Source organism: Tamandua tetradactyla, chromosome X (assembly GCF_023851605.1).
Source record: "Tamandua tetradactyla isolate mTamTet1 chromosome X, mTamTet1.pri, whole genome shotgun sequence".
Lineage (NCBI taxonomy): Eukaryota > Metazoa > Chordata > Mammalia > Pilosa > Myrmecophagidae > Tamandua > Tamandua tetradactyla.
The window spans coordinates 103,659,889-103,731,310 of record NC_135353.1 but is presented as its reverse complement, the minus strand read 5'-3'; the positions used below and the strand labels follow the sequence as shown (position 1 = coordinate 103,731,310).

The 71,422-nt window shown below is 47.2% G+C and overlaps 1 protein-coding gene across 2 annotated transcripts; it reads left to right on the top strand.

The window, feature by feature from the left end:
* Positions 1-24,425: 24,425 nt before the first annotated feature.
* EFNB1 (ephrin B1) lies at positions 24,426-37,737 on the top strand. 2 transcript variants are annotated; one of them, XM_077146386.1, is made up of 5 exons: positions 24,426-25,352; positions 33,904-34,181; positions 34,972-35,064; positions 35,267-35,395; positions 35,545-37,735. In XM_077146386.1, exons 1-5 carry the CDS (start codon positions 25,225-25,227, stop codon positions 35,955-35,957), a joined length of 1,041 nt encoding a protein of 346 aa, XP_077002501.1. In that variant the 5' UTR covers positions 24,426-25,224; the 3' UTR covers positions 35,958-37,735. The 2 variants fall into 2 exon arrangements, with proteins under 2 accessions (XP_077002501.1, XP_077002502.1); XM_077146387.1 differs by lacking the exon at positions 24,426-25,352 and adding an exon at positions 28,174-29,356 and having other exon boundaries at positions 35,545-37,737.
* Positions 37,738-71,422: the final 33,685 nt, after the last annotated feature.

Sequence of the window (71,422 nt, the reverse complement as noted above, 5' to 3'; positions counted from 1 at the left end):
AAAGGTCTGGACCCTAAAAATAAAGAGGGGGTCACATAGGACTTGGAGATACATAGAGCAATGTACCAACTTAAGCTCTTGATTAACAAACCCTAGGAAAGGGGTTCCTGCTCTGAAAATGATTTCTTTTTCACCAACTGCAAGGCTTTTCAGACTCCAACTGCCCCAGGCAAGGGCAGAATTAAGTTTGCCTGAGAGACAAAGAGGCTGGTCAAGTGAAAGGAGGTAATTTCCTGGAGGCTGTGCCTTCCCCGGGAGAGGGGTGGGGCACAGCTCAGGTGGAATCCCTCTCTCAGGGAATTCAGACCCCAGAGACTGGAAAAGTGAAGCAATTAAAGCCAGCATACAACCTCTCCTCTGTTTCATCCATGCCCCCAGAAGGGAGAGTCTGCTAAAGTTAAAGGCATCACATCACTTTATGCTGGTGGGACCTGCAGGCAGACAAGCATCACATACTGGGAAGGCTAGGAAAAACAGAGAGTCTAGAGGCTTCATAGGAAAGACTGCCAAATTCCTGGGTCTCACTCCTGGGGAAAATTGATGCAGGTGACTCTTTACTCCTGAGAGGAGGCCAGTCTGGTCTGGGAAAATCTGACTGGGGTCTATAATACCTAAGTAGACCTTCCTAAGGAAAAAAAAGGCACCATGCAGGTACAGCAAGAAACAAAAAAACAAGAACTGAAAAATAATGATCTGTTAAAAAAAAGCCTATGCTACAGGTCTAGAACAAGCTGAACTGAATGTCAAAGAATGCATAGAGAACAAAACCATCCAGCAAAAAAAATCCTATGCAAAAAAGTGAAAACAATCTCCAGAATAAACTAATTAAGGAAATTAAATGCCTAGACACCAGCAAAAAAATAATGAATCATACTAGGAAAATTGAAGATACGGCCCAGTCAAAGGAATAAACCAACAATTCAAATGTTATACAGGAGTTGAAGCAATTAATTCAAGATGTTTGAACAGACAAGGAAAATCTCATCAAAAATCAAATCAACGAGTTGAGGGAGGATATAAAGAAGGCAAGGGACGAGCAAAAAGAAGAAATCAAAAGTCTGAAAAAACAAATCACAGAACTTGTGGGAATGAAAGGGACAGTAGAAGAGAAGAAAAAAACAATAGAAACCTACAGTGTTAGATTTCAAGAGGCATAACATAGGACTAGTGAACTGGAGGATGGGGGCATCTGAAATCCGACAAGCAAAAGAAAATATAGGGAAACAATAGAAAAATATGAGCAGGGCCTCAAGGCATTGAATGACAACATGAAGAACATGAATATATATGTTGTGGGTTTCCCAGAAGAAGAAGAGAAGGGAAAAGGAAAAGAAAAACTAATGGAGGAAACTATCACTGAAAATTTCCCAACTCTTATGAAAAACTTAAAATTAAAGATCCAAGAAGTGCAGCATACCCCAAACAGAATAGATCCACATAGACATATTCCAAGACACTTACTAATCAAAATGTCATATTTCAAAGAGAAAGAACTAATTTTGAAAGCAGCAGGAGAAAATCAATCCATCACATACAAGGGAAGTCCAATAAAACTATATGTAGATTTCTCAATGGAAACCATAGAGATGAGAAGACAGTGGTATGATATATTTAAGATTCTAAAAGAAAAAAAAACCTGTCAACCAATAATTCTATATGCAGCAAAATTGTCCTTCAAAAATGAGGGGGAAATTAAAACATTTTCAGACAAAAAAATCACTGACAGAATTTGTTACCAAGAGACCAACTCAGCAAGAAATACTGAAGGATGCACTAGAGACAGATAGGAAAAGAAAGGAGAGAAAGGTGTGGAGAACAGTGTAGAAATGGAGACTATCAGTAAAGGTAAAAAGAAGAAAAATTAGATATCACATATAAAATCCAAGGGCAAAATGATAGACGAAAGTACTGCCCTTATAGTAATAACACTAAATGTTCATGGATTAAACTCCACAATCAAAAGACACAGACTGGCAGAATGGATTAAAGAGAAGGACCAATCTATATACTGTCTACACGAGAGGTATTTTAGACACAAGGACAAACATAGGTTGAAAGTGAAAGGTTGGGAAAAGATATTTCATGCAAACAACAATCAGAAAAGAGCAGGGGTAGCTATACAAATATCCAACAAATTAGACTTCAAATGCAAAACAATTAAAAGAGACAAAGAAGGATACTATGTATTAATAAAAGGAACAATTCAGCAAGAAGACATCACAATCATAAATATTTATGCAACACACAAGAATGCTCCAAAATACATAAAGCAAACACTGAAAAGAGAAATAGACTGATCTACCATAATAGCTGGAGACTTCAATTCCCTGCTCTCATCACTGGACAGCACATCTAGACAGAGGATCATTAAGAAACAAAATTTGAATAATACAACAAACTAGACTTAACAGCCATTTATAGAACATTACACCCCACCAGAGCAGAATATACCTTTTTCTCAAGTGCTCATGGATCATTCTCAAGGATAAACCATATGCTGGGTCACAAAGCAAGTCTCAATAAATTTAAAAAGATTGCTATTATACAAAACACTTTCTCTGATCATAAAGGAATGAAGTTGGAAATCAGTTACAAGCAGAGGGCCAGAAATTTCATAAATATATGGAGGCTTAACAATGCACTCTTAAAAAACCATTGTATCAAGGAAGAAATTACAGGAGAAATCAGTAAATATCTCGAGGCAAATGAAAATGAAAACACAACATATGAAAATTTACAGGATGCATCAAAGGCAGTTCTAAGAGGGAAACTTATTGCCCTAAATGCCTATATCAAAAAAGAAGAAAGAGCAAAAATTGAGGAATTAAATGTTCACTTGGAATAACTGGAGGAAGAACAGCAAACTAACCCCCAAGCAAGAAAAAGGAAAGAAATGAAGATCAGAGCTGAAATAAATGAAATCGAGAACATGAAAACAATTGAGAAAATCAACAAAACCAGAAGTTGGTTCTGTGAGAAAATCAATAAAGCTGATAGACCCTTAGCAATGCTGACAAGAAGAAGATGGAGGATGCAAATAAACAAAATCAGAAATGGAAGAGGAGACATAACCACTGAACCCACAGAAATAAAGGAGATAATGAGAGGATACTATGAACAACTTTATGCTAATAAACTAGACGACCTGGATGAAATGAACAACTTCCTAGAAAGGCATGAACAACCAACATTGGCTCGATATGAAGTAGATGACCTCAACAAGCCAACCACAAGTAAAGAAATTGAATCAGTCATTAAGAAGTTTCCATAAAAGGGGCGGGCCACGGTGGCTCAGCAGGCAAGAATGCTTGTCTGCCATGCCAGAGGACCTGGGTTTTCCCAGTGCCCGCACAGGTAAAAAGTAAAAAGTAAAAAAAAAAGAAGAAGCTCCCATAAAAGAAAAGTCCATAATCAGATGTCTTCACATGTAAATTCTACCAAACATTCAAGAAAGAATTACTACCAATCCTGCTCAAAGTCTTCAAAAAAGTTGAAGAGGAGGGAAAACTACTTAGCTCATTCTATGAAGCCAATATCACCCTCAAACCAGAGTCAGACAAAGATACTACAAGAAAAGAAAACTACAGACCAATCTCTCTAATGAATATAGATGCAAAAATCTTCAAAAAAACTTGTTGCAAATCGAATCAAGCAGCACATTAAAAGAATAACACACCATGACCAAGTAGAATTCATCCCTGGTATGCAAGCATGGTTCAACATAAGAAAATCAATTAATGTAATACACCATATCAATAAATCAAATCAGAAAAGCCACATGACTACCTCGATTGATGCAGAAAAGCATTTGACAAAATTCAACATACTTTCTTCTTGAAAACACTTTAATGAATAGGAATAGAAGGGAACTTCCTCAATATGATAAAGGGACTATCTGAAAAACCCACAGCTAACATCATCCTCAGTAGGAGAAAACTGAAAACTTTCCCCCAAAGATCAGGAACAAGACAAGGATGCTCACTTCCACTATTGTTATTCAACATTGTGTTGGAAGTTTTAGCCAGCACAATTAGACAAGAAAAAGAAATACAAGGCGTCAAAATTGGAAAGGAAGAAGTAAAACTCTCACTGTTTGCAGATGATAGGATACTATATGTTGAAAACACTGAAAAATCCACAGCAAAACTACTAGAGCTAATAAATGAGTATAGCAAAGTGGCAGGTTACAAGGTTAACACTCAAAAATCTGTAGTGTTTCTATACACTACTGATGAGCAATCTGAGGGGGAAATTAAGAAATGAATTCCATTTACAATTGCAACCAAAATAATATTTAGGAATAAATTTAACTAAGGATGCAAAAGACCTATACAAAGAAAACTTTTAGAAATTGCTAAAAGAAATCACAGAAGACCTAAATGATTGGAAGGGGATACCGTGTTCATGGATTGGAAGACTAAATATAGTTAAGATGTCAATTCTACCAAAATTGATTTATAGATTCAATGCAATAGTAATTAAAACCCAAAAAACTTACTTTTCAGAAATAGAAAAACCAATAATCAAACTCACCTGGAAGGGCAGGGTGCTTCAAATAGTTAAAAATATTCTGAGAAAGAAAAATGAAGTCGGAGGTCTCACACTACCTGTCTTAAAGGCATATTACAAAGCCACAGTAGTCAAAACAGCATGGTACTGGCATAAAGACAGAAATTCTAGTCAAAGGAATCGAATAGAGTGTTCAGATACAGACTCTCCCATCTATGGACAACTGATCTTTGATAAGGCAGTCAAACCAACTCACCTGGGGCAGAACAGCCTCTTCAATAAATGGTACTTGGAGAACTGGATATCCACATGCAAAAGAATGAAAGAGGATCTACATCTCACACACCACACAAAAATTAACTCAAAATGGATCAAAGATCTAAACATTAGAACTAAGACCATAAAACTTTTAGAAGAATATGTAGGGAAACGTCTTATAAAACTTGTAATAGGAAGCGGTTTCCTACACCTTTTTTATCACATAGTTGTATATTCATCATCATGATCATTTCTTAGAACATTTGCATCAATTAAGAAAAAGAAAAAGAAAACAGAAAAAAATTCATACATACCATACCCCTTACCTCTTTCATTGGTCACCAGCATTTCAATCTACTAAATTTATTTTAACATTTGTTCCCCCTATTATTTATTTATTCTTAATCCATATGTTTTACTCATCTGTCCACAAGGTAGATAAAAGAAGCATAAGACACAAAGTTTTCAACATCACACAGTCACATTGTGAAATCTATATCATTATGCAATCATCTTCAAGAAACATGGCTACTGGAACACAGCTCTACATTTTCAGGCAGTTCCCTCCAGCCTCTCTATTATGCCTTAACTAAAAAGGTGATATCTATATAATGCATAAGAATAGCCTCCAGGATAACCTCTCGACTCTGTTTGGAATCTCTCAGCCATTGACACTTTATTTTGTCTCATTTCGCTCTTTCCCCTTTTGGTCGAGAAGGTTTTCTCAATTCCCTGATGCTGAGTCTCAGCTCATCCTAGGATTTTTGTCCCATGTTTCCAGGAAGGTCCACACCCCTGGGAGTCATGTCCCACATAGAGAGGGGAAGGGTGGTGAGTTTGCTTGTTGTGTTGGCTGGAGAGAAAGGCCACATGTGAGGAACAAAACAGGTTCTCTTGGGGGTGACTCTTTTTTTTTAATCTTTTAATTTTTTTTAAATACCAAAAAACACCAAACAAACGCAAACATTCGTAACTTTTGATCATTCCATTCTACAAATATAATCCGTAATTCATAATATCATCACATAATTGCATATTCATCATCATGATCATTTATTGTAATATTTGCATCTATTCAGAAAAAGAAATAAAAAGAAAACAAAAAAATTCACAAACTGAAACACAGGGAGCCCAGAATAAAATGAGGTCCTTTAATCCTGTATAGCTTAATGTAATGCCTGGATACATCCTAGAATATATTAAACAGATAATCAAAAAGTATTGGGAAAGTCCCTTGAGGGAAGGAATCCCCTGATTAAAAAAAATAATAAAATATTGAAGAGATGGGAAAGCTACGTAACTCATTCTTTGAAGCCAATATCACCCTAATACCAAAGCTAGACAAAGATAGCACAAGAAAAAAAAATTACAGACCAATCTCTAATGAATATAGATGCAAAAATCCTCAATGAAATACTTGCAAATCAAATCCGGCAGAACATTAAAAGAAGTATATACCATGACCACGTGGGATTTATTCCTGGTATGCAAGGCTTGTTCAACACAAGAAAATCAATTAATAGTAATACATCATATCAATAAGTTAAAGTGGAAAAACCACATGATGATTGATGCAGAAAAGACATTTGACAAAATTCAACATCCTTTCTTGATGAAAACCCTTCAAAGGATAGGAATAGAAGGGAACTTCCTCAACATGGTAAAGGGGATATATGAAAAACCCTCAGTCAACATCATTCTCAATTGGGAAAGACTGAAAGCTTTCCCTCTAAGATCAGTAACAAGACAAGTATGCCTACTGTCATCATTGTTATTCCACATTGTGCTGGAAGTTCTAGCCAGAGCAAAAAATAAAAGTCATCTAAATTGGAAAGGAAGAAGTAAAACTCTCATTGTTTGCAGATGACATGATACTATTTGTTGAAAATCCCAACAAATCTACTGCAAAGCTACTAGAGCTAATAAATAAGTACAGCAAAGTGGCATGGTACAAGATCAACACCCCAAAATCAGTAGTTATTCTACACACTAGTAATGAGCGATCTGAGGAAGAAATCAAGAAAAAATCCACTCACAATAGCAACCAAATGAATCAAATATTTAGGAATAAATTTAATCAAGGACACAAAAGACCTATATACAGAAAACTATAAGAAATTGCTAAAGGAAATCACTGAAGAACTAAATAAATAGAAGAGCATACCGTGTTCATGGATTGGAAGACTAACTACAGTTAAGATGTCAATTCTACCCAAATTGATTTATAGATTCAATGCAATACCAATTAAAATCACAACCACTTACTTTGCAGAAATAGAAACAATAACCAAATTTATTTGGAATGGTAAGTTGCCCTGAATAGCTAAAAATATCTCAAGAATGAAAAATAAAGTGGGAGGTCTCACACTACCTGACTTTAAAGCATATTACAAAGCTACAGTGGTCAATACAGCACAGTATTGTCATAAAGATAGATATACTGACCAACGGAATTGAATTTAGTGTTCAGAAATAGATCATCTCATCTATGGACAGTTGATCTTTCATAAGGTGGTCAAGCCAATCCAATGGAACAGAGCAGCCTCTTCAATAAATGGTATTTGGAGATCTGCTTATCCATGTGCAAATGACTGAAAGAGAATTCATATCTCTCACCATATACAAAAATTAACTCAAAATGGAACATAGGCCTAAACATTAGGTCCAAAACCATATAACTTTTAGAAAAAAATGTAGGGAAATTGTTCTAGTTTGCTAGCTGCTGGAATGCAACATACCAGAAATGGAATGGCTTTTATAAAGAAGAATTTAATAGGTTGCAGGTTAACAGTTTTTAGGCTGTGGAAATGTCTCAATTAAAGCAAGTCTATAGAAATGTCCAATCTAAGGCATCCAGGGAAAGATACCTTGATTCAAGAAGGCTGATGAAGTTCAGGGTTTCTCTCTCAAGTGGAAAGGCACATGGCGAACATCGGCAAGGTTTCTCTCCTGGCTGGAGGGGCACATGATGAACACAGGATCATATGCTAACTTCCTCTCCAGCTCCCCAGGAGGTGTTTTCCTTCTTCATCTCCAAAAGTCACTGGCTGGTGGACTCTCTCCTTCTTGGTTCTGCAGTGTTCTCTGTTGTGGCTTTCTCGTGGCTCTGTCATTCTTCTCTACTCTCTCTGAATCTCTTCCTTTCTCCAAAGTGTTTCCTCTTTTATAGGATTCTAGTAAACCTCAAGACCCACCTGAAATGGGTAGAGACATATCTCCACCTAATCCAGTTTAACAACCACTCTTGACTGAGTCACATCTCCAGGGAGATGATCTAATTAAAGCTTCAAACATTCAGTACTGAATAGGGATTAGAAGAAATGACTGCCTTTACAAAATGGGATAAGGATTAAAACATGGTTTTTCTAGCGTCCACACATCCTTTCAAACCACCACATTCCACCCTCTGGACCCTAAAAAAGACACGCTTTTCCAATATACAAAATGCATTAATTCCATCACAATATCAGAAATCCTTAAGCCATTTCAGTAGCAATACAAATGAAATACAAAGTTAGAAACTGTGCAAACTCTTATCAAAGTTAGTTTACAGGCATGGCCTGTTCTAAGACAAAATTATACTCTGGCTCTGGACTTATGAAATTCAGAACAAGTTATTTCCTGCCAACATACAAAGGAGGAACAGTCATAGGGTACATATACCTATTTCCATAGAGAAGAAGGAACACAGGGTCACAGGACCCATACAGTTTCAAAAACCGGTAGGGCAAAGTCCATGAGATTTCAAAGTGTGAGAGTCATTTATCTTTGGGGCTTTAGAAAGTGGCACTCCCACCTTTTCCAAAGGCCTATGCAGAGGTCTGCCTCTCTCTGAACTCAACCTTGAGGGACATTGTGGAGACCATCTTTTTCTCAGCTCCACCCTCTCCAAGGATTGGGGCTGTACCCAGGCTGTCTGCCATCTCTGGGGCACACACTCAACCCCTCCATGTGGTGGCAGCCAGGCTTTCCCCAAACCCTAAGGAATGTGCTTCACCCTCTCCAAGGCCTGAGGTGACATAATTCTTGCACTGCAATGAGGTGGAAGGCCCATCCTCTGCCTTCGGGGCAAACTCACCTTCTCCACATGCTTGGATGGGTCCACTCTCCTGGCCCAAGGCTTCTTGACTTCAGACCTCAGCCTCCATGGTTTTTCCTCTGAAGTTATTTTTCCTCCAATGCGTCCCTTCTCTTTCCCTCTCAGTCCTGACTGGCAGTGGTTCTCTTTATACAGATCTCACAACACTCTCATTGGCTTTCTATGCAGTAGCCTTAGATCGTGTCCATCAGACATAAGGAGTTTCCACAAATCCTTCCTGGATAACTCTATCTCCAATCCTGGCTTTCTCTGAAATGGCTGACTGGTTCTTCATTCGGCCAAATCCTCACATGGGCACTATTCTCTGGGGTCTCCCTTCTTTGAAGCCCAGAATTTTCCAGAACATCAATTTCTGGTTTCTTTGTACCCAAGAGTTCAGTTCTCAGCTTATCTCTCTCCTGTCACATTTCACTATAAGCTGGAGGCTACACTTTCCACATTTAATTTGGAGATCTCTTCTGCTAAATATACAAGTTCATGGCTTTTAAAATCTGCCTTCCAGCCAAAGCTGTTCATCAATTTTGCCAGATTATCTGCCATTTTAAAACAAGGATCGCCTTCTTTCCAGTTGGCAATAACATGTGCCTCATTTCCGTCTAAGGCCTCATCAGAGGTATTTTTAGAGTCCACATTTCTACCAACAGTCTCTTCAAAGCATTGTATACCTTCTCTATCAAGCTCCTCACAACTCTTCCAGAATCTTCCCCTTATCCATTTAAAAAGCTATTCCAATATGTTTGGTATTTGCAAACTGCAGCATTCTCAGTACCAAAATCTGTTTTAGTTTGCTAGCTGCCTTTACAAAATGGGATTAGGATTAAAACATGACCTATTTAGGGTACATACATCCTTTCAAACCAGCATAGAAATGTCTTATTTATCTTGTGATAGGCAGTGGTTTCCTAAATCTTACCCCCAAATCATGTACAATGAAAAAAGAAGTAGATAAGTGGGGCCTCCTCAAAATTAAACAGTTCTGTGCATAAAATAACTTTGTCAGGAAAGTAAAAATGCAGTCTAAATGATGGGAGACAGTATTTGAAAACCACATAACAGATAAGGGTGTAATAACCAGAATATATAAAGAGATTCTACAACTCAACAACAAAAAGACAAACAATCCAATTTAAAAAACGGGCAGAAGACATGGACAGACACTTTTCAGGAGAAGAAATTCAAATGTCTAACAGGCATATGAAAAGATGCTCAACATCCCTGGCTATTAGGGAAATACAAATCAAAACCATAATAAGATATCATCTCACACCCACTAGAATACCATTATCAAAAAAAAAAAAACAGAAAATGACAAGTACTGGTGAGGATGTGGAGAAAGAGGCACACTTATCCACTGTTGGTGGGACGGTAAAATGGTGCAACCACTCTGGAATGCAGTTTGGCAGTTTCTCAGGAAGCTAAGTACAGAATTGCCATATGATCCAGCAATTCCATTATTAGATACATAGAGAAACGGAAGCAAGGACACAGGTGGACATTTGCACACCAATGCTTACAGCAGCATTGATTATGATTGCCTAGAGATGGAAACAGCCTAAATGTCCATCAACAGCTGAGTAGCTAAACAAGCTGTGGTATATACATATGATGGAATATTACACAGCCGGAAGACAGAATAAAGTTCTGAAGTACGTAACAACAACATGGATGGACCTTAAGGACATTATGCTGAGTGAGATTAGCCAGAAACAAAAGGACAAATGCTGTATGGTCTCACTGATATGAACTGACATTAGTGAATAAACTTGGAATATTTCCTTGGTAACAGAGACCATCAGGACATAGAAATAGGGTAAGATATTGGGTAATTGGAGCTGAAGGGATACAGATTGTGCAACAAGACTGAATATAAAAACTCAGAAATGGACAGCACAATACTACCTAACTGTAATACAATTATGTTAAAACACTGAATGAAGCTGAATGTGAGAATGATAGAAGGAGGAGGGCTGGAGGCATAAATGAAATCACAAAGAAAAATAAACAATAAAGATTAAGATGGTATAATCTAGGAATGCCTAGAGTGTATAATGATAGTGGCTAAATGTACAAATTTAAAAGATGTTTTTGCATGAGGAAGAACAAAGGAATATCATTACTGCAGGGTGCTGAAAATTGATGGTAATTAATATTTTAAAATTTCAACTTATTGGGCGGGCCATGGTGGCTCAGCAGGTAAGAATGCTTGCCTGCCAAGCCCAAGGACCCGGGTTCGATTCCCAGTGCCTGCCCATGTTAAAAAAAAAAAATTCAACTTACGTGTGAGACTAAAGCAAAAAATGTTAATTTGGTACAAAATTTATATTTTGACTAGTGCATGTCCTAATATAACTTATGTAGATAGTTGGTTGAACAACATAAGTACGTGGAACCTTGAGTAGGACATGAGATTTTGTTGGTTTGTCCAGAGTGATGCCCCGATGAATTCCAGAGTGATTTGATCAGTGAGTGGAAAAGTATTTGCAAATTCCCCTTCAGGGAATGGTGAGAACGGGGGAAAATTCAACCCTCCCCCCAGTTCAATTCTTGATATTCCCACAAGCAGTGTGGACAACCAAAGCTATAGGCTGAGCCCCCAGTCTTGGGGCTTGTTCATATGAAACTTAACCCCATAAAGTATAGGTCAAACCTACTTAAAATTAGGCCTAAGAGTCACCCCCAAGAGAACCTCTTTTGTTGCTGAGATGTGGACTCTCTCTCCAGTCAACACAACAAGCAAACTCACCACCCTCCCCCTGTCTATGTGGGACATGACTCCCAGGAGTGTGGACCTTCCTGGCAACGTGGGACAGAAATCCTAGAATAAGCAGAGACTCAGCATCAAGGGATTGAGAAAAACCCTAGAACGAGCTGAGACTTAGCATCAAGGGATTGAGAAAACCTTCTCTACCAAAAGGGGGAAGAGTGAAAGGAGACAAAGTGTCAAATGGCTGAGAGATTCCAAACAGTCGAGAGGCTATCCTGGAGGTTATTCTTATGCATTAAGTAGATATCACCTTGTTATTCAAGATATAATGGAGCGGCTGGAGGGAACTGTCTGAAAATGAAGAGCTGTGTTCCAGTAGCCATGTTTCTTGATGATGATTGTATTATGATATAGCTTTCACGACGTGAGTGTGTGAAAACCTTATCTACTTTTGTCAACAGATGAGTAGATCATATGGAATAAAATTAAATAATCAGGGGAACAAATGTTAAAATAAATTTAGTTTGAAACGCTAGTGATCAATGAAAGGGAGGGGTAAGGGGTATGGTATGTATAATTTTTTTCTGTTTTCATTTTATTTCTTTTTATGTTATCTTTTATTTCTTTTTCTGAATTGATGCAAATGTTCTAAGAAATGATCATGATGATGAATAAGCAACTATGTGATGATATGGTGAATTACCAATTATATATGTAGAATGGAATGATTATATATCAAGAATGTTTGTGTTTCTTTGTTGTCGTATTTTTTTATTTAAAATTAATTTAAAAATTTTTTAAAGTTGAAAAATTTTTAAAATAATTTTTTGAGTTGAAAAGGTGATCAGATTTCTGCTAGAGATGTGAGTGAAGCTGATCTGGATAGGACTAAGGCAAATCAGAATTTACGGTACAGGACGATATGGTCTGTATTTTAAAACTTCAACTTCTGTATGAGATCAAACAAAGAATGTTTATTTGGTACAAAATATATATTTTGGGTACTGCATTTTCTAATTCAACTTGTACGGTCAGGGTTTTTTTGAAATTCATAATCACATGGAATCTTGAATAAGGCATGAGATCTTACTGGTTTTTACAATTTAGTGTGATGCCTGATACATCCCAGAGTAATTTGGGCAGAGAATAAAAAAGTATTTGCAAAGTCCCCTTGGGGGACAGGGGAGAAAAGAAGAAATATTCAACTTGCCCACCTGGGGAATTCCTGATATTCTCACAAGCAGTGGGGACAACCAATTCAATAGGCTGAGCCCTTGATCTTGGGGCCCACCCCTTTGAAACTTATTCCTGCAAAGGAGAAACTAAGCCAATCTCTTTTGTTGCTCAGATGTGGCCTCTCCCACTAAACCAACTCGACAGGTGAACTAACTGCCTCCTCCTCCTACGTGGGATGTAACTCCAAGGGTGTAAATCTCCTTGGCAACATGAGACAGAAATCCCGGAGATTAACCTGGACCCAGCATCATAGGCTTGAGAAAGCCTTCTTGACCAAAAGTAAGAAGAGACAAATGAGACAAAATAAAGTTTCAGCAGCTGAGAGATTTCAAACAGAGTTGACAGGTTATCCTGGAGGTCATTCTTATGCAATATGTAGATATCCTTTTTAATTTGTGGTGTATTGGAGTGGCTAGATAGATGTACCAGAATCTGTTGAAAAATATTCCAGTAACCTTGACTCTTGAAGATGATTGTATAACTGCATAGATTTTACAATCTGATTGTGTCATTGTGAAAAACTTGTGTATGATGCTCCCTTTACCCACAGTATGGATAGAGGAGTGAAAAAAAAATAGGGATAATAAATAAATAAATAATGGATTAAAGGGTAAAAAAGAAATTGAATAGATTGCAATGCTAGTGGTCTATGAGAGGGAGCGGTAAGGGGTATGGGATGTATGAGCTTTTCTTTTTATTTCCTTTTCTATAGTGATGCAAATGTTCTAAAAAGGATCATGGTGATGAACACACAACTATGTGATGATATTCTGAGCCATTGATTGTATTCTTTGAATGGACTGTGTGTATGTGAAGATACCTCAATAAAAATATATATTTAAAAATGTATATGTAATTAAGGGACCCTAAATAGACAAAGCCATCTTGAAAAAGAAAAATGAACTCAGAGGACTCATACTTCTTAACTTTAAATCGTATTGCAAAGCTACAGTGGTCAAACAGCATTGTACTGGCAGAAAGACAAATAGACCAAAGAATTGAATTGACAGTTGAGAAATAGACCCTCATACCTTTGGCCAATTGACTTTTTACAGGTTTCCAAGTCCACTCAAGTGGGAAGAATAGAGTTCAAAAAATAGTGCTGATAGAACTGGATTTTCTATCCAAAAGAATGAGAGCAGACCCTTATCTCACCTCATATACAAAAATTGACTCAAAATGGATCAAATACCTATAAGCATAAGAACCAAGACTAGAAAACAATGAGGGAAGCATCTTCAGGATCCTATGTTAAGCAATGGCTTCTTAGACTTTATACTCAATACACAGCCACAAAACAAAAAAATAGATAAATGGAACCACCTCAAAGTTAAAAACCTTGGGGCATCGAAGGACTTTGACATGAAAATGAAAATACAACCTTCTCAATGGGAGAAAATATTTGGAAACCACATATCCGATAAGGGTTTAGTATCTACACTATATAAATAAATCTTACAATTAAAGAATAAAAAGACAAATAACCCAATTAAAAAATAAGCAAAAAGCTTGAATATACATTTACCCAAAGAGGATATGCAAATGGCTATAAAGCACATTCAAATTTGTTCACAATGACTAACTATTAGGTAAATGCAGATCAAAACCATAATGAGACGTCATTTCATACCCACTAGAATGGCTATGATGAAAAAAAAATAAGAAAATTACAAGTGTTGGAGAAGATGTAGAGAAATAGGAACACCCATTCACTGTTGGTGGGAATGTAAGATGGTGCTGCCCCTGTGGAAGACAGTTTGGCAGTTCCTTGGGGAGCTAAGCACAGAATTACCATATGACCCAGCAATCCTGCTACTAGGTATACAGCCAGAAGAATTGAAAGCTGGGCCTCAAATAGATATTTGCACACTGATGTTCATAATAGCATTATTCACAATTGCCAAAAGATGGAAGCAACCCAAGTGTCCATCAACTGATGAATGGATATAAACAAAATGTGATATACACATCCAATGGAATATTATTCAGCTGTAAAAAGGAATGAAGTCCTGATGCATGAACCTTGAGGACATTATGCTGTGAGTGAAATAAGTCAGGCACTAAAGCACCAATATTGTATGATCTCACTGACTTGAAGTAATTACAATAAGCAAACTCAAACAGTTAGGATCTAGATTATAGATTATCAGGGGATAGGGTGGGATAGAGAATGGGGAGCTGATGCTTAATTTGTACAGAATTTCTATTTAGGTTGGTTGTAAAGCTTTTGAAATGGAGGGTGGTGATGGTAGCACATTATTGTGAGTGTAATTAACAGCGGTGAATTATGGTTGAAAGGGGACATTTTGGGTTGTATATGTTACTATAATGAAAGAAGATATAACACAGTTTTAGTTATAACACATTAAGCTCTGTTGTGGACAATGGACTGGAGTTAATAGTACAAGTATAAGAATTTTCTTTCATGAATGATAACAAATGTATGACACTAATTATAACAAATATATGACATTAACACAAGGTGTTAATAATAGGATGGTATATGGGAAAAATAAACCTGATGTAAACTATACACCATAGCTAACAGTACTGCTTCAATATTCTTTCATGAATTGTAACAAAGGTAGCACTCCAATGCCAAGTGTCAAAAATAAGGGGATATATGAGAATATTGTATTTTTTACATGAGTTTTCTGTAAACCTACAATTTCTCTAATTGAAAAATAATAACAATTTTCAAAAACTCATAAAGGTATAAGGATAAATATATAGTTCAATGGAATACAATTCAGATTCCATAAATAAAACATCACATTTTTGGTTAATTGATTTTCTACAAAGATGCTAAGACAATTCAATGATGAAAGAAAAGTATTTTCAACAAATTTTGCTGAGACAACTGGATACGGATGCAAAGGAGAAAGGAACATGGACCCTGGCTCACACTACGTAAAAAAAATTAAGTAATTAAGATTAAGAATTAAAAAATTTTAAATTAAGAAAATTAAGAGGTAAAACTATAAATTCCTCAAGTATGACACCAAATGCACAGCAATAAAGAAAAAATAGATAAATTGAACTTCATCACAAGTAAAAACTTTTCTGCTTCAAAGGACACTATCAATAAAGTGAAAAAATAAACTAAAAAATGGGAGAGAATATTTTCAAATCATATTTATGATAAGGGACTTGTATCCAGGCTATATAGAGAACACCTAAAACAACAATAAAAAGACAAATAACCAAATTAAGAAATGGATGAAAGATTTGAATTAGCATTTCTCTAAAGAATACATTCAAGTGGCCATCAGGCACAGGAAAACATTTTCAATATCATTAGTTATTTATGAAATTTTAACCAAAACTATAATGAGGTAGCTTATCACACCCACTAGGGCAGTTATAATTAAAAAGAAAAAAGACAGAGAGAATAACAAGAATTTATGAGGATGTGGAAGAATCAAAACCTCATTCTCTAATTGTAGGAATGTATAATGGTGCAACTGCATTGGATTCATTTGGAAACTTCTCAAAAAGTTAAATTTAGAGGGCGGGCCACGGTGGCTCAGCAGGCAGAGTTCTTGCCTGCCATGCTGGAGACCTGGGTTCGATCCCCAGTGCCTGCCCATGCAAAAAAAAAAATTTTTTTAATTAAAAAATAAATAAATAAAAGTTAAATTTAGAGTTACCTTATGACCCAGCAAATGCGCTTCTAGGTTTATACCCAAGAGAACTAAAAAATCATATTCTAAAAAAATTTGTAAAAGAACGTTATGAATAGCAACATTATTTGTAATTCTCCAAGGTGGAAACAACCCAAATGTCCATCAAGTGGTTCATGGATAAACAAGATGTGGTCTATCCATGCAATGGAATAATACTTAGCCAAAAAAAAAGGAATGAAGTACTGATACATACTATCACATGAGTGAACCTTGACAATGCAAAAATTCTATGTGGCCTGGTACATGCACACCCATCAGCTTTAGCAATCAGCAAGGCTGGGGTGAAGTTGTCAGCCGCTGGTAGAAGTTGTGTTGCTTGGTCAGGGCACATACACTTCTGAAAGGAAAACCACTGCGCTTCTGCTTAGCAGTGGTACCTGGGAGGCCCTGCTGGCAGGGCCCTCATTTTCTTTGGAAAGCAATTCTGTTCTGTACCAATGCAAGGCAAAATAGGTAATCACAGTCACAGTCCTGTGCCTTATTGTTCAGGCAACATCAGCCTGGAAAATTCTAAAAGCAGGTATTACCAATCATCCACTTTGGCCATAAAACCCCTTAATAAATTACCCATGGAAAGTTAACCCTAAAACCTGCAACTCTGCTCATTGCAGGATGTGCCTGGAAAACTGAAGAGGCACTGGTTTCTAGGGTTGTCAACTCCAAGCCAGGGCTTCGTTAACACCTGAGAAGTGAAAGGAAGGGAAGGAGGGGCACTTGGACTACTTCAGACCACACAATGGGTGGTCTTTCTTTACAATCTGAGTAGACACCGTACAACAAGGACTACTAAGAACTGAGTGTCCAAAAGATAGAGTCTCAGGTGAGGGACTTACTTGGGCAAGGGGAGAGGGCAAAAGTGAGGCACCTCAGTTTCCTCCAAGGTCCCCAGGTTGGAGAAAAGAAAAATGGCTCAGGAAAGCCATGGACAAGAGTAAAGCTCTGGTTGGTGGGCTTGCTCTTCAGAACTGCTTGTTGGCTTGGGACTGTTGCCTGGCTGGGCACGGGTTCGTGAGAGGAAGTAACTCAGGAGTCTGTCCCATCTCTTTAGCTTTGGAGCACCTGCCAGGCTCCTAGGGGCAGCCCAGCAGTTTGTGAACTAAACTGCTCCATCTTAGTTCCTGAGGGAGTCTGGATATTTCACTGATCACAATCTCTGGTTTCAAATGTCAGTCAATTTTCTGCAGAAGTCTCCTAGTTGGCCACAGTCTTGTTGTGTGATAGGAGCTGGAAGACTGCCCTTTTGGGCTGGGAAATCTGGCTTTCTGTCAAATTATCAAACTAGAGAAGGCCTGCCCTGAGATGAAGAGAGAGAAGGAATAAGGGGGGACAGAGTTAATCCATCCATGCCCCGTGGAACACATGGGTCTTTGCTGTGTCAGCATGTACCAAGTTGTCATCACCAGGTCCCTTCCAGGGAGAGAGGCAGTTTCTGGCACATAGTAGACAGAAAGACCTATGGTTTGGAGCCAGAGAGTCCTGTATCAAACTCTGCGTTACTTAAGCCATTTGACCTCTGAGAGTGCCAGTTTCCTGAACTGTATGAAAAATGAGTTTTGAATGAGGTAAAGGATGCAAAGTACCTGGAACATAGTAGACACTCAATAGATGGTAGCTGTCACTATCACCACCACCACCATCATCATCACCAAATAGCTTTGAATGAGCATTTTCCTATGCTTGGTCTTGATGCAGAGGCTGAAGGGGAAGCAGTCAGTTGTCTCTGTTCCAGGTTAGTACCTAGCAGTTGAGCTAAGATACACACAAATAATAAAAATCCAAGGGAAGACTACAGGCTGTATGGTCAGGATGCTGGAGCTCAAAGGAGGGAACAGATCCTGTGGGCTAGGGCTTTCCAGGAATGTTGCCCAGAAGAGGTGAATGCTAAGGTAGACCTGGATATATCGGGCTTCCAGTATTAGAGAAGAGGTAGGATGGGGAGGTGAAGGGAGAGTGTTCCTGGTTCAGCTCAGTTCAGGCCAGTACCCAAAGCTGGCAGTAACCTATTCTCTTGTCTGGCCTCTGCAGCTCAGTGCTGTCTGCTTTGGGGATGTAAGTACCAGTCTGGCCACTAGAGGACGACAGAGTTTAAGGAATAGGGAGGTTACTATGAAAGGGGAAAAAAAAAGAGTTCCTTGGGGATTCCACCCCTCTGATTCAACAATCTGCTTTAATGCCTTGTTTCCCCAGCTCTGGAATCCCACTCCCTCCCTACCAGGTCTTTTACAAAGCCCTAATCCCCTAAGGCATGCTTAGTTCAGAAACTCCAGAGCTTCCTGTCTTCCCCACCTGTACTCAGGACAGGAATCCAAGGCGGAACATTCCCTCCCTCTCCACAACCCTGACCCCTTACTTTGGCGGGGGGTGGGGGGTGGAAGTGTGGCCTGCGGGGAGCAGGGCAGTTGGCAGGACAGGGGGAATTTAGTGGAGAGACTAAAGGTTTAGAAAGTAACTGGGGGCCTTGCTGGAACACACACGGATCCCAGGCATTGGGATCTTCCTGATTGAAAATGGAAAGAAAGATCTCTAAACTAGGCTAGACTAAGTTGTGAATGGGGAGGGCAGGTTTCAATGTCAGGGATTCTGCTTGGGTTGGCTCAGGGCCAGCTGGGATAGGGTGGGCTTGGGTGCCATATATTCTCCAGTAGTTGTCTGGTCAGCTGAGTTCAGCCCCTTATCTATCTTCAAGATGTCTCCAGGGCCCATGGCCTCTCTACTACTAGATCTGGGGTTATCAGTGGATAAATCCCGGAACATGATCCTTTAGGCTTCATAGTGGGGTGGGAAGTAGAGAGCTGGCTCATAGGCTAGTGAGGGGTCAGAGCTGGGAGGGCTGAAGAGATGAGGGAGCAGCTTCCCTTTCCTTTGCTTGCTCGGCTTGGAATATTCTTCCCTGAAAACTTTGTTCCCTGTGTCTCTGGGGCCTGGCATGTCCACCATGTTCACTAAGGACCCATTTATCCAGCTAGCACTGCCCTCCCCCAGGTCTACCAGTCCTCTGAGATGAGAAGCTAGGCTGAGGTTAGTGACAGGTGGGGACAGCTGCTGCTCCCTTCCGAGTGTCTGAGTCTCTGACAGTGATGCATGGCTCAGTTCCTCCTTGCACATTCCCTAGGTAACAAAAGTGAGAGGAGTAACTGGCGGGCTGGGCCATAGTGCTACAGGTTTCCCCCCACTAGGCTGCTCCTCACTGGGCTGGGGAGCCAAGAACAGGAAGGACTCCTGGAAGGAGCCGAGCCCAGGTCAGTGAAACAGAGGAGGACAGTGATGTCCAAAGAAGAGGCTTTGGAGGAACCCAGGGTCCCAGCTACAGTTCAGAGCCTTGTACCCCCTGCTATATGCCATGTCAGGCCATGCTGTGGCTCTCAGATGCCCTGTTCCAGGACCTTCTCAGGGCCAGAGGGGCAGGCTGTTTGCCTGCCTGAGGCCTGAGGACATAGGACAGATGTCTAGGCAGAGGGGGATAAAGAGAAGGGAGGGAAGGAGGGGGATCAGGCCCACCTTAAGGGGAGAGTAGCTCCTTCTATCTTTGATGCTGTTCTGCCAATGGCCAGACCTGGTTTCAGGATGGCACCTGACAGATCAAGGTGGTCTCAATGCAAACACCCATAAACCAGGCAGGCAGCTGGGACAGGAACCAGGAAGAGTACAGTCTGGTTGAACCTTTGGCCATCAGGACCACCACTACCACCACCCCCCTGCTTTCCCCAGCGACTGGAAACTCACAGCTGCAGTGAAATCAGACTTCCAGGGCTTACTGACCTGGAGCTTGATCCACCCTAGCCCTGGGGCATGGTGCAGCCCAAATGAGGAGAGGAGGAAGAGTGATAGGGTTCAGGCCCCACCCTGAGTGTGCCCTGAGACTGACCCAGAGATAGAGTGACCTGACAAAAGTATTCATGGGGTAGAGAGGGCAGCCTGGGCCCGAAACAGACCCCAGCTAGTCTCAGCTAGGAGGCAATGGAGGCAGAGAGACGAACAGAAGAAGAGACGGTGTGAATAAGCCAGCTGAGCAAGAGAGGGAATTGCAGGTTAAAGGTTGTGGGGCAGGGAATGCAGCCAGACTGAGCTCTGATGCCTGTCTCCTGATCTCTAAAATATCCACCTTAGAAGGGAGATGAGGACTTTTAAAAGATCATTTAGCACCAGAGGTGAAAGCACCCAACTATAGTGACTGGCAGAAACAGCAGCTCTTCTTCTCCCTGTAGGGAATGGGTATCTGTGAGGAGGATGCAGGAGGAGGCAGTGGGCATTCCAGGGAACAGACAAGAGAGATAGAGCAGGCCAGAGATTACTGAGTTAGGAGAGGGTTGCTAGCCTCACTGTGTCATCCCATTTGGTTTCACTCCCAGACTCTTCAACTGTTTTTCCAAGGGTTTGTTCTGGCTGGCCCCAGTGGCTCACAGAGGCCCAGATCCTGGCATGCACTCATTTCCACAGCCCTGGGATATCAGCGTAGAGTCATCATTAGGTCAAGTTGTGAAACCAGATGGCCTGGGTTGTAATCCTGACATTTCTACTTACTGTGTGGCCTTGAGTGAGTTACTTCACCTCTCTGTCTCAGAGTGGCAAGGCAGGCAGGGACAGGTCAAGGATTCAGGCCATAGAAATAGAGGGGGTGTGTATGTCTGTTAGTGCATGTGTGTGTATGACAGTGAACATGGGACAATGTGGGGGCTAGACTCTAAGTTCCGCGAGGGCAGGAACCAGGCCCTGCCACCTTGTGCTGAATGAATGAATAGCTGAGAAAAGAATAGTCTGTGTTTGTATAGATACACATGCAAGTGAGCATATGACAGCAAGAGAGTATCTGAGCGGGAGATAAAGATGGGCATGTGGCACACAAGGCATGTGTGAACGGGTGACTAGAAAAGAGGGTGTCTCTGTGGGAGGCTCTGTGGAATAATAGTTTCCATTTAGTAAGCACTCATTGTGGGCCAGGCATGATACATTCATGTGCATTATCTCATTCACCCCTCACCAGAGCATTGTGAATGAGGGAATATCTTCAATTTACAGACAAGTACACCGAAGCATACAGAGGCTCAGTGACTTTCCCAAGGTGACACAGCTGATAAGTAGTGAAATCTGTGGCTCCGAAGTTTGTGCTTGCCTGCTTCCATGGGTATGGGAATCTGAACATGGAAGGAGCTGGTCTCTAGCTCTCCAGGGGCCACTTGACACCTGAGGCCTCCTGCTAGCTGCCTGAGGTTCTTCTGCCTCCCTGGATCCAAGAAACCCCCACATACTGATTTTAGTCTGCCTGAGCTTTGTACATGTCTGCCTGTCCCCAACAGACCAGGAGCCCCTGCATAGCAGGGGTGGGTGGAGCTTTTCTCTGGATCAGCGGGGTTGGCTCCCAGCAAGGCCAGCACAGAGTCAATGCTACAGAAATACTGGTAGACTTGAATCACAAGGTGTATGTGTGAATGTGTGTGCGAGTGTGTGTGTGACAGAGAGAGAGAGTCAGAATGGTGACAAGGTGGTCTGGGAGGCCCTTGTCATGACCACCAGTGGAATCAAAAGGTAGGGCTTGGATAAAGGAGAGCCCACATTCCCCACAGATCCCTGCCGACTTCCTCTCAGGCTCCCCTGGGGAGTCAGTTTTTCCTACCTCAGATGCCTGAATCACATCTGAGGCCCCGCCAGGGTGGAGCAGGAGGTGGGGGCCTGGCTGTGGCAGGGAGTAGGTCCAAACTTGTTACTGAGGCCCCTGAAGCTGGGGTGGGCAGGTTGGGGCAGAAAGGCTGTGACATATCCAGGGGCGACCCAGGTGTGGGGCAGGCCTGGACAAAAGGAGTCCTCTCATCCTTTCCTCTGCTGCCCTCTCCACCCAGAATTAGGTGTTGGTACACTCAGGTGTTGCATCTGTTTGCCCAGGTCTCCCAAGTCTGGCAGCCTAACCTCACCTCCTCTATCCACCAGCCAGCCTTGGGTTCCCCTCCAAAGGGGAAGAAGAATCAAGGCTGGTTCTAGAATTGTTTGTGAGGAACAAAGAAGGACTTTTCTAGGCCTAGTAACCTCATGGAGGTCTTTGAGTGAAGCATTGAGTGCTGGCCAACCTGAAGGCTACTGCTTTCCAGCCACCAGCCAGCTTTTAACCAGAAATAAACCAAGTAAGCAAGGACAGGTTGGATATGTGGCAATCTAATATGGTACAGAGACAAGACAAACCTGGGGCCAAATTCTGATCACTGATCAGCTTGGTGACCTCCGAAGAGTCATTCCTCCCTGAGCCTTAGTTTCCCCCTGACATACAATGGGGATGGTGAAACTTTCTCAAAGGGTTATGACAGAAAAAGCACCTAACATGGTTCCTGGCACTTAGTGGCACTCAGTAAATGGCAGGCTTTCTTTCTATACTCAGATTTTGACATCCAAGCATGCACTTCAGGGATCCCAGTCTTCCAGCTAGATTAGTTGTTTGTCTGTTCTTCTCATTCCACCTTGCTTACTCACCAATGTGGGGTCCAGCTCAGAGATCCCAGACAGTTCCACCTTGTCCCCCGCAACCCTGATTCATCTCAGCCCCAAAGTCACTGAAGGTGGGAGGAAGACCCAGCTTCTCCCCTTTTATTTCCCTCCAAATAGAGGTCCACTTTACAGCCACAGAGGTCATCCAGAGGATCCAGTGAAGAACTCAGTATCTCAGCCTTCTACTTATATGAAATAATGGACATGAAACCGTGTAAATGATAGAGCTCTTCGGAAATGTTGCTGGCCTAATTATCTCATAAAGAAGCAGCAAGGAGACTTCATATTGTTGGTGGTTCCAAAGCCAACCCCAAACCCAGACCTTCCCCTTAGCTGTTTCCCTTCCTCCCCACGCCGGGCCGCGGTTCTCGCCAAGGACACGCCTGTCTCAGGTCTTCTGTTCAAGCATGAGTGCCAGGCCTATGTGTGCCACGCGCCGGTTACAGTGGGATAGCCCCCAATCGGTCCAGACGCCGCCAGCGCTACGGAAGACCGGTAGGGGGAGACATCAGCACGTGGGTATATCTGCTGGGGTCTGACCAGTGAGAGAAGGTCGGACCGCGAGGGTCTGAGCTGTGAGAGGAAGCCAAGTTATAAGCAAGTAAGCGAGGAAGGGAGGGGAGAATGGGCCAGGGCTGAGACAAAGACCCAGATGGCGGGGCCGGGAAGGGTTGGAGTCCGGCGTCTCCGGGCCAGGGTGCCCTCTTTTGTTTTTTTCAAAAGGCGTCTGCCTTGAGCCTTGAGCCTTTGCCTTCGAGGTGTCTTTCGATATCGAGGTGCCCTCATCCCCGTTTGCCCATCCCGGGGCCATGTCTGCGCCTTCGGAAAAGATCAGACTCCAAATGTGGGTTGTGAGTTCTAGGGCTCCTACAGAGCTCTCTCCAAAGCTGAGATCCCGAAGGCCTGGTCTCTGGGAATGAAGAACTCGTCTCTCCCTCCGGATCCCATACTGGACTCAACCCGAACTTCCACCACCCACCATAGGCGCTTTAGTGTTCAGGACTCAGGACCCAAGTGCAACCGGAAACTGCATTGCCAGGGCAGAAGGAGGAGAGGCCGCCAGAGCTCTAGGTGCGATGGTCAGGGAACAGGCAGGCTGTTCCTGCCACAGAGGTGGGCGTAGAGCAGGACTTCAGGGCTCTTGTGCACAAAAAGTGAATGGAAACACTTTCTCAGGGCACTTGGGACAGGACCGGATTACTGAAAAGAGGCGCAGGGAGGAGAGCAGGTCGGCCGCTCTCGAGGAGTGCCAACTTCCCACGGGCCGAGCGCTCTGGGGACAGGACTAGGCGGCACCAGACACCAACCGCAAGGGCCGCACACTAAGATTACTGCAATCGACAGCGCGAGGTTCTTAAGAGCTCCATGAAACCCCGCCCCCTTCCTGTTCTGGGGGCGGGGGGGGCAAGGACCCCATCATGGAGCTTCCCATTGGCTAAGAGGAGCAGGGTTGTTTGCTTTCGCCTGAGCAGAGGAGTAGACAGCTCAACGGCAGCAGAAGGAGTGTATGCGCGCTGGACAGCGGTGGGAGGTGTGTGAGGCTCGCACTGGCCGCAGACCCTCGGGCGCAATCGCCTGGTAACTAGGACTCGGGGACCGGGCTGCCGGTCTACCCGGCCGAGGCTTCAGAGGCGCAAACTGATGGAACTTGTTCGCTCGGCAGCAGCGTCCCCCGCGCTCTTCTAAATACACCGAGCGGGGCCCGCGCTGAAGTAGAATCTGTCCAGGGCGCTCAGCCCGGAGTCCCAGTGTGGCCCGGAGGAACGGAGCTCGTGCCAGGGCGACCCAGTCGGGAGCCCAGGGACCGAGTTTGTATTGCGAGGAGACCTCCACTTCTTCCCGGGGGTGCCGATCCCGGGACGGTCGAGGCGTCGGGGCGGCCACCAAATCCTCCGCGGGGAGATCCGGTCGAGGAGAGGGCGCGCAGTCCGGAACGGTCTTAGGAAGTCAAGCGAAATCGGGTGGGATCACCCGGGGGCGCAGAGCCCCCGTCGCGCCTCGTGCAGAGGAGAGGCCAGGGGAGCGAGCCCTCGGAGGCCGCAGCCTATGCCCGGTTTGGGGGCGGCTGCCGAGTGAATCCTCCTGGCCCGCCAGGCGGAGAAGAGCGACACCGAAGCCGGCGGGAGGTGAACACTTCAAGGCTGGTGGCGGCGGAGGATGGGCGCCTGAGCGGCTCAGAGCGCAGCGCGGCACGGGAAGGCGAGTCGAGCTTTGCTGAGGAGGCGCCAGGGGATCCCGAACTGCAACCTGCCCCCGGGAAGATGGCCCGGCCTGGGCAGCGTTGGCTCGGCAAGTGGCTTGTGGCGATGGTCGTGTTGGCGCTGTGCCGGCTCGCCACGCCGCTGGCCAAGAACCTGGAACCTGTGTCCTGGAGCTCCCTCAACCCCAAGTGAGTAACTTATCCGCTCCCATTCTCAGGGGTGGGAAGCACTCCTTCGGGATGAGGCCGCGCGTCCCCTAGTGCGTATGGAGAGGTGTTCCGAGGAGGAGCGGCGCCTCATTTTGTCTCTTGCTTTTTATGAGTGTTTTCCTGCAGACAGGCGGGGCAGGGTGCGGCGGGTGGAGTGAGGGTACTTGGTCGGGTTGTGCCCGCTCAGCTTCCCGGCCTTCGCCTCCGCACGTCCAGAATCAAGTCGAGATGGTCGCGTCAGGCGGAGCTGGGCAGTCCCGGTGCACAAGAGTGCACCCGAGAGCTGGATTGGGGCTAGAACACAGCCCCCTCTGGGGCCCCTGGGAACGTGGCGGTCTTCGGCGAGAACCGAAGTTTGACCTAGGTTGGGGTGGGGGTGGGGGTGAAGGCGGGTTGGGGGGCCGCGAGGCCAAAACACAGGTTCCTCTTTTGCTTAGCTCCGCAAGGAATGCAGCGCCTGACCAGGCACTTGGGGTGGGTGGGCAGAGCCTGTGTCTTCACTCGGGCTTCTCCCATTTTCATTTCTCTTTCTTCCCTGTTTGCTCCCTGGCTTTTTGCTTTTGCCTTCTCTTCTTGCAAACACCATTCCCCCACCCCCACCCCCCGCCCTACTCCTTTCTCTCTGCTGGGGCTGTGGAAGGGCGGGCGCCGCTCCCAGGCTCACAAAGACGGCGGGCAGAGAGGGGCGGAGTGGGAGAGGGATTGTTTGGGGGGGGGGGGGGAGGCGGGTTTGCCATCCAGCGCCGGTCGGGGGTCCAATGGAGCGGGTGGTAGAGCTTTGGGGGCCTGCCCCAACAGCGGGTGGCGGTCCAACCGGCGAGGGAGGTGGCCTAGGAGCTAGCAGTCCCTGTCCATGCGGGTCCCATTGGCTCCCAACCTTGTGTACCCCAGCTTGGAGAGCTGTCCTTAGTTTTCCCCGAGGGGTTCGGGGGCAGCTCTATAGAGGAGATCCTTCTTTTTCTTCCTCCTTCCCCTCCACGCCTCCCATCCCCAACAACACACCTTTCAGGGCGGTGGCTCAGTGGTTTCTGGGATGTTAATGGGAGTTGCTGGGGCTGTTGAGGTGACCTCTGGACCTTTCTCTCCTTTGGTATCCAGGACTCGGTTAGGAGTCCAAGGTCAAAATAGGTCTTCCTCCCGGTCCTCCAGAGGTCCCAGCAGTGTCAGCGCACCCCCACTAAGCCGGAATCTGGGGTCCTTGGCCTGGCCTGTCTCTGTTCTCTAATTCCTGTATCCAGAATGTCTTCCTGTCCACTCTTACAGGACTCCCTGCTAACTTCCCAGGCTCCTGCTTGCCATGGTCTCTTGGGTCCTGGGGACTTCGCATCTCTCAGTCCTGGAGTGGGAGAAGGCAGCTTCTTTAAATTTCTGCTTGGGTTAAGGTCCTATTACTGGTTGGTGGGAAGGCTAACCAGGGTCAGAGTGGAGGGCTCTGTCTCCGCACAAGAATTTCTCCTCTCCCTAGAAGCCAAACTGGGACAGCACTCTCCTAACATTGGGGGGCTCAAAATGGTCTGGGGGCCCTGGGCCTTCTCAGCCCAGGGGAAAGATTGTGAAGCACCCAGTTCCCCCTATAAGGGTAGAGGCTGGAAATGCTCTCTCTTGAGCCAAGAAAGCTGAAATCCGCCTGGGGTAGCCCATCACAGGGACTCATGGGAGTGACCTAATTGCTCTGGTCTCTAACCAGAGATAGCATACTGGTCCACAGCTGGAAAGGAGCCCTCCTGCAGAGTTGGGAGCAGAGGGGGGCGGGGGTCTTGAAGAAACAAGATCTGTCCCCTTTTTGTGTTCTGAACCTTAGGGCTCTGGACTGGCTTACAGGTTTTTGGAGGTTGCATCCCCTCTGCTCCCCCCATCACCCTCACACTGAGAGCAGGCATCCTGGGGGAGGGAGCGGCTGGGGCTCAGTAAGATCTACATGAATTCCATCCTGTAATGGAACAGATCCTGGGAATGGTCGGGGGCTGATCTTGGTGCCCTCGTCCCCCTTCCTCTCAAAAGTTCCATCTATGCTTAGGGGTCTGTGTGTGTTGGAGAGGTGGGGGTGGGGTGGGAGCAAGAGGACAGGAGAGAGGCACTGCCCTCGACTTCAGTTGTGGGGGCTGTCTCTGCCACCGCGCCCAACCCTCAAGCTGCTACAGCCTTTCAAATAAACAGTCTCCTCCTTTGCCTCCTGTCCGAGTTCTCCCTCTTAGCTCCATGTCCTGTTGGTTCACCCTCTCACACCCTCTGTGAGCCTTGCTCACCTCCCTTCTCCAGCTAGGCTCGCCTGTTCTCCCTCTTTCTCACACTCCCTTTCACTCTTAGTCACTCTCTGCCTCTTTTTCTCAAGTCCTTTTGTTTCTCGCACATGCCCATGCTTTCCCTCACAGGCTCATTTTCTCTCTTCCCTCCCCTCTTCCTCCCGGCTTTTGGTCTCTCTTCTCAGCCTTGTCAGGAGCTGGCAACCCCCCCCTCCCCCAAAATCTCCCAGTGCCTATAAACCCTGCTTAATTGCTTCCTCCTTGGGAAAAAAAATCAAAATAAAGAAGTAGTGGGGCTGAGGGTATGCTACCAGGTTCTCGGGTGCGCACAGCCCCAGCCCTCATCGGGAGAGGGAAGTAAAAGGGCTGGCTCAAGACTCCCAGCCTCTTTTGCAAACAGGTACTCGGGCCTTCCTGGGTGGTAGTCCCTGGATGACAAGAGCTCCTGCCTCCTTGGGCCCCTCCTATCAGATTTGCCATATGCACACAGGCTGGGGAGGTTGGCTTGGTCCCACTAGAGGTTGGTAGGATTTAGGGTGTGTGGGCGTGCCTGGGTGGGGGGCGGGGGGACTGTGAATGAAGTAGTCCCTGGCGGCCCCCTCCCCCAGCCTCTTCCCCTAGGGAGCTCAGGCAGCCGGCTGGGCTCACACTTGAGTCCTCAGCCAAGTCCAGCTGCTGCAGTTCAGTCTCTCAGTCCCGTTATGACCCCTTCCTGTCCCCCACTCAGGTCCCCCCCCCAACCTCCAGAGAGTGGGAATGTGCTTAAGATCACATTACACCTTCCTTACAAGGGGTGGGGGTGGGAGGTTCAGCTTGAAGTCTGGGACCCTTGACTCCAGCATGGGTGGGGGCAGCTGCAGACCCTAACCCAGGCTTTGCCTGCTACAAGCCAAAGTGTTGGCCCCAGCCCCCTCACAGCTGTTCCAGCTCACCGTCCTGGGGAAGCCAGCTCAGGGGCCCCTTTCCGGGGCCAGCTGGGGACCTGACCTCTTCTACTCTGTGGCTGATTGGCCACAGGTGGGGGCCTGAGAATGATGGGAACCCAGCAGCTCCAGAAGTTCCCTGTTCCCTTCCCTGCCTACCCTGGGCAGCCAGGCAAAGGCAAGAAGGGCCTGTAAGGCTGGGGTGGGGACTGCATAGAGAGGTCCCTTTCTCCCCCTTAATGCTCTTTATTGCCTCACCAGCTTAGGTGGTTGGGGATGGGTGGGACCTGGATACTGTGTCTAGCTACTTTCTGGTGATGTGATTATGGGAAGGGTAGATCAGCCAAGAGGCCACAGGTTGCCATGGGAACAGTAGGTTTAGGGGAAGGTCCACCCTGTGATTGTTAGGGGAGCTGAGGTGTGTGTGTGTAGGGGTGTGTGCTCACCAGCCACATTCTGGATTCCTTGCCCTGTAGACCACAGCAACCTCTCCTGGATGTATATTCACGGCAGTGATTTTGAATGGGGGTGCTAGCAGCCAGGACATAACCTCCCTCAGCTTCTTCCTCTAAATGGCACTGTGTTTGGCAGGATAACTAACAGGTAGCACCTTGCTACTTACAAAGCATTCTCATAGATGATCATGAGATCAGTGATGGATGTTCCCAACAGCCCTGTGAAGTAGGTACCATCCCATTTCCCAGATGAGAAGGCATCAGTCCTGAAAAGGGAAGTGAGTCGTCTGTGGTCAGTCAGCTAGTAGGAGGCTGAGCTGTGATATGTGCCAGTCTTCCTGCTGCTTTGGAACCCAGGAGAGGTGGGTATTAAAGATGGGATTTGGGAAGAGGTGCTATCTTCCTGCCCCTGGGTTCCCCTCTCCTCTCACAGGTGTACGTGCATTTGTCCTTGTGACTCAGGCCTTGTCTGTGCCAGGTAAGCAGTGCCCTGGCTCCCTTATTTGGCTTTGGTAGGCTTACTTCCTAGGACAGCCTGCTCCATTGGCATAAGCTGGAGGCAATCAACTTGCTGCTTGGGTCTCCTGCTCCTGAGCTCTGAATAGGACCTCTGGTTCCTCTCTGAGCCAGAAAGCTCACTTCCTCTCAGGGAACCCACAGTCTCCCCAGTTCCAAAGACCCCACAGAAGGTAGAGGATGGAGGAGGAGGAGTGTGCAAAGCCCCGATGGATGCAAGCTTTAGACAGGTGGGACAGAAGGGAGGGCACAGTTCAATATAGGTGTGGAGAATGACTTCCTCTGGGACTATCTTGGCTTCCCTGCCTCCGACAGAGCTGTGCATATGCCAGGACCCAGCTGCTGTTCCTGCCCACCCACGCCTGGGCGGGCACTGCTGGGACACGCCAGGCCTGCTCTTGCCGCCTCAGGGACTAGGTGGGGCTGGAAGAGTGAAGAGGAGCCTTTAATTTGGGGGCTCCCCACCCTAGCTAGGATGAGAGCAGGCTTGAGCTCTGGCTTGCGGTCTATTCTCCTTTGGTCTTGCCACCCTGGGGGTGCAGGTACTGTGGTGGTGGGGACACCAAATGAGGGCTGTGTCCAGAGTCTTCTACAAAACTTGGACTTTTGTGGCCTGGGATCAGGTTCTCCCTTTGGCCACTCTCTGACCACAAGTTCCTAGAGCCTGTGGGGATGGTGGGAGGGAAGTATAAACCTGGCTGAATATGGGCAGCTTTCTGGGCATGCCCATCACGGCCTGTATGCTCTTCCCACTGTAGGTTGAATGCAAGAGGAGCTGAGCTGGACAAAAGAAGTCTGGGGTGCTGTCCCCAGATCCTTCAGGCTTCTCATATCCCAGGCTTCCTTTCAGCAATCATGGCCATACTTCTAAACATAGTAGGAAGACTGGGGAAAAGTCTTGAGCTAGGGTGGAGGGGCAGAGGCTGGTCACAAGACAGAAACTGCCCCCCTGAAGTGTTCCCTAAGGTAGCTTCTTGGGTCCCAGGGCTATCAGAGGTTAGAAAAGGAAAACCTCGGGGTTACCATGGTGACCTGCTTCAGGCTTCCTGCTGGGCCGTGCCAATCCCCTTATTTTCCAGAAGAGAACTTTGTCTGGGGGTGGCCCCAGGCAGGAGAGCTTGGCTTAATAATGGGGTGGGGGTGGGGGTGGGAATTAGTTATAGAAAAGTGGGGGGTAAAGAGTTTAACTAGGGGCCAATCTCTTCCTCCTCCTCTCCTGACTTGGTGGGTAAGAGGAGAGTTGTGTCCGTTTCCCCCGTTACTGTATTACTAGTGTTGTGTCTGGCTTCAGGCTCCATTCTTACCACTTTCATACACACCTCTCGTGGCCTCTTGCTTTTCCTGGGCTTTTACTGGGCCAAGATACAGTGTCTCCAGTGGTGGGGGAAAATGATGAGAAAGCACCATTATGGGGGATCAGGCTCAGGGTAGGTGGGTCTCATAGGCTCTTCTCCCTTCTGCTTGGCTGATGTACTTCTAGGGGAAGGTGAGTTTCCCCTCTGCCAGCTGCTATGCAAATGAACTGTTGAATATTTATGAAGTCACTGTTCACTGAGGTTGAAGAGAGTCTGAGGGGTGGTAGGGGGAATAGTCCTCTCATTTCTCCCCTCCCTCCCCCCACTATATAGACATCTGTTTCCTCAATGCCTCTGGTTTAAAGGTAAGACTCGAGTAGCTGAGTCTATAGATCCTGTTCCAACACCAGGGGTCTGGGGCATGGTTGGTGATGAGAAACTGAGCTCAAGTTAGGCAGGATTCCCTGGTGATAAGCCAGGCAAGGCAAAGTGGTTAAAAAGGTGAGCTGTGCTGTTTTGCACCCCTTTCTGTGTCCTCTCTGCACCTGCTGTGACCTCCAGGTGGGGCCTTGTTGAGGTGCAACACTATAAGGATTCAGTCAGTGTTTTAGGTCCTCTTCAACCCCTTGGTTTGGCTTTGAGCACCCCTTTGAGAGCATTCATACCTTCATATGAGGGCCCTGGGCTCTGGTGAGTCTCTTAAGTTCCTTCTGGCTTCAAGAGGCCAGAAGTGGTCTAATCCTGCTGTCTGGATAGAACCGGTGTGAGGGTTGGAAAGTGAAAAATGCTGTGGGAGTTGTAGAGGCTTTGGTGGAACGTCTTGGCTTTCATTGGGATTGAGGTTGTCCCCTCTCAAATGTTTATATGAGCCCGCATTCCTTTCTGCCCCTGAGACTAGGGTAAAGTTAAATACCAAGGGGCAGGTTCCCATTTTGGCTTTTACCCTCCTGCACATTAAGATGATCCTGGGCAGGTGTCAGCTTGATGGAGCCTCACTTGACATGGAGAGAGGGCTGTTTTTCTCCATGTCCTTCATACTTGCTCTAGTTGCCCTACTCCCCTACCTGAGTATCATTTCCCTCCTTTGGATGAAGACACTGAGGCTTGGTGATGTGAAGGCACTTGCCTAGAGCTCACAGTAGGCCCTCATTACTTGCGGTACCCACTGCCTAGTGGATCCTTGGGAAATGGAATCCCTGTGTAATCCTGTGTGATTGCACTAGCCTCCTAACCTGGGTTTTTCACTAGCACAGCCTGCCTAACACTGTCAGCTTCATTCTCCCCAAGCCCTGCCTTCAGACCTTCATTTTCCTCCATGCAATGAGATGAAACCCTTGCTGCTTATTATGACATTTGAGGACTTTCGATCTGGCCCCAGCTGCTCCTTGCCACCTCTTCTCCTGCTCCTCTCTACCTATTTGTGGCCAAGCTGGACCACTCACTGGGTTGGTGTTGTGTCCCAGACACCTCTGTGTACTCTTCCTATGTATTGGCTTATTATTCCTCACCCAAGACCCACCTTTGTCCAGCCCTTTCTGTGGAGTCATTTCTGACCATCCTGATCAGATGCACAGTCTCCTTCCTCTCAATGCCTCCAGCTTTGTTGTTTGAACTGCCATCCTAGTGCACAACTTACAGATAACCTTGTGCTGTCTGCTAATAGTGTGGGGACCATTTAGTTTGCCGACTCAAACCAGATAATAAACTCCTTGAGGGTAGGGCCATATCTTCTTTTCTTATGTCCCAGACCGGGCATCTAGATATGTAGTATATCTGGCGTCCTGGCTCTTGGCACACTATTTCTAGGAAGGAGTCAAACCTGTTGAGTACCTACTGTGTGCTAGTTTCTCTACTTGTGCTATTTCATCTACCCTGAGAGGATAGTGACTCTTACTAACCCCAGATTATATGTGAGGAAACTGAAGCTGAGAAAGGGCAGGCAGCTCACTCAAGGTCACAGAGCTAGGAAGGGCCATGTCTGAGTTCAAAGTCTGAGTTCTTTCTCCTACATGGCACTGCCTTGCTCTCTGTTCCCACCTGCCCAAGCTCAGAAATGGACAACAGAGTACTGCCTATGCCCTTTCTTACCGTGTGCTCAGGCAAAGACGGGCTCCTATGGCTAGGTGTCCTTGGGCAACTGCCCTCCCCTTGCTATCCCCCAGTGCCTGGCCTTCTGGATTAGAACATGAGCCTGGCTTAGAAGGCCTTTTCCTTTCTCCTCTCTGGATCTGTGGTAGGAATAGTGTGGTGGTGGAGGGGTTGGAATACAGATGAGTTCCAGGGTTACTGGTCCCTGTCTTATATGTTCTTTGGTCCCTGGTTGGGCCCCTCCTCCCCTCACTCTGTTTTTCTTAGGAGTGAGACTGGTTACGTTTGGGAATTCAGGCTCTTCCATTGTGAGGGTGCGGTGGGTCGACAGTGGGGCATTGGTCAGTGGGAGTAAGGAGAGCTTTGGGGAGTTGTACCTGGCCAGAGACTGTATCGTCATCCTTCAGCTCTAGGCAATGCCTATTCTTATCATCACATCATGCCCAAGATTAGCAGGGATCGGGAAGAAGGCATGGGTCCCAGGCAGGTTGAGCTCCCCCAGCCTTGGCTGGGAGCTGTGGGGGTAGTGGCTAAGGCATGTGTGGGCTTGCTGTCTGGGTGCACATGCACGTGCGTGCGTGTGCGTGTGTATGTAAAGAAGGTGGCGGCAGCAGCCATGAAGGAATGTGAGTATGTTGGGGGAGGAGAGGAGGGAATGCTGCCTTTTCTAGGCAGCTCAGGCCTGACACCTTGGGACCCAGCCCATTGGCCACGTCAACCCCCTGCGGAAATGCCACATTAGGACAAAGTGCTCCCCCAGCCAGGCAGTGCCCCACCCTGCCAAGCAGCCAAAGCCTGGCAGCCTTGCCCATGGGCCACCCCTTCCACACCCTACCAGCAGTGTGGTTCTCCCTCCCCACCCCCCCAGCCTGAGGACAGAGGAAGGGCAGAATGCCTACTGTTGCATTTCCACCCAGTAGACCTAGGCTGACCCTCATTTTCTGTTCCTCTGTTCTGGGGTGGCCCAAGTCCCCAACACTCGCACTGATTGTTCTCTCCCTTCTGGGCAGGTTCCTGAGTGGGAAGGGCCTGGTGATCTACCCAAAGATTGGAGACAAACTGGACATCATCTGTCCCCGAGCAGAAGCAGGGCGGCCTTACGAGTACTACAAGCTGTACCTGGTGCGGCCTGAGCAGGCTGCTGCCTGCAGCACTGTCCTCGACCCCAACGTGCTGGTCACCTGCAACAAGCCAGAGCAGGAAATCCGCTTTACCATCAAGTTCCAGGAGTTCAGTCCCAACTACATGGGCCTGGAATTCAAAAAACACCATGACTACTACATTACCTGTGAGTGCCTACCCATCATATTGGGCATTTCCTGAGTCTGATGCTCTGCCGTCCTATAGCAGTGGGAGCTTCTGTAGCTGAAAGATTCTGCCCACAGTTTAGGTCCTGCCTGAGCTGATCCCCTTTGAAAACTGACATCCTTTCTTCCCAGCCTGACCTTTGGATTTTAGCCCCAACATTCACCAAGAGGCCCACTGCCAGCTCACCTTGGCACTCTAGGGTTTGAGTGGGAGAAGATTCCAATTCTTGTTGCTTTGTCTCTTTTCTTTGCCCACCTTCAATCTAATCTTGGTAATGGCAGAGTTGGCAGAGCCCTTTGAGATCAGCCTGCTATTTAGTCTTTTTCCTAGCTTCTTGCCCTAGATCACACAGGGCATGGTAGGGATAAAATTAGGGATAAAATTAGGACTCCAACCCAGTTCTCTTGACCCCAGGATTCCTTGTAGTCTACATAGAAGTCTCCCTCATAATGCCAGTTCTAATTGCTTTGCCTCTGAGCAACATCATCCAATGGGAGACATGCCTTACCTTGCCACTGAGAAAGAGGGGCCAAATTCTGGTCATGGTAGATAAGCAGTGCCCTTGGGGAGGGGCTAGTTTTTGACGAGGGCTGGGCTGGGCTACTCTGTTCCTAGTGAGAGGGAGGGAAGTAGTAAGGTTTACTGGTAGCTGGGAGCTGTTTGCCACTCCCCCTCCCAGTTCCATTCCTATTGGTTGACACACACTAGGGTTTCTGGATAATGCTGGCAGATCTTTCTATCCTTCTGGCTTCTCTGGCCTCTTCCCACAGCTACATCCAATGGAAGCCTGGAGGGCCTGGAGAATCGGGAGGGAGGTGTATGCCATACACGCACCATGAAGATTGTCATGAAGGTTGGTCAAGGTGAGTGTCGAGTCTGAGCACCCCCACCCCTGCCCCCAGTTAGGCCTTCAGAATAGATGTTCCTGGCTGGATGTGGGAGAGGGGCAATAGGGTTAGAGAATCTGAGGTCCAGTATACAGGCTCTTTTTGGGCTACCCTAGATGATCGATGGCACCTGTGCTGATGGGGTTCCTCCCTCTCACTGTCCTCTCCCCACACCCAGATCCCAATGCTGTGACACCTGAGCAACTGACTACCAGTCGGCCAAGCAAGGAGGCAGACAACACTATCAAGATGGCCACACAGGCTCCTCGTGGCCGGGGCCCCCTGGGTGACTCTGACGGCAAGCATGGTGAGTTATGTAAGGTGTTTCGCCAAGGGCAGAAGCCATGGCTTGGTCTCACACTGAAGAAGGGCAGGCCAGGGGCCAAGCCCAAGATGTGGCCTGTTTCCCTGATACCCCTGGATGACCACTCCCCACCCCATCCTTCCCTTCCTCAGAGACGGTGAACCAGGAAGAGAAGAGTGGCCCAGGTGCGAGTGGGGGTGGCAGCGGGGACCCTGACAGCTTCTTCAACTCCAAGGTGGCATTGTTCGCAGCTGTTGGTGCTGGCTGCGTCATCTTCCTGCTCATCATCATCTTCCTGACAGTTCTGCTACTAAAGCTGCGCAAGCGGCACCGTAAGCACACACAGCAGCGGGCGGCTGCCCTCTCGCTCAGTACGCTGGCCAGTCCCAAGGCGGGCAGTGGCACAGCGGGCACTGAGCCCAGTGACATCATCATACCCTTACGGACTACAGAAAACAACTACTGTCCCCACTATGAGAAGGTGAGTGGGGACTACGGGCACCCTGTCTACATCGTCCAGGAGATGCCACCCCAAAGCCCGGCGAACATCTACTACAAGGTCTGAGCAACCGGCGTGGCCTTGGGCCCTGAGGGACAGTCAGCCCGGACCGCACCTCTCCCTTCTTTCTACACCTCCTTCCCTTGCCAGCTGTGCCCACCTTTGTATTTAGTTTTGTAGTTTCTTGGCTTTTATAATCCCCTTTTGCCCTGCCCCCTGGGCTTCAGAGGGGGGTGCTTGTGCTCCCAACCCCCATGCTCTTGTGCCTTCCCCCTCTGGCCAGGCCTCTGGGCTCTGTGGGGGCACCCCTTCTTGGTGGGCAGGGTTGGATGCTGATGGACTGCAGGTGGGGAGATGGCCTCCTGGCCCTGCCCCATCCCTCGCCCCTTCCCCCCACTTCCTGGGACTGCTTGTCCACTATCATCACTGTTTTTTAATGCTTTTGTGTTCATTTTTTTAGCTGTCAACTCAATTTCATCTGTTTTTTTGGGGGGGAAGAAAAAATACAAAAGGTAGCCCCTCCCCAGGCTTTCTGAGCCCAGCCCGGCCCAGTATAAGAGGGCCTGGCCCTGGGGCAGCCTGGGGCCAGCCAGAAAGCATAGGATGGCATTTCTTTTATAAACTCCTTGGCATTTCTTGGGAGTGGGGGCGGCAGGCCAGGGCTGTTCCTGCCTGTGAGGGAGGAGGAGAGTGCCATTGGGCAGGGCATCCCATTTGCCCCTTCGGTCCTCCCTTCTACCAAGCTAATCTCAGCAGTGGGGTAGTGGCTGCCACCCTTTCACCAAAAAAAAAAAAAAAAAAAAAAAAAAGATCCCTTCCTTGTGGGATTCTTGGGCATCTCCTGCCTCCCTCACTCTCACGGTAATTAACGTCTTAATTGGCTGTTGCCTGGGGAACAGGAGAGCTGCTGCAGGCAGATGACCTCATGGGGGGTGGAGGGAGGTGAGGTGCCCAGGTGGCTATTTGCCCTGCAGAGCTGAGAGTCCCCCCCACACACACACACACCCTGTTCTCTCCTCACCTTTAGCCTGGTGGGGAAACAGAAGCCCAGGACAGAGACCTAAGCGGGTATAAGGCCAAGTAGCCTGCTCCTTTTCTGGGCTCTCAGCACAGGTGGGTGCCCCTCACCCATCTAGCTGCCACTGCCTGCCACTCCCCCCCCAGTCTTGAGCTGGGGCCTGGAAAGAGGAAGAGGCTGCCTGGGGCTGGGCCAGCCTGCCGTGCACTTTGACCCTGGCTCCTTGCCAGCACGGCTGCTAACAGACTGCCACTTGAGTGCACCTTGCAGGCACTCCCAGAGCGGCCAAGGAAGGAGCTGGGCCTTACACCATCCACCCCCACACTGCCTCCTGGCCAGCTGCCTACCCCAGTGTCAGGCAGGAGAGGGAGCAGAACAGCCAGCCCCTTCCAGGTGGCAGTCGGAAGGGTTTTATTTTTATTGTTGTTTTTTTGTTTTGTTTTGTTTTTGTTTCTGTTGCCATTTGTGTAAATACTAGTCTTTTTGGAAAAAAATAATGTAAAGATGTTTTGTATAAACTCTGAATTATTTTCTTGTTGCTTTTTTCTTAGAAAAAATGAGAACTTGAAAAAAAAAAAAAACAAAATTAACCACATGGAGAAATGGGTGTAAAATGGTGTCGTGATATTGGGGAATGGAATGTGTGTGCACATGTTGTGTGTGTGTGTGAGAGAGAATCATTTCCTATGCCCAAACCACTGGTGATCTGGGCAGGTATGAGAACGGAGTAACTGTCCTAGTAGGGTGAGATGTTTCAGATGTCCTATGTCCTTCTTTTTCCCCCCACCCCTCCACATTTCTTTACCCTCTTGCCCTGCTTCAAAGGAGCCTGGGAATGTTTCTCTGTCCACACTGTCACCTTTGTGGCTGTAGGGTGCTATAGTAGACTGCTGTAGACCATAGGCATCTTTGCAGTATGGCACCAGGCTCAGAGTTTTAATGGGGGTGGGGGCATTCCTGTGAGGATCTGGGTGTGTCTGCAGGTACTGCCACCACCTGGCTGGAGCTGGAGCTGGGACTTGCTGGCAAGCCCAGCCCTGCCCTGCCTCACCTTGCCTGGAGGTAAATACATATAACTTCCCAAGACCTGTGGCCCATTGGACATAAGACTGTTTCAGGCTGCCCAGTTCACCTTTCAGCTAGAGGAATCTTCCTTCTCCTTCCTTCATGGTGTATGTCCCCATCACCATGACATACTCGAGGGCATCTGGCTGGTAGTAGACACCCTTAAGCCAGAAGGAGCCCTGGGTACTCGGTCTCCCTCCCACAGGCTGATGAGTAACTCGCTCGGGTCAGAGAGTGTGGTGAGGGCCCCGAGGAAGATTTGGCCTCAATCCCACAGCAGAGACTCAGACTGGCAGGGCCTGGGGCCTTCCTGCTGCAGCATGGAGCAGGCTTTGTGTCTCATGGGGGACTCCCTGCTGAGATGGCAAAGACAGTTGTGAGTGAGATCTTAGCAGCTAAAAATGGTTAAGAAGGGAATAGAGAAAAGGAGGAGATGGAAGGAAGGAGAGGGGAGTTAGTGACCCAGAGCAGGAAGCCCTGGTGAAGCGGCCAAGGAGCAGCTATATAAGGGAAGTGGGAAGCGCATGGAGAGGGAAGGGGGAGGAGAGACATGGGACCTGAGAGGTGGAGGGGAGGGAGGCAGGGCTAGAGTAGGGCTGGGCCAGGGTGCTCCTGGAGCCAGCTGGGGCAGAGGCTGTTTATTTGGTTTCTCATTAACCAAAGGAAGTGCCTGGATCAGATGGGGCCTCTGCTGCTTGACTGCCTGCCCAGAGTGAGGCCCTGCCTGGGCTGGGGGTCTCTAACCAGGGCTGGTTCAGGCCAGACTGGGTTCTCTAACTAAGGTGGAGCCTGACCAGGGTTGGGTAGGCATTCCCACACTTCTTGAACTGAATGTCCTTGGATGCCCCACTGCCCTCACCCTTCCAGTTGCCTTCACCTTTCTGGTGGGGAACTGAGCTTCTGGGGTTCCCCAGGGAATAGTTGTGGGAGTGTGAAGTAAAATTGAAGGGAAAGGGAGAAGGAAAGTATGAGGTAGTCTCCCCTATAGCCCTGAAGGCTTGTGCCCAGCTGCTGCCACTTGTCCTGGCAAATGTATCCTGTCCGGGGTTGCTTTGAGCTCAGTATCTCCTTGTGACATAGTATCCATCTGGACAGTACCTGTCACTTTTTTTCAAATGCTTTTACTCACAGCATCTCACTGAGTATCATAAACTGTCCTGTGACAGTGGTCAGTGGGAAATTCATTACCGCATATTTGAGCTGAAGAAACCATGACCCTCTGAGGGTCAGTAATTTGCCCAAGAACACCCATCTAGTGAGCAGGGAGCCTGAGGATTCAAGCCCAGGTCTTTTATTACACCATAAGCAAACAGGAAAAAGTGCCTTGAGAAGGTGGGGTGTGACTCCTCTTCTCCCCCTCGCCTACCCCTGGCCTCTGTCTCATGTGAGACTGAGCAAGCAGGCTTCCTTGGCAGTCTTAAAGACCAAGAACTCTCCTCCTCATTATCTTCTCATCTGTCTGGGTCAGGGAGGGACTGAACTTAGCTAGCTGGAGGCAGGAGGTGGCAGCCCCAATCCTGCCCCACCCTCCACTCTCCTTCCTGTCCCAGCTGGGCCCAAGCCCCTGGTGAGTCAGGGATAGAGGATGCTTCCCAGGTGAGGGTGGGGCTGCCTAGATTCCTCCCCAGGCTGAGCCCAGTTCTCCAGTGAAGCTCAACTGAGCAGGTGTTAAGCAGGCCTCAGTTTCCCTAAAGGGTCAGGCCTTAGAGAGCTGGAAGGGCAGGGCTCTTGGGACCTTACTACACTGGTCAATATCAAGCTGCCAGCAGGCCTCCCTGAGGTGACAGGGACATGGAAGGCCTGGCACTCTCTAGGAAGGAGTACCAAGGTGGGCTGCGAAACCCAAGGAGAATCCCAGGTCCAACTAGACCTATCCTAGGTTGGGCCCTGCTGAGCAAGCGGCCCTCTTGCCACCTGGCATCACTCTAGGAAATCTGGCTCGCCTGCCTGCCTGCCCTTCTGCCCTGCCCCAGCATGTCACAGTCCCACTGACATCCCAGTTGAGTCAGCCCCACCCTGCCTGGGGACCCTTCTTAGCCATCGCTGCTGACCTCCTACACAGCTGGCCATCAAATCTGGGGGCTAGAGCCCCAGATGGTGTTTGTTAGGTTGGCTCCCTCTTTGGGAGGCTGCTGAGAGGGAGCCCAGCCCCTGCCCAGGACAGGGGTCATGGAGCTCAAACTGAAAGCAATTTAAGGGCATGGGGAAAACAGTAATTATAGGTTCTCTTTCCAGTTGTTACTTATCCAGCTGGCAAAGAGAAATGAAAGAGGGAAAGCTGGGGGGTGGGGGGTGAGGAATAAAGAATGTGTGAAAGTGTACTGTAGGGTCGGAAGAGTTTTGCCATGGGCAGAGGCTGGAGATCTGAGGGCCTGCCCCAATTGTGCCGTGGTTCCCCTTTTGACCAGGGCCAGGTAGGTCCCCATATCTTTGGGCCTCAATTTCCCTCTCTGGGTAAACAGGGAATGGGACTAGATTTACTCCTTTACTCTGAAAACATTTACTGAGCACCTACTATGTGCCAGCCAGTGGTCTGGGCACTGGGGTACAGTGCCGAACAGGAGAGTCAAGGTCCCTGCTCCTAGGGAGTTCACATTCTAGAAGGGTCTTTCAGTGCCAGATTAGCCCTTGACTATGCTCATGTGGGGATTGGGCATTGGGGATGTGAGAGACAGGACAGATTACACAGATTAAAAGATACACAGATACACAGATTAAAAGCTTGGACTCTGAAGTCCTTCCTCTCTTACTCCCTTCCTCCCTTCTTCCCTTCCTCTCTTACTCCCTTCCTCCCTTCCTTTCTTCTTTTTTCTTTTCAACAAATGTTGAATGCCTGGCACATAGTAGGCCCAATAAACGGTAGCGGTTGCTTCTGCAATAGTCAGGTGTGAAGCAGGCAGTTGGGCTCTGTGACTGGGCTTCTAAGGGGCTCTGCCAGCTTTGGGAGCCCTAGCTATCTCTATCATCACCGACCCAAGTTATCTGGCCTTTTGCAAAGTTCCTAAACATCTCCATAAGAACTTGCCTAAGGCTCTAATCCCAGCCTGCCTCACAGAGCCGGATGCCAGGTACCCTAGCCAGGGGCTCGGCAAAATGTACTGATGATATACACTTCCCCAAGCCTGCAGGCAGAAGCTACCCAGACTAAGAGATGTGTTCTCTACCCTTTCCTATCCCTGCAGACCCATGAGCTGCTGTCTCCATGTCTCTCCAGAGGCAGCAGGTGAGGAAGAGGCTTCTGGGACAAAAGATCCCTCCTTTCTCTGGCCAAACCTCTAGGAGCTCCACTGGGGCTCCTCTGTTTCCAGGTTATCAGGAGAAACCAAGGGAAATCTTGGATTCCACCCCTGTACAGGAAACTCCATACCAGCCAGATTCTACTGGGAAGAACCCTTTTACCATCCATGCTCAGGGGAACTGGCCGGTGACCTTGATGGCTGGCTTCCTGCTTGTTCACGTAGGACCTGGGAAGTCAGAGGCCCAAGAAAGACCTGGGACTTTCCTGAGAGCTCCGTGACAAACTAAACCCTTCATGGGGAAACTGAGGCTCAGAGACTATAAGGGAATTGCCCAAGGCTACACAGGGAGTGCTGGCAGAGCCAGGCCTAGACGCCAGCTTTCTTGCCTCAGAGTCCAGAGTTGTTTGCCCTTTTGTACACTGTTGCTTTGTTCTCCCAGAATCCCCAGGAGTGTGCATGTGTGAGTGAACCAAACAAACCTATATATACTCAGTATTTATATTGACAAACGGTATAAGTTTACACATGGCAATTACTAAAACGACACATTATAATCCCGAGGAAAACACGGTCCTGGGAGGTTTAGGCCTGGTGCCAAACAGTCCTGGAAAATGCTCTAACAGTTTGCACGCCCTACTCTGGTGGGTGCGAAGGGGGGCAGGGAGGCAGGCTACTCTCCTGTGGCACCTCACAAATCTCTGTAGTTACTCAGTGGCATAACAGCATGGAGATCCACTGGGTTGTGGCCTAGACCCAGAACTGGGTATCTGGAGGCTTAGTGGAGCCTGAAAGTTCACGTGGTTTCCCCTCTTCCTTCCGAGTTGAATGTGGCTGTCCAGCCTCCCCATGCACACACACCTCCAGACCCTTCCTCTCTCCCTCCCCCACCTGGCAGCCTGGGCTTTTCCGGCCAGCCTGACAGTTAGCTGTCCTAGCCCTATGTTCAGCCCTCCCACCCCCACCCCTCACACACATTAATAGCCATGGCAGCAACATGCTTTCACATGCAAATTGCTATGGAATTCTCAGCCCCTGCCTGTGCCCCAGACCCCAAGGCTTCCCCCTGGGCAGATTCAGAGAAGAGAATGGAATCTTTCAAGCTGTTAGGGCTTTTAGAGACCCTCTACTCCAGCCCCCTCATTGGATGGATGGGAAAACTGAGGCCCAGAGAGGGGAAGAAGGAACTGCCCTGCAATCATGCAGAGTTCTCCGGAGACTGGATCTCACCCAGGTCTGACTTCCAGCCTGTTGCCACTTTAAACCATCCCAACACCCCTACCATCCCCTTCACCAGTTGTTTACTATGGACTCTGGGGTCCCTCCCTCTGGCACAGACTCTCACTTCTGGCACCTTTTGGTGGGGCCTGGGACTGTGAAACCCAGAGAAGAAAAGGCCAGAGGTGTCCATGATTTAGGGGCATAGCTCAGGGAAAGGAGTCATTCTCCTTTGAAACAGGCAACCGGCAGGATTTTCTCACTTCACCGTCTGCCCTCCTGATCCTAGATAACCTGCTCTCACCAGCCCAGCCTGCCTGCCATGCCATGCCAAGCCTTCTGGGCCCTAACCCCACCAGCCCTTGCTAGCTTTGTGCTTCATCACTCTGTTGGAGTTGCCACCAGCAGAGCCTGAGCCCTGGGAGGCGCAGAACCTCAGTCCTAGCTGGAGTCTGGAAATACCTCCCCTCCCTCAGTGCAGCTGAAACAGGATTGGAATTTTCTGAAATGAACTTTACAAGGAAACGAAAAGAAAAGAAAATAAACACCAAGGAGAAAAAGAGATGAGTTTACAAAGCACAGGTGTCTGCTCCCAGCTCAGCGGAGGTCTTTCCACAGATGGGCCCAGGCTAGAAACGTCAGGATTATCCTTGGATTTGCCTTCAATTCTGCCTCTGAAACAGTGCTTTACTCTGCCCATTTCTGACCATCCCTACAGCCACCAGCCTGGTTCAAGCCACCTTTATCTCTTGCTTGGACTTTGGCAGTGATCTCCTAAGTGTTCTCTCTACCTCCATCCCACTCTCTTCCCCAACTCCACCTCTGCTTTGCAAAACAGCAGCCAGAGCATGCAACCTTTGCCAAATTCAATCTTCATCTTGTCAATCCCCTGTTTCTATCCGTTAATGGTTCCTCAGTGCCTCAGCACCACTATCAAGGCCCTTGGTGACATGACCCCTGTCTGTCACTATAGCCTCTCACCTCTAACCCTCATCTCACCCCATGCACCTTACACCCAGACTACCCAGTCTTACTCACTGGTACCTGATCAGAACATGTACCCTTAGGCCTCTGTGCCTTTCCACACGCACTTCCTTCAGCCAGAAATACCCATACCCTTGACTCTGATTTGGCAAACTCCTATTGATCCTCCATAGGCACCTCTGACCTCCAAACCAGGCACCATTGGTACTCTCTTCCCAGCTCCCACAGTGCTTCTGCTCACACTGTGCATGTATGTTTCCACCACTAGATTGTGAGCTTCTGGAGGACAGGATTGTGTCTCATTCAAAGGTGTGTGTCACCTAGAGAGGTGCCCAGCATAGAGGCAATATCAGTGAACCTTGGAAATGTTCGTTGAATTGAGTAGACTTGGCTGGGCTGAGGCAGCCATCCCAAAGAACTATCCCTGCCCTCCACTTGCTCATCTTACTGTCCAGCCAATGTAGAGAGTCAACCTCTCATTCTATTACTCTGCAATAGTAGCTAATGCTTATTATGGGCTAGGCAGTGTGCTCAGCACTTCACATGCATGACTCCATTGATGTGTTGTGTCTCAATGATGCCTCAGTGAGGTGCTTACCTGAGGTAGGACTATGATTATCCCTGTTTTACAGATGAAGAAACTGAGGCTGAGACAGGGAAAGTTTTTTGCCCATGGGCACATGATTGGGAAATTGTAGAGTAAGGGTTTGAATCCAAGAATTCCAAATCCAGAGTCCAAATGCTTAGGTACTTTGCTATGCCAGTGAGGGGAGGTGTGGTGTCAGCATGGGGTGGGAATGGGGCTGGGACTTAGGGCCAGAAGGCTTGATATCAGCCATGTGGCTTCAGAGGCAGTCTAGAATAGTATTTAAGAGCCCAGACATTAGGGTCAGGCTGCCAAGATTCAAATCCCAGCATTACCATTTTCTGGCTATGGATTCTCAAGAAAGTTCTTTAAGCTCCTCTGTGGCCTTCTGTTTTTCTCATCCATAAAATGGGTAGCAGCCATGTCATGAGACTGCAGTGATGATTAAGTTAGCAAACACTCGTCAAGCCCTTAGAAGGCTGTCCCTGTTAATTGTTCAGTAAATGTCATTTACTACCATTTGAGAGTCATGAGGCAGGCTTTGGTTCCTGTCATCATGCCTCAAGCAGACTAAACACTCCAGGCTGCTCTCCACTTGGCCCCTTGAATCCGGAGGCTCAGTAGCCAGAGACTCTTCAGCCTTGGCCACAGCTGTAGCCTCTGCCTGGGTCCCAATGATCCCCAAAAGGGTCAAGGAAGTAGTAGACTGCAACCTTCTCCAGGCCTCAGCCCCAGGGCTTGGCAGGCATGGGCTTGACTTCTGAAGGCTTGAGGGGAAGAACAACCAGGCAGCCCTGCCACCTACAGAAGCTTGGAGTCAGGGTTTGGGAGACCTGCATTTGAGGCCTGAGCCTGCCACTGCTACTTGGATAGATCATTTCTTCTCTCTGAGGCCTGGGTATTTCAATGTAAATGGGATGATGTAAGTCAAACTGCTTTGTAAAAAGCAGCCAAATGTACATTGGTAGAAGGAGCCACTATTTCCCATTAAATGTTTGCTCCTTCAGGGAAGAGAACCTGAAGTTCAGTAAAGAGATGATGAATGAACGAAGAAGTAGATGTCTCTCCCATCCAGAATCTATATCCTCCCCACCCCATCCAGAGTCCAACAGCCAGAGATACAGTTCCAAAGTAAAGACACTCACTCTTACAGTAAGATGGAATGCTTCTGAGAAGTCGAGGAGGATATGTTGCCATGCTCAGGAGAAACCCATTAAGTAAAACCTGAGCTCCAAAGACTATTCTGTTCATGTCCTTATGAAGGTCATCAGGGCTTCTAATCGTCTTTTGAAAGAAGGAGGCTATACTAAATAACTTCTTTCTATACTCTGCTATGCCATGCCAGTGAAGTTTAAACTGGTATACCGTTTCTGGGGAACAGTTAGATGATAATTCTCATTGACAGCCTTAAAATGTACAGACACTCTGGCCCAGCAATTCTGATGTGGATGAAGATCCTGGGTAAGGGAATTTCACCACAAGTTTATGTCTCTGCCGTGTTTTCTTAATATCAAGAACTTGGAGACCTCCTTAAAAGCTGCCTGCTCTAGGAAGTTTTCATGATCTACATACACACCCCACTCACATGTAGCAGTGAAAAATGTTCTGTGAGGTATGTATTACCTCTACTCTCCTTTGAAAACCTTCCCAGTTCGGCTTCTGAGCTTTGTGCTTATCTCTCTTGTCTCTGGCACAATGGATTGCAACTACCTGGTTCTCAATAACTCAGTTTCCTCATCTGTAAAACGATGATGCTGATACTACCTCTGGCACTGGGTTGTTGAGAGGATGCCAGGAAATAATATATGTAAAGCCCTTAGCACAGTACCTGGCACATTGTAAACAGTCAATCAATTTTATTATCTCAACACAAGATCACCGTTCGTACGTCTGCCTCTACCATTTGACCGTGATTTCTTCAAAGTCGGGGACTGTGTTGTATTTTTCTCTCGCTGAATCTCCAGTGCCCAGTGCACAGCTGGGGACATAGCTCGGTACCTGAGTGAGTTTGGTGAAGGAATGTATTTAGACTAATGCCTTCAACACATTAACAACTGAGAGGAGCCAGCTGAGGCCCAGTAGGGGACAAATCGAGAGTTGGAACTAGAAGAAATGGCTTCTGCCCTCAAATTGTGGTCTCCTGGGGATGCGGAAGTGAGAGGTATTGGTTGGGGAAAATCTTTTGGCATCCTTGAGCTGGACTGCCTGGATCCTTTCTGTGCTTTGGGTCTTGGATATCAGTGATCAGAGGGTTCTGGGACTGGAGGCTGTTGTGCAGCACTACCCCCATCCCCAACAATTTCTTGCCCTGTTCCCTCCATCTTGGGCTCTGGCCTGACCCAGCCAAACAGGAAGATTCATTAACCATCTAAATATACAGAGCCCAGGGGCCATGTGCAGCGTGCAACAGAGCTGGGGTCCCAGCTGGGCCAGAGCTTGAGGCAGCAGTGGCGGGTGGAGGGCTAGCTGAGAGGGGGGCCTGGTGAGGAGAAAGCTCACGGAACAGCCAGTGGGATGATTGATGGGGAAATGAGTGAAGCCACGCCAGCCCCAGGCTCTCTGAACCCTCAGTCTCTCGAACCATTCTCAGTCACCCAACTCTGTATCCCCCAAGGTGCAACCCTAATTGCCACATCAGCTGTGGTTTCAACCCCTTCTCTGCACTCCTCAGCCCCTCAGTCAGGGTCCCTGAGCCTAAGAGTTGGGCGGGCCAAGGTGGGGGTGGGTTTCTCGAGACTCCTGCCTGCTTATTATTATAAGGGCTATTTCTCTAATCAAAACTCCCCAATTACCCAAGGGCCCCTCTGATTAATATTCCATGATAACAGGAACAGGTCACATCTGGCTGCAGGAGCTGGAATTCGACACTCCAGGAGCTCCATGATTGGTCTGCAGGAAGAATAATAAACTTCCTTTCTGCTGCCCCCCTTTCTTTTCCTTCCCTTCCCATTCAAAGGCTACCCCTTTCCTCCCTCTCCCCTTCTCCAGCCCTCTGTCTGTCCTCCTCCACCCCCATTCAAGCCTCCAGCTTTGAGCACTGCCCTCTCTCTAGGTAGAAGCTATTCCCCAGTCTTGGTAAACCTCTGGGCGACTATATTGTTCCTTCCCTTGCCAGGCCCAAGATTATTTCATGCTGGGGTGGAGAGAAGCTGAGCAGGGAAGGCAAATTTTGAGTAATTGTGGGTGCTTGAAATTCATCACCTCGTCAAGTCCTCATTGCCATCCTCCGAGGAAGGATGCAGTGACTCCAGGAAACCATGGGACTTGCCCAGCATCACACAACCTTTAAGTGACAGAGCTGGGATTTCAAACTCGGGGCTTTCTGCTTTCCAAGGCTCCTCCTTGCCCTGTACCCCATCCGGGTTTGTTTAGCCTGGTTTCAGTCCATGGATTCTTGGATTAAGGTGGGACCCACTGATCTGGTACAGAGCCAGTGCCTAACATCCAGAGTCCCAGGCTTTCATTGGATTACAGCTGCTTTTAAGGCAAGAACGAGTGTTTAGAGAACTTTTAGTCAAATCCTGAAATCCCAAAGAGGAGAAAAGACTTGTCCATGTTTGTACAGGAAGTTGGTTGTAAATATGGAGTTAAGACCAGGGTCTTCTAACACTTAGATGAAAATTCCTTCTATTTGCCATTACCTGGAGGGCTCTGTGAAAAGTTTCCCATCACACCTGCATGCAAGGCACTTCTAGATTACTCCCCTTCCCTGACCTAACCCAAAGACATCCCAGAGAGAGCACAGCTGCTTGTGTTTGTTCAATGTTTATCAGGGAGCCTGGGTAGAAAAGGGTCTCGGCTTGAAGTGGGGGTCAGGACAGGTCAGGACAGGGACAGCAGGGGAAGTGGGCGTGGCTGCTGCTGGTGGGCAGAAAAGAGTTGCCTTCCGCCCACCATACCATATAGCGCTTGGCACTCTGGCAGCTGCTCCTTTCTTTCCCACAATGCATCTTAGTAGAAAGAAGGAGGGGCAGGCCCTTGGGCTTCAGGAACACACTCCTCCACCATTCTTCCTTCCCCCTCACAGTGGCAGGGGCGGGGGTGGGGGGAGGGTATCAGTGCCTGCCAGAAGACACCAGTTTGGGTTTGCTGAGGGGGGGCAGGGCAGTGAAGCATCTCCCCCTACTCTTCACTCCCTGATCTGGCAGTTTCCTCTGCCTCTCATCTTGCTCCTTAATTCCCCTGGTGTGCTCTTTTTCTCAGCTCTTTTCAGAAACACCGTGGATACATCTCCCAATTTCACAGCTAGGTTAACTGGGGGTCCAAGGAAGCTTTGACTCAGTCAATGAAGCCTGGTTGCAACTATTCTTCCCATCTCTTCTGTCTCTTGGCTGGAAATGTCCTGGTCACATGGGGCTGCTTGGTCCTCGTGTTCTGCCCCTTGAAGAAGACTGAGGCCTGAAGTGATTTGTAAGGATCCATGGAGCTTCTGGGGCACAATTCCCTCACGATTGATGGAATCTCAGGCAGGCTTTGTGAGGATCTGGAGCCCTGCCTGGGGAAGCAGAGGCCCAGATATCTCTCACCCCTTCAGTCTCTGCTTTTTCCCTGCTGCTGCTCTTATTGCCCAGGCCCCCACAACCTCTCACCCGAATCCCTGCCTCTATCTCCTCTCTGAGACCCCATCCTAGTTTTGGGTTGCCCATCTAAACTCATCTTCTACACACAGAAACCAGGTTGATCTTCTTAAATGCCAGATCCAAGCTCATTACTTAACTTCTCTGTGCCTCAGTTTCCTCATCTGTAAAATGGGTATAAAAATCATACTTGTATCACAGGGTTATGAGGATTAACTGAGACAATATAAGTAAAGCACTTAAAACCATGCCTGGAGTAGAGTCAGCACTCAGTAAGTATTATTATCTAACCCACTAATAATGAGGAAGGCTAACACCAAGGAGTGGTAACCATGTGCCAGGCACCATTGTAAGCATGTCATGTCTGTTAGGGTGTTGGAGTGCCACAGAAATTTCATGTGGTAAGTACTACTTTTACCATTCCCACTCCACAAACCAAAACACAGAGGCACGGTGATGCCATGGAATTTGCCAAAATTCCCATTGTGAGTCACCTACAGAGCAGGTGCTTGAACCCACCTAATCTGATTCCAGGATTTGGCCTCTGAACCATTCTGCCATTTGCCTTCCTAGACACAATTTGAGTGCTCCCCAGTACCCAAAGTCTGGATTCCTGGGGCTATTTCTTCTCTTTGTCACATTATAATATGCCTTGAGAACTGAATGACTGCTTCCAAGCCTTGGCTGAGGCAGTTCCATCTGCTTGGAACAGCCCTGCACCCCTCTCCCACCCTAAACACACACACACACAAATCCCACCTGTTCAGGTGCTTATTTTGAACCCATCAGCCAAAACCAATGGGCTCCAAGTTAGCACCTAGGGAGTGAGGTTTGTGTGTGTAAGCATAGAGATTTTTACAGGGGCAGGTATTGGAGGGTAACTTCAAGTGTAACCACCCTCCGGAAGCCAGAGGAAACCTTAGAGGTGCCCTAGGCCAGCAATTGCCAACAATTTTGCCACCTAGGACTATCTTTTCAAACTATCCATCCCTCCTCCTGCCCTCGACGCCAAGGCTTTAAAAGACCTTGTCTACCAAACACTCTGCATTTTAAAAAAAATAGAAAGCAGGGTTAGCAGGATAAGCCAGTCTCCTGGGAAATCAGATACCACATTTGAGAGGTGTATGGATTTTGCCTTCTCTCCCCCAACTCACTTCTTCTGATCTTGCTTTTGAATGACTCGAGATTTCTGGGCAAACTGGATGCTTGGGCTGGGCCCCCTGCAAGTGAGAAAAGAAAGACTGGCATTTTTCTCTCCACTGATATGGTTTTATTGTCATGCTTCAGGATTGACTGCAACAGACAATTGTTCCTACTCCCAATTATTGTCAGAAAGCAGGCTTTAAGATCAACTACCCGAAAACCCACATCATCAGCGTTGGCAGACGGCCCCCAGTATTCAGTTGGTTTCTCTCCAACAATTTAATACAGCAGGTCAAATCATTCAGTTACCTGGGGGTGCAATTTGCAACTAATTCATATTGGAGGGTTCACCAGGAAGCTGTATTGCCTAAATTAGATGTTCTAGGGGTGTTTTATTGAGAGTTTTTAAATGGCCACAGTGGCAATTGGTAACGCCTGCTTTGAAAGAGTTCCAGACAGAAATGGCTGCAGGCCTGGCTCTATGGCAAAGACCTCTGTACGTTGGAGGGGATTCAGAACTGTTTCTGGGAAGGACTTCTCTTGTCTGTGGGTGCCTCTCTAGGCCCCTCTGTGAGAACCAGTGGTAGTCCCTCTTAGTCCATCTAAGCCCTACCCTCTGCCTGGCTCTTTGGCAGCTGGATGTCAGGCCCCCAGGTTTTTGGCTTCTCAGGAGGCAGAAGAGCCTAATGGTTATGAACCTGGGATCTGGTAACAGACAGATCTGGGTTTGCCTCTAGTCCTTCCTACCTGTGGGCCCTTAGGTGAGTGATTTCCCCTTTCTAACTATCGGTTTCCTTATCTGTGAAGTGGGGGTAAAAAACGGTGCCTACCTCTTGGGTTCGTTTGGGGGGGGTGGTCAATGCCTGTCATATGGTAAACCGTGACTCTCATAATTTATTGTTATTGTTGGAAATTGCCAAAAGTCCATGTACTAGGTGGTTGGAGGAAACAATGTTGAGAAAGCCATGCCAGGTACTCATTTCCCCCAGGGCCCTCTGTGTGTGAAAGTCGAATGGAGGAATGTGATTTCTTTCTCTCACTAGGAAAAGCCATAGTTATCTGCGATACTTGGGTTCTTTTTATGTTATAGATGCCATGAAGCTTTTAACTGACGATGTTTCCCTCTTTTCTGTGGCTGCCAGGGGAGCTCAGAGTCAAATGCAGGGTCACCTCTAGTAACTGTATAGAACTTCAGAGGAGACATTTTGTGAGTGTGCCAACCTTACCTCGACTTTATTATTTTCCTAACCTTATTTTTCTTTATCTTTTGTTTCCTTAAGTACATATTTTATCATTTTATATTTTATGGCATTTAGGTTGCCCCAAATCCTTTGATGAATAATAACATGCGCTATAAATGACTGTGTTAAGAGCCGCCATCACTTAGAGAATGCTTACTGTTTTCAGTTCTTTCTATGGATTATCTTATTTAATCTTACAACAACCCTATAAGGAAGGAACCATTATTATCATTCCACTTTTTCAGAGGAAAGGACTGAGGTTCAGACAGGTTAAGTTACTTGCCCAAGGTCAAACAGCTGAGCAGAATTGGGGGAAAATACTGGGCCATCTGGTACCCTTACTCTACCATGCTGCCTCTGATAGGTAGATGAAAGGTAAGTATGCAGGCAGGCATCTAGGGACTACACGTGTATAGATGACAGATTGGATAAATAGATACAGGTGGATATGACAGACATAGATGGCAAGCAGAGAGTGAAATGAAAGATATTATTGGTTTCTCCATGAGATACCCAGGGCTGCCACATTGAGGTGATATAATTCTAGCCCAAGGCAAAAGAATTTGAAGTCTTAGCCTGTACAGTCCTAACATAAGCAAATGTACTTTCTCTCTTAGGGCTTTGGAAAATTAAGACGCTTGTGGCTATTCACTAATGCCTTCATGGACCCCTATTCATTGATTTATGTATCCATCGAACAATGACTATATAGGTGGGCACTGGGAACCCAGAGATATAAGAAGGGTGGGCCCCTGCCCTCAAGGGCTCCTGCTTCACTGAGGGATACAAACACCAAGAATAGAGATCATAAATACAAAAGAGCAGGCACTGTAACCGAGGCCTGTTCAGGGTGTTTGGGAAGTGCAGAAGCAGCCTTGGGTGGGGAGCAAGAGATCAGGTGGAGTCAGGAAATGCTTTAAGCCATCAACTCATTGGGAAATGCTTCCAAGAGGGGGAGATGAGCAAAGGGTAGATGATGATTAAGGGTTTTCTAGGCAGCAGAGGTGCTGGAGGGTGAATGGAACAGCCATGGGCAAAGGTCCAAAGGCAGATGGCATCAGAGCATGTGGGAGAAGCAGAAAATAACCTGTTCTGGTTAGAGGATGGGGGCGGGGATGTTAAGTAGTCTGAGAGATGAGGTTGGAGGGGGAGAAGGCCAGATCAGGAAGGATCGTGGGGTTTGGAGTTTATCAAAGAGCTCATGGGGAGCCCTAGAAAGGTTTGAGGTTCGCGAGAGACACGGTTAGATTTGGATTATGGCAAGCTGACAGCAGCAGTGTAGAGGGTGGAGGCAAGGAGACCAGCCAAGTGGCAGTTTCTACCACTGCCATGCTGCCACCCTGTTCTGTGCCTCTATCATATGAGTTGCTCCTTCAATGCATTGGAGTACTAGGCCCTGCTCTAGGCACTGGAGATATAACAACAAATGACATGAACAAAGCTCCCTGCCCAAAGAGAGCTTGGATTCTAGTGGAGGGAGAGATACAATAAACACAATAAATCAGGCATTTAGATATTATGCTAGAAGGTGAGAAGAACTACAGAGAAAAAGCACAATAAAAAGAATTGGTATGTGAGGGTGGAGATGGTTTGCAAGCTTATTGAGAAGGTGACGTTTAAGCTAAAATTTGAAGACACTAGATAGAGGTGGTGGTTACGAAACATTGTGAAGGCACTAAATGCCACTGTGTTGTCACCTTAAAATAGTAAATATTATGTTACGTGATGTTAACCTCAACTAAGAGAAAAGCAAACAAAAAAAATCTTGAAGGCAGAAAGCAGAGATAATACAGGGACCTTTCCCATGTCTGACACCTATAGACCTTTTACAATACAAAGTAGCCTGGACTTGGGATTTGATAGTCTTGGATTCTAGTCCTGGTACCTTGGCAAGAAGCAATGTCTTGGCACCTCCTTTTTTCTTCATACATGGGCAGGCACCAGGAATTGAATCCGGGTCTCCAGTATGGCAGGTGAGAATTCTGCCTGCTGAGCCACGGTGACCAGCCCTTGACACCTCCTTTTTATCTTGTGCTCCCTGACTCGTGGGGCCGTTGTGAGAGGCTTTGGAAGGGCACAGCACAGTGCAGCAGTAAAGGAGTTATAGATTTTCTCTCCAGCATCCTTTCCCCAAGTCTCTGGCAGCCCCCAAGGCTCTTTGGGCCTGAGGGACCAGTGGAATAACAGTCAGTGGGAGCGCTGCTACAGGCTCTTGCTCGGGGAAAGGTGAGCAGCTTCTGTCAGCTTCAGTGATGATGAAGCTGGGCCATGGATGGGGCCTGTGGCATCGTGGTTAATGAGAAATCATCCAGCTCCAGCCACTTAGGTACAGATGGAGATGCTGAGGCCCAGGGAGATCATGAGACTAACCCAAGTTCACAAAATGAGTCAGATACAGACCTGGTACTGGAGTCATGGTCTCCTGCCTCTCGCTTTGATCGGGGGGAATTTGTTAATAGGAGTGGCCTGGCCTGGCCTTTTTTCCCTACTGTAGCTTCCTTTGGGGGTCTAAACCTCACTGCTAAAAATATATATATAATAACAACTAATGTGCAGCATGTTTCGAAACAATTTCCATTCGTTATATCATTGGGTCCCCTGACAACCCCATGAACTATTATTACTAATATTCCCATTTTTATAGACGAGGAAACTGAGGCACGGTGAGGTTAAGTGACTTGCCCACCGTTACACATTAGAAAGTGGGTGAATTGGCCCATATAGGCAGTTTTGTTCATGAGTCTCTGCATTTAGCCACTAGGTGATATGGGTGAGAGAAGAGTGTAGAGACGTGCATGTGAGCTGTGCATCATGCATTATGTGTGAGGGTGTGTGCCTGATGGTAGTGTGTGCAAGTATGACTGAATGTGTGTGTTGAGAGGGGTTTCTACCTCACTGTCAATTGCTCTTTCACGCTCTGTGCACGGGCTGCCTGAGGACCAAGGCAAACCATCGAAGAGGGCTCTCTCTCTGCCAGGATCCTGTGGGGGTTGGGGGGTGCCAATGGTTTGGAGTAGCTGTGCTCTCCTGTCCAGTTCCCCTTACCCCTCTATATTATACAACAGTAGCATGCACAAGAATGCATACTGATGCCACGGTAGATGTGGAACTACTCTTGGCAGGCTGTAAGTCAGTGGTTCTCCAAGTGTGGTCCTGGGAATAGCAGCATCGGCAGCACCGGGAACAAGTCAGAAATGCAAATTCTCTCTTCCCACTCCAGTCTTACTGAATTGGAAACTCTAGGGATGTGGCCCAGTAGACTGCTTTAACAAGCCCTCCAGGTGATTCTGATACACGCGCAAGTTTGAGCACTGTATACCAAGGGGAGGGGCCCGCCAGTGTGTTCTGGGGTGCGTGTTTCTATATGCACACACACGCCTAAGTGCACCATGCTTTATCATTTCCAAAGGCCCTTCTCACTCATAACCTCCTCAGAGGCGCTCAACAAGATTTGGGCAGGAGGCAGGGCAGGGCTCCTGCCCACTTTCCAAATGCATAAACTGACATTCAGTGAGGTGAGGTCATACAGTAGCCAGTTCCTGGCAAATGCCAAGCAGGGAGACCTTCTCTGGTACCAAGCACCTCTCTTAGATCTTCTCACCCCCTTCTCTCTGTGCCAACCTAGGGCTGCCCTTGCCCAAAGCAGCATCTCAGAGGAAAGACAGGGATTAGGGAGATGGCCATCCTCAGCTTCCTGCTCCCCAACCCAGATCTTCTGACCTCCAGGTCAGCAGCACCTGTAAAACAAGTTCCCTCTTACCTAGATGAGTTCACCTGGCAAGAAAGGACAGGGGTGCCCAGAAAGTAGGAGGGGCTTCAGGGACCCAATGGCCATTTTTCTAGGAGATACCTTGAGGTGGATATGGGGGCCACAGAATGTTTGGGCTTAGATGCCGTTCTCCGTTCCCTCCACTGGATATGAGAGCTCTGCTGTGGGCTGACCCATCCCCATGAAGGGTGGAAAGTAGAGTCTCAGGGAGACCTCTGCCCAGGCCCATCTCTTAGCCCGAACACAGGCCTGCTCCAGGGTCCCTGGCAGGGAAGTCAGGGATTGTGTAAGCTGTCAGGGGAGCAGGGGTTAACAGAGAAGTGAGGGGATGTTTGGGTACATGGAAGTGAGCTACACGCGCAGGCAACAGACCATAAAAGTAGGCGTTGGCACAGAGCATGTAAGCAAGCCTCTGGTCCAGTGATTCTCAAACTGGGATTTTGTGCAATTTTGGGTGGTCTGCTGATGTATTCTCAGGGGCCATAAGTTCTTTGAGAAATTAACTTTTATGTTCTTATTTTGATGGTAATCTAAACATGGTTTATTTTACATTTATAAAGACAGCAATAATTCAAAATAGAAAGACAGTTCAATGCCTACTTTCAGTTCTGAAAACAAGTTTTCTCCAGTGGGCAGCAGGCAGATCTAGGTAGTGTGTGTGTGGTGGGGGAGGTGGTTGTAGTTGTCCATAGATATTTTCTCAAGGGGTAGTTCTGCTGGAAGTTTTGTCCTATAAGGTCTGTTTGTTCTCTAAGGTTGACAAGCACCAATCTCATCCAAACTCTTCATATTTCAGTTGTGAACACTGAGGCCCAGAGAGGGTCAGGCACTTACTCAAGGTCGTCCAGCAAGTCAGGAGCAGAGCTGAGAATAGAAAGCAGGACTCCAGCAACTTGGCCTAGGGCTTTTCCTGTCATACTCTGTAAGCGCCAGGGCTCAGGGAGTAGGGGGTGGCAGAAGCGTATGCATCAGTGTCACCATTATGCATTGATATATCCTCTTTCTGTTCACCAGAGCTGCTTAGACTCATTTGGACCTTTTAAAGAGGGAATGCAAGTAATCATTCACAATCGCCAAAAGATGGAAGCAATACAAGCATCCATCAACCAATGAATGGATAAGCAAAATGTGATATATACACACAATGGAATATTATTCAGCCATAAAAAGTAATGAAGTCCAAATGCATGCAACCAACATCCATGAACCTGGAAGACATCATGTTGAGTGAAATAAGCCAGACATAAAGTGGAAAATATTGTATGATCTCACTGATATGAAATAACCAGAATAAGCAAACTCATAGAGTCAGAATCTAGAAGGCAGGTTATCAGGGGCCAGGGCAGGGATACTGAAGTTAAAGCTTAAAAGGTACAGGATTCCTATTCAAAATGATGGAAATTTTTTGGTAATGGGTGGTGATGATGGTAGAACAACATTGTGAGCATAATTAACAGCAACTGAAATAGATATCTGAATGTGGTTGAAAGGGAGAAGGGTTAGGTTTATTCTGGTAACAGAATAAAATGTTTTTAAAAATCCACGGAACTGCACTACATAAACAGTGAACCTAAGTCATACCATGGAGTCTAGTTAATAGTGCAATTATTAAAATGTGTTTTCATCAATTGTAATAAGTATTCCACAGGAATGCAAGCTATTACTAATACGGTGGTGTATGGAAATCTTGTAATTTATTCATGATTGTTCTGTAAACCCATAACTTCTCTAAACAAGAAAAAAATAAGGTAAGCATGGACAAACTACCAGCCAGCAAACCAGAAAGTTTCACTCTATCAGAACAGAGGAGAAGAAACCAAAAGTTTCATGCCACCAGGACTGCCATTCAATCCAGTCCCTGTCTTCACCCAGCTCCTGGACTATCTGGGGAAGCAGGCATAAAAAATGTCCCATGCCTCACAGCTCTCCAAAGTGAACTTTTCTGCCCATAATGATAAATCATATTGTTGAGCATTTACTATGTACCAGACACTTTATACCAAAGATATCAAGACATCATTGATGAAGGTGTGGCCCCATTTCATAGATGGGAAAATGAGGCCCAGGAAGGTTAAGGAACTTGCTTCTAGGGGGCAGAACCAGGCAGATTGAGTCCTGATTCCTGAGTACACTTTCTTTACACTCCCCGGTCTCATGCAGTCTGCACAATAGTCCAGGGAACTAGCTGGGATGGATCATTTCTCCCATTTCACAGAAGAGGAACCTGTGGTACAGAGGAGGAGTGGTTGTATCAGGGGATCCAAAGATAGAAAGTGCTCTGTCCTCCTCCTGATATAGTGTCTGCTCACTAACCCTATATTGCTCCATCCATTGAAGGTCTCAGACCATTTCTGACATACTATGGAATTCCCGAAGATCTCACAAACAAACTTGTCAAAAACTGGTGACAACTGTGAAGTAGTTGAAATTATAAGTTGGTTGAAAGTAAATATTTCCACTCTGGTTTTCCAGGTAATGGTAATTTTCATGCACCATGGGAGAAGTTTTGCAACCTTTGAACATTTTTTGTCTGTTTTCTGGATGTTACATTTTAATTTTGGGGAAGATTAATTTAGGAATTCATTTTCAGTTTGCTCTTCCTGCACTGGTTGTTGTTCAGCACAGTTTTCATGAACTTTGGAATTCTGCCTCTGGTTCTCAATAAATTGCCCCTAAAAGAAAATTCGTTGAAAATGAAATATTTCTGTCTGCTCGGTCTGGCCTTTATAAGTTTGCACAACCTAGGATGAATATGCAGCCTTTAAATGTAATACAATCCATTTTTCAAGTTATTTGCCTTTACATATTTCAAATTAATTTTCTTCAAGTGATGCCCATATCTTAGCCCAATTTCAATGTATACGCCTTTTTGATGCAAGCAGCCTTTGCTTAGTATCTTTTCAACTCTGTCATGATAATCATTTGCTGCCATTGGGATGCTGTTTACTGTCAAAATTGGAATTATGTGTCAGTTTCCAGGACAAGCTTAGGCTGAGCTTTGTCGGTGTAATGGTGCTTGAAATTATGGCAGAGGATAACGCCAGTTGGCATAAATGTCCACACACAGAGGGCACAAAGTGGGGCATAGTGTAAGGGAAACATCTGAAGAGATTGAAAATGATCAGGGCGTATTGTTCATTACATTCAAATTATTGCAGCATAGTGTTAATCTTAATCATGTAACACTTGGTGCTTCCAACCTTGGGCTTCCCTTAAAACTCCGTGATGCAGATTTCCGGCACAGTGTACTTGCCTCACTGGCCCTGCCCACATTTATCCAGCCACCAAAATGAAAACAAATACCCTCGAGTGTAGCTGAACAGGAAGAAGAGGTGTTTAAATGAGTCAGAAATAACTTCCCACAAACAAAAACACAAACAGGGACACTCACTATGAATACTATTAGTTGTCAAAAATTTGCTAAACCATCTCATGGTCCATCAAAACTACTAATACATGGAAAACCAATGACCAGGCAGGTTAAGTTTTCTAGTTCATCATTTAGAACCACCTTTTCCCTCACCATCTCACTTTCTCTGAAAGTGCCTAGTTCACTCCCGGTTTCACAGTTGAATCTATTTCATCTGGGCCTCCTGTTTCCTTTCTCCACATGCACACATCCATCTTTTTTTTTTTTACATGGACAGGCACCGGGAATCGAACCTGAGTCTCCAGCATGGCAGGCGAGAGCTCTGCCTGCTGTGCCACTGTGGCCCACACACATCCATCTTAATCAGATTCTCTGGCCTCAGAAGTCAGAGAATAGATGAATGTGGAGCAATTAAGGTCAGATCAACCCTATAACCATTGTGGGATTCCAAGTAGAGAGTTCCTTTTCTTTTATGTTTTTTCCCTATTTCCTACAGTTACCATACGTTACATTTGTAATTAGCAAAAATAAACCCCACAACAAGAAGTATGAAAGTATATACGCATAATGCAGAACTAAACCATGTATGTAAAACCTCTAAAGTGGTGAGTACTTTGGGATTGGGACTGTGGAGCCCTGGTGTGGTCTCTCTGGTCCTATTGAGGGAGTACCCTCTCATCAAAGGGGCGCTCCTTTCATACCTCCCCTTCTCCCACTGGCTTCATCTGCCTAGAAAGCTGGGTAAGGAGGTGGGGAACTCAGATCTCAGACCGCAGAAGGAGGCAGTGATTAGTCTAGAAGGGCAGGTAGTAAAACTGAGGCGAAGTTGGGATAAGACAGTAAAATTTAGACTCCAAATAGGAACTATTATTCAGCACTTTGCTGAGTGCCGAGTATGTGCCAACTGTGTGTGAGAGAGGTGTGAGCAAGCATTTAAAGTTCAGTGAGGCAGAATTCCACCCTCTGAATGCTTAGGCTCTTGAGCCAGAACAAAGGAGTTCAAATTGTGCTTTCCCCATTTAGTGGGCCTGTGACTTTGAACCGCAACCCTTAACTTCCTGGAGACTCAACCTCATCATCAGTACAGTGCAGACCATGATCATCACACCATCATTACAGGGTAGATATGTGTGTTTGACATATGCAATCTCATTGCATCTTTGCAGCAACTCTACAGGATAAGTACTATCATCCCCATTTGACATATGGGAAAACTGAGGGGAGAGTGAGGTCAGAATTTGAAGCCAGGCAGGCCAACTCCAGAGCCTTTGTTTTTTATCACTCACACCTGAGTGAGCAAGTGTGATGAGTCAATGGGGTATCTATATTCAAGTGCCTAGCCAGTACGGAGGCGGGGGAGTGGAGGAGCTAGCATGCAGTATGTGTTCAATGCAAGCTGGTCTGCTTTCTTTGAGGATCTTGTACTCCAAGGGGGAGAGCAGAAAAAGAAGAGAAGGGAAGGGCTGCATCCTGCCCAAGATACTATTTCCACCCCAAAGACTAAAGACTTCTCTTGGAATGTATCTCTTCTCCTATTTCCTGCATCCCTGACTCTCAGGCAGGCCAAGACTCCCTCTTCTCCCTCCCCCTCCTCCAGTTCAGGGAACACCTCTTCTGCCCCCCCACCCCCACAGTCTGACTGGGCCACTCTGTCTTCCCCACCCCAACGAGGCATTAAAAATTGAAACCTCCTTTGAAGAGAAAACAGTTAATAAAAGCTCCATCCATTTTTCATGAGAAGATCAGGAGAGCAATGGTGAAAGGAGGAGAGGCAGGATGGGGGAAACAAGCAGGAGGGTGGGCAGTGAGGGGCTTGGGGAATCCCTGATGGGGGCTCAGCAGAGTGGGGCCAGGAAGTGCTGTCTACCGCTTACCCACAGCTCTGATGGCCCCAAGGCCCGCTTATTAGCAGAGTCTAGGCAGGGCCTGCTGATGTAAGGTGGGGAAGTATGGCTACCTTTTTAAAGGAGCCTCCTGTCTTCTCTTCTGGGAAGGCCTCAAAAGATCTGAGTTGCACTCCTCAGAGGAAGGGGTGGGGGACACCGTATGAACTGCGGCCTGGGAGCCCTCCCTCTAGAACTGAGCTGCTTCTAAGGTTGGGCAAGATGAGGTCCATCACTCGAAACCTTGTTTGGCACCCAGAAGACCAAAACACCAGGCTGAGTACTGGGCAGGGCCTGAGTTTGGAAAAGAAGTCCCAACCAAGAGTTTGAAACCTGGGGTGCAGAGAGTAATTAGATCCAGACCCTGACTCACCCATGTTCTTTGACTCCAGAACCTTTTCCAACCACAAGAGACAAAATTACGTTCACTGTACTGCCCAGCTTCTATGCTGTCTTGTCCTCCCCATCCCAGCAAAGACAGATACACCTAAGAAAGACACCTCGTAGACTGGCCCTGGCAGGAGATGTGTACATAGGTCTAACTGAATGCATTTCTATCTCTGTCACAAATCCGCGTGTGCACGTGTGGGTGTGTACATTGCTAGTGTGTGTGTATAGTGACATATGCATATATGTGAATAAGCAAGTGTGTGTGTGAGTGTGAATGAGATGTGAGGGAGCAAGGATGAGGTCTGGTGCCCATGTGTGAGAGTACATGCTCTTGTTGGTCCCTGCTTCTGAGCAGGCATGAGCCCCTCACTGACCATATACCAGAGGGCAGACGGATGGGTAAGGAAGGCAAGAAGATAATGGGAAGAGTGGAAAAGAGGACAGGTCCCAGAGGATTGAGCAAGCCCTTGGGCCTGGGAGACAGACAGCCCCAGATTTGCCAGCCCCGGCCTCAAAGCTGTTTCCCATGGGCTCTGGGAACTGAGAAGGAATTTGAATTTGCTTTATTAGTGTTCCCAACTGAGGGGAGCAGCAGGGTGTGTGGCTGTGGATGTGTATAGAGGTGGGGGCTTCTGCATAATGAGAGGGGTTTAGGGGACATTGCTGGACTAATCATTGATAGGTCCTCTTTGTTTAGTGGGTTCAGCTTTCAATCAAAGCCCCAGGCCAATTCTGGCAGGGTTTCCTTCACCCTTCCCCAGCACAGGGGGAGCCAAGTCCCCAGGGCCCAGCCACAAGGTAGTGGGGTGGGGTGGTGAAGGTTCTGGCCCTGGGAGAGGATTTGGGACCAGTGTGGGGTATCCTGGCTGTGACTTCCTCTGGCACTTGCTCCAAACATATGCCCACCTAGCCATTCTTCCATTCATTCATCCAACATGGATTTACTGAGCCCCATCTCTTGTGCCAGGCATTTTATGAGGACATCAACCACTGAGCTGAGTGCATTCTTGGTTTTCTTCCCCAGACGTCACATATCCTGCCTCTCAGCTGACTGTGTAAGGCAGGTGGCCTGTCCGCTGCTAGCAGTTCATCCTGGCACCCCTGCAGGTCAGAAAGTCAAGAGACACAGATCCTTACTTTAATCCACTGAATGACCTTGGTCAAGTCACTGTCCCTGTTGGACCCACCAGTTTCCCATTTGTACTGGGAGGGGTTGCATTGAGATAGTTCTGAGGCCCTTTCCTGCTTCCACAACTGTTGCCTCTGGCCACACCCTCTCAGATCTAGGGCAGACAATTCCTGGAGATTTCTCCCCTTGGTCAAAGGCTTTGGGTGACCTTGGGCAATTGCTGTTATCTCTTTAAGCTCAGTTTCTTCAGCTGTAAAAAGAGCATAATCAAACTGCCTTTATCGTGGGTGCTCATGTATGCTGAAGTTTTGGCACAGAGCCTGCAGGCCCAGAGGCCATTGGGCCCTCAAACAGAAAGCAGTGGCATGTTGACTGTCTCCAGTCTCAGGGCCAGAATTAGTTCCCCTTGCACACTGAGGCAGGAGTGTATGTCAAGGTGGCAAGCAAAAGGCTTGGTGGTTGAGAAAGCTGGTCTTGTCTTCAAAAACCCTGGCAAGGGAGACAGGAAGAGAGGCCACACCACGTATGGACTCCACTTGTCCTGGTCAACTGAGCCTGGGATGAGAAGGTTCCCAGAGGCCCCCAAGCAGGGTAAGACTGTGGTTGTAGCACCCCACTTCACTGCTTCTCCAGTCATCCCTTAAATGTAAATGACAGATCTGGAGAACAGCTGCTGGCATCTGATCCTTTGCAGGTAAAGCATGGTGGAGCCAGAAAATGAAGGGGCATAGTCGGAGGGCAGACAGACCACAGGCTTGAGTCTCCATCCCTTTTTCTCCAGTACCAACTACCCTCCTCTCATCCTCACTCCCACCCTTCTCAGAGGAAGGAGTGGCCCTCATCTCCCCAAGTCCAACCTTCCCCCTGGGGACCTCACTCCAGCAATTATCTCCTCTTTGTTGGCTCCCTGCCCTCAGCCTGAAAAAAAATGTTCCAGTTTGGGCCACGGTGGCTCAGCAGGCAAGAATGCTCGCCTGCCATGCCAGAGGACCCCAGTTCGATTCCCGGTGCAAGCCCATGTAAAAAAAAAAATGTTCCAGTTTTTCCCATCTGAAAAAAAAACCTCTCCTCCACCTTGTTACCTTTTCCAGTTCCAGCCCTCCTGTTTGCCTGCCCTCTCCTGGTCAGGCATCTTGAAACAGTAGTCTTTACTCAACGGTCTCTGGTCCTGGCCTGCCTGCCACTCACTTCTCTCACTGAAAAAGCCAGCAATGTCTGGGTTACTAAAGGTAATCTCTCCCACCTGAGACTTTGACAACACCCACTTGGCAGTTTGTGACATGGTTGACCACCCTTTCCTTGCACTGATCCTTCCTTGGGTCCTTTGAAATGGTCCTGTCCTGTGCGCCTTCTCCCTTTCTGCTCACTTCCCACTTTTTCTCATGGGTTTCCCTGGGATCCCTTCTTTTCTTCTTCTAGTATTCTTGTGCCCTCGACTCTCTTTCCATGAGGAGAAAGAGTGGATTGTGAGGTATGACACGCAATCAAGAATGGGAAGCTTCATCCTTCAGTCCAGGAAGGTGAGGGCTAAAGAGGAGACTGACTCTGAGCTCGCCCAAGCCAGAGGCTCTGGTTTCAGTCAACCTCTGTATCTGAGTTTCTAATTTCCCTCTTCTTGTTCTCTTCCCGCCCCTCCCTGTCCTTTTTTTTTTTTACCTACCATCTAAAATCTTCAGCATGCGTACTACATGCTAAGAGTGTTGTCATGTTGGAGGGCTCAGCAACGAGGATGTCAGCGGGATTGGAGCTAAGTAAGCAAGGAGGAAAATGGGTAATTGCTGAATGGGAGAAGCAAAGTAAAGCCAGGTCAGGCAGGGCCTCATGGGCCCGGCTGAGGACTTGGGGTTTTATTCCAAGTGAGATGAAAAGCCAAAACACGGTGGTTTAAATAAGACAGTGATTTGATCTGATTTATGTTTTTGAAAGAAAAATCACTCTGGTCTCCGTGTTGAGAATAAACTATGGGGGGTAGGGATGTGTGAAGGGGCCCTATTGGGAGAGGCTGCGATAATCTGGATGACAGAGGACGGTGGCTTGAACCAGGGTGTTGGAGGAGGAGGTGGTGAGAAGTGGATGGATTAGGATATATTTTGCGGGTAGAGTAGCTGGACTCGCTGGCAGATTGGATGTAGGAGGCAAGAAAAAGAAAAGATTTCAGGATAATGCCTAAGTTTCTGGCCAGAGTAACTGGGAGGTTAGTGGTGCCATTTATTGAGATGGGGTATCCTGGGGAATAAAGATTTGGGGCAAAGCAAGAGCTCTTTTTTGGCCATGTTAAGTTCAATATGCTTACTAGACATCCAAGTGGAGGTGTCAAGTAGGCAGTTGTCTGGAGCTCAGTAGAGTGGTCATGACAAGAGGTATAAACATGGAAGGAATCAGAGTTCACACCATGGGACCTTTGAACTTGCTCTACCTTGTGCTTAGAATACTGCCTCATGATCTTCACATGGCTGAGTCTTTGTCATTATTTAGGTCTCAGCTGAAAACAGCACCATAATCCAAGGTTGCCTTGCCTGTCCTGTTCTATCCCACACCCTGTTTTATTTTAGCATTAACTAAAGTTATCTTGTTCATTTGTTTGTTTATATGTTACTTCACTATACCAGACTGTATGCTGCCTGAAGGCAGGGTTGTCTTCTGTATTCCCAAGACCTAGAACCATGTCTGGCACATAGCAGAAGCTCACTAAATACTTGTGGACTGAATGAAGAAGCACTTTACAATGCATTCATTTCTTGCACCTTTCCAACGACCCCATGAGAGTGATACACTTGCTACCCTCAGTTTTTAGAGTAGAAAACTGAGGCTTAGGGAGGTTGCTGCAAGTCCAAGTCCACACAGCTAGGAAGGGGTAAAACTGGGACTCAATCTCCAGTAGTTTGACTCCCAAACCTATGCCCTTGAACACTTCCTCATGTCCCAAATAGCCACCTGCAGAAGGCCTGGGTTTGGGTTTATCTCTGCCACTTCCTTAAATGGGAGACCTTGTGCAGTTTCTGAAGCAGTTCTGACCCTCAATTTCCCCCTCCCTAAACAAGATAATAATCATCCCTTATTTATGGGGTTGTCCTGGGGATTCCATGTGGGAATGTATGTTAAAGAGTTTTATCTCCTCTAGCACTGCATGCATATATAAGGATTAGAAACCCCTTTGGGCCTCAGTCTCCTTATCTGAAAGAGGGAGTAGGGGAAAGTGTAGACAATCTCTGAATAGCTTTCTAGCTCTGACATTCTAAGAATCCTTGATCTCCAATGTTTGTTGAAGTGAACTGCGCTTAAATTTTCCAAATTGTGAGTATGGTGAACACAGGGGACCTCCACTTTGGTCATCAAAGCTTCAACTCAGTGGATGTGGGAGGCCCCTTTGTAGCTTGAGGGAGGTAAATTGAGGACAAATCAAAGGAAGTCCTTCCTCACCCCTAACTTAATGAGCTTATGGCTTTCATTACACACAGGAGTGGCTCAGGCAGGAAACAGGAATGGCTTTGGATGGAATGATAAATGCCAGAGACATGGATGGTTCTGAGCAGCAGCTGGCAGTGCTGACCCTAAGGTCAATGCGAGGAAAGGGGCCCCTTAGGGCTCAGAGACCAGCCCTAACCTTCCAGAGTGGTAATTCTGGGTGGTAGAGATGGGGGGGTTACAAAGTCACCAAGATGTACCCCCCTTCTCCCAGTACCATTAAGCGGGGGTGGGGTGGTGTTGATGGACATAGAAGGGGCAGGAGCTGCAGGGGAGGCAGCAGCACACAGAGACGCCAGCTCCCAACCTCCATCCACGTTCTCAGGAATGCTCAGGCTGGTTGTGCCAACACTCACCAGCTGCTGAGAGGAGAATCTGGCATGTGGTCTCCTTTTCCTTCTTCCTTACTCCCACTCACACCTGGTGACATCAGCTGGAAGTAAGGACTCCATTCCTTTCACAAAATCTCAGAGTAGTGGTAGATGGGTAGTAATGAGAAGTTGGTGGGGCTTGGCCCTGGTGCCCTCCTGTCTTCCCTATCAAAGCCCCTCTATTTCTACTCTCCTTGCCCTCCTTCCAAAAGCTAGTTCTACAGAGTCTTGCTCTCAGCTGGCTGTCAACTAAAGTGCTAGCTGTCAACTAAGGTGTTAGCTGTCAACTAAGGTGTTAACTGATATCTAAGGTGTTAGCTGACAACTAAGGTGTTAGCTGACAACTAAGGTGTTAGTTGATAAGGCTTAACACCACCACCCCCCAAGGGGTATGTGCATTTTAATAAGGGATTGTTGAAAAGGACTGGCCTTCAAGACTCAAAAGATATATACTGCAATTGCGGAATTTCAGGCAATGGTGTTGATTATGGTAAAGGGTGTGAGTAGTCCCCTCTAAATCATACCACTTAGGTAATCACTTAATCGTGAGGTCACACACACACACCCACGTTTCTATCACTTTTCAGAAAAAGGTTCTGGATTGTGTGTATATATAGGTATACATTCTTATGAAGTGTAATGATAATAACACAAACATTTGTATAGCCCTTACTCTGTGATAGGCACTGTTTTCTAAGCCCTTTACACATATCAACTTATTTGATCTTCACAACAACCTTGGGAATAGGTATCATTATAATTCTGATTCTACAGTAGAGGAATCTGAGAGTCAAGAGAGGTGAAATAATTTGCCCCAAGTCCACATAGTTGGCAAGGATCTGTAGACAGCAAGTCTGGCTCCAGTGTCCATGCTCCTTGCTACATACCTAGTGGCCTCTCACATGGGTGTATGCTGTGGGATATGTACACTGAAATGTGGCCATATCCTAGGGTATGAAGGGTATGTGTTTATATGCACGTGTGTACCTGGAGTCTTTACATCTTGTATTACTAGGGCCAGAGAGAGAGGCCTCTTCGAGTGGAGAGTAGTGTGAGGGGTGGGTCTGTGCATTCACGGCGGGATGTGAGGGTATGTGGATGCAGACTGGGTGAGCTGCGGGAGGTAGGAGTCAGGTACCACGGGGCATAGGCATAACCTGTGAGGCTTGCTGGGGGATATACACGATCTGGGATCACCAGCCACATGAGACAGTCCTACAGTTCTCTCTGCTCCCACAGCCACCCCCTATTTTGGAACCCACCCTTCGGAATTGCCTCCATTAGAAGGACCGGGTTCTACCAGGATCTATTCCTGAGCATCAGCCCCAGGCTGGCTAGAGGAGAAGATAAACCAATATCCAATGAGGGCCGACAAGAATCGGATCGAGGTGTGATTAAAGGGCATGCACGTAGGGAGGGTGGCATGAGGGGAGTTGTAATTGGTACGGTTTTTGCCAAGTAGTGGTGGGACAGTAGGAGCAAAGCCAGAAAACACATGTGTGCACCTGCCTGCACCTCTCTCCTACTCCTTGAAGGAGGGGAATCTGAGAAATGAGACTTGTGAAAAGACATGAAAGCCCACAGGCCTTTTCCACCAAATTGATTTGCAGGTGCGAGAGGCATGATTCGATGAAGCTTTTAACAAAAGTTGCCTGGATTGTGATGTGAGGAGGAGGCCAGGCTAGCAACAGAGAGACCAGTGAGAAAACTGCAATGGCACCCTATCCTGAGACCAAGCAGTAGCTGGCCTGGTACATAGCTGTGGGGAAAGGCATGGACTCAAGTGACAATGGGGAGTTAAAAGTACCAGAGGGGTGCACAGGCCATAAAGGGGCAAGAGTTTGGGCCCAGTTTTCTGGATCTAGTCCTGGCTGGTCAGCTGATGGGACAACCAATGGTGAGTTTCAGATCCTGGAGGTCAGAAGTCTGTGCTGGAGACAGATTTACAAAAAAATAATCACATGTAACTTTTTACTGCTTTTTCGTTTTATAAAATCCATGCATGCTTATTAAAAATATGGAAAATGTAGACAAGCAAAACAAGACAGGAATGGTTTGCAATATCCTTGTCAGAGATAACGAGTATTAACATTTTGGCATATTTCTTCCTTCTGGCCTTTCCCCCCCAGTGTGTATTTACTGTTTCATAAATTAGCTTTTAAAGTGTAGTGCAAATGTTTTCTGATTTCGACTATTAATCTGCAAGTTCCTTTTGTTACAAAGTCTTCAGTCCTCTGGGAAAACTATAATTTATTTATTCAGTCCCCTATTGTTGAACATTCACAGTGTTTCTAAAATTTTCCCATTATAATTATCATTGCAGCTAATATCTTTGTGACCAGTGGGACAGAGATTTGAAGGGTGTCAGCCCTGTAGCCCCTTGTTCCCTCCTCTCCCAGGAGCACTCTGGGGGAGGTGAGGCAGTGATAGTTTGGGTTTAGATGTGGGGAACCCTGCCCAGGATAGGCTGAGGGGTGTCCGGCAAGTCCCTTTCTTTCTCTGGGGCTTCAATGTCTTGACCAGTGCAATGGAAGAGACTAGGCTTGGCGAGGTTCTTAGGTTCTCTGGGGCAATGTGAGCACTCTGTCTACTGAATGTTTCCTTTGCTTTCATGTTCTTCAGTGTCTTTCTCTGGCCTTTGTCTCCTTCCCTCCTTGAGCTCCCTATTCCTGTTTTTCATTCCCTAGCTTCTGTCCACCCTTCCCATGCCTCCTCTGCCCCCTTCCTGCATTTCTACCTGTTCAGACTACCAGTGGGCCATGACCATTTCCCAGCCCCTCTGTCCCATGCTATCCCTGCCAGACAGGAGTAGGGAGCTCCAGCAGAGACCTGCAATGGACCAAGAACCCAGGGCCACAGGGCCAAACCTGCTGCTCCAGTGGCTGCAGAAGCATGGGGTGTTCCTCACCCTGGCTGCTAGGAAAGACACTCATTAAGTGAAACAGCGGCTCTAGCAAAGGGCAGGGATGGTTGAGGATTTTTCAGGCTCATCCTAAAGGGGCAATCTGTCCCAGGAGGGAGTGGCAATATACAGGGAAGAGGCATTGAATCAGAGGCTCTGGACCCAAGTTCACACCCTGGACCTCTGGACAACTTCTGGGGGTCTGGGGACCAATTCCCTGAAATGAAATACAAACTGGTGTGGGTGTGTGTTTCCACAGTCCATTTCTTTCATCAAGATGCTCAAAAAGCACATGATTTCAGAGAAATATTAAGAAGTCCTATTCTAGAGGTCATCTTGTCCCTCCCCCTTTCCTACTATCTCCAGGCAGGATCCACTCTTTGATTCCCAGCACAAAACAGAGACACACAAGTACAGGCACTGAGGTTTGACTCAGGGAAGGTGACATCAAAGTCTCTTAGGGATGTATTCACTACCATTATTTTCAGGAATCATTGTCCTTCTAGCTGCCATACAGTGCTCTGGCCCCATTCAAAGTTCTCTGCAATGAGCAGAAGATGCTCAGCTAGGAGGCCCCCAGGCTGGGAGGCCTCTGCAAGAGAGGTAGTAAGGGCCTCTGAAAGTGCCTGAGGACTTGGAGTGTGGAGTGTGTGGAGCAACGCTGGATTGGAGAGGATTAGATAATTGACCTCATAATTGACCTAATTAGTGAGAGGCTGTGTGGAGAGCCCTTGGGGACGCCGGGCCCGCAAGTGGCACAAAAGACAGGGAGAAACGCACAGAGGCTGTGAGAGCGAAAGCCTGGGCATTTGCCAGCATTCAGGGGAGGGGTCATTGCAGGGAGAGGAGCAAGACTTTGGGGCGCAAGGCAGGGAGGGGCAGGGGCAATGGAAATCACTGAAGGGACAGGGAGAGGAGCAGGAGAGATCTTGAGAGCAGAAGAATGGCTGCTGGGGGGAGGTCTATGAGGGGAAAGGTCAGAAGCTGGGGTCACTGCGTGGGGAGGATCAGGGTCAGGGGGACAAGGAAGATCTTGAGGACAGGGGGACAGAGGCTAGGGTGCCTGGGGAGGGAAAGGGGTTACTAGGGGAAGAGGAAAATTGGGGAGGGAAGGGGCGGAGCCTGGGAGAGATTCTCCAGAGCTATATGCCCACATCCAGACAGTGTGTGTGTGTGTGCACATGCATATGTACATTTGGTGCATGGTCAATCTAAACCCTTTTGAGGCTGTGAGCAACCTAACTATGTCTTAATGAGAGACGAGATGGTTGGATAGATTTGAGAATTGGAAGCTGGAACTCCTGGAACTCAGGATAAGCTTTGGGAAGAACTTGGCCATTGGGGGTTCCTCCTTAGGGTGTTTGTTTGGACAAATGTTTATGGTGTGCCTACCAGATACCAGGAGATATTGAGGGAGCTGGGGATACATCAACGAATTGTTCTAACACAGATAATTGCGGAGTTTGCATGTTAGTGAGGGAGACAGACAGTAAATAGTAGATACAATAAGCAAGTAAATCATCTAGTGCCTTAAAATATGATGAGTGCCATGGAGACATAAAAGGCCAGAGTAAGGAGAATAGAGAATGCTGGCGCTGGGTGGACAGTATTCTGCAATTTTAAATAGAGTGGTCCTGGTGGGCCTCATTGAGAAGGTAACAGGAGACAAAGGAATAAAATCTGGAAGGAAGAGAGGGAGTGAGTCATGTGGATATATGGGGAATAAGTTAGTCAGAAAGAGTAGCAAGTGCAAAGGCCCTAAGGCAGGAGAGTGTCTGCTGTGTTGGAGGAACAGCAAGCAGGCTGCGAAGCTGGAAGGCAGTAAGCAAGGTGGAGAGTGGCAGAAGGTCAGGTCAAGTAATGGTGGAGGTGGCCACATCCTGTAGTGCCATGGTAAGGACCATGCAAAGTACTTTAGTTTTTATTCTGAGTAGGTGAGTGCCACTGCAGGGTTCAAGGAAGAGGAGTGACAAGCTCTGACTTAGTTTGAATGGATCTCTCTAACCATTATGTGGAGAATAGGCTTTGGCAGGGGCCAAGAGGCGAAGCAAGAGAACAATGAGGAGGCCCTATAGCAATCTTGGTGAGACAAAGAGGGCTCAAGCAGGATGGTAATAAAGAGATGGTTAGAAGGATCTGTCTTTGCCAGCTTCCCATGCTTCCCTGACCCTGGTTAGGGTTAAGTAGGGCAGAGTGAAGGGCCCTGACTAAAAAGCAAGCATGAGTCCAGGTCCAAGATTGTATGCACGTCACGGACTGACAAATTGAACTGAAAGATATATCCACATACACAGCTTGGTCCTTGGCACTTGCCCAGCAAATCATATGCAGGAGAAATGGCACCTGGTCCCTTCCCCTGGGGTACTGGCAGTGTGTGTGGAGACCAAATACACATACAAGCACTCTAGCTAAGAAAGAGCTTGTCCACAGCCCTAATGTCTTCTAGGAGTAGAGAGGGTATTTTGTAAAAAGCTTTTGGAAATGGCTCAGGAAAACATAGGAAGACTTTCTGGAGGAGGTAGCTTTAGACACCACCCTCACCACATCCCCCCCCCCCCCCCACACACACACACACTTGCATGCAGGAGCATTCTTTCATGTACAAATGCGTGACCACCACTGCATGTGCACACGACGACGTATGCACACAGACACTAATGCATCACTAATACACCATCACGTACACATGCAGAGCCTTCACCATGGGGTTACCGCCTGCTCCCAGCCTCATCTTCCACCAGCCTCTGCTTCTCCCCATCCTTGTCCCAACCAAACCAATCAAACCTGGCTTTCTCAAATGGGCTATACATTATTTTTTTGGAGGGGACGGGCGGTGGATGGTCTGGAAAAGTCTATGCATTTTTATACTATGTCACTGTGCCTTTGCACATGCTCTCTCTGCCTGGAATTATCTTTCTGTCCTTTCCTCTGACCTTCTTCCAACACCAGTCGGCAGGACCCCCTGCCACAGCATTGAGTATGCTGAACTGTCATTAAGTCTATGTTTATCCCTCCTCAGCCCTGGGAGCTCCCTGAAGGCCTTGTCTGCCTCATTCATCATTAGGTTCTCAGAGCAGTGCCTGGAATGTAGTAATTGCTCAAATAGCTGTTGAATTAAGGAAGACCTTTAAAGAGAAGAGGGACTGAACTGGACTGAGGGAGTAGAGCGGCCCAAGCTAGGGTG

Excerpts from the sequence above, each read along its gene's own strand:
- EFNB1 (XM_077146386.1), top strand. The coding sequence starts at position 25,225 with ATGGCCCGGCCTGGGCAGCGTTGGCTCGGCAAGTGGCTTGTGGCGATG. Across the intron at positions 25,353-33,903 it reads TGGAGCTCCCTCAACCCCAA|GTTCCTGAGTGGGAAGGGCC; the intron begins GTGAGTAACTTA and ends CCTTCTGGGCAG. Across the intron at positions 35,396-35,544 it reads TGACTCTGACGGCAAGCATG|AGACGGTGAACCAGGAAGAG; the intron begins GTGAGTTATGTA and ends TCCCTTCCTCAG.